Here is a 65,241-nt window from a genome sequence, read left to right as displayed (position 1 = left end):
TTTTAGAAAAGTCAGTTTAGCAGCAGCATTGAGGCTGAATTGAAGGTGGTGAGAACTGACAGGGAGGCTGTGAAAAATGAAGCCTATGGCAGGGAAAAGGAGGGCACTGTAAGGAGAAAGAGTAAGTCGAAATATTTGGGCAACCAAAGAGGAATGTGGGGTGGGAATGGGGAGAGGTGTGGAGGGGCTGGGGTGCAGGTAGTTTAGGCTCACGGTTCTGTCTGCTGCAGGCCTGTTTATGCTCATTTTTAAAAGTTAACTGATTTATTTGGCTGTATCAGGTCTTAATTGTGGCACACAAGATGTAAATTGCATCATGGGGGATCTTTCCTTGTGGAACAAAGACTTCCAAGGGTTTTTCGGGGTTTTTTTGGCTTAGTTTTTCCATGCATGTGGCATGTTAGTTCCCCATCCGGAGATAGAATCTATCCCTGCATCCCCTGCATTGCAAGGTGGTCCTTGTTTATGCTCATTCTTAGCATCTGAGAAATAAGATAGCACTGGGAACTTAAAAGGTTGTTACCAAAAAGTCTCTAAAGTTCCCATGCTGAAAAGTATATATATATAAATAAGGCCTATCACAAAAGCAGACCCCAGTTTCATTCCTGGGTCGGAAAGATCCCCTGGAGAAGGCTTAGGATACCCACTCCAGTATTCTTGGGCTTCCCCAGTGGCTCTGACTGTAAAGAATCTACCTGCAGTGCAGGAGACCTGGGTTCAATCTGTGGGTTGGGAAGATCCTGGAGAGGGCACCGCAACCCACTCTAGTATTGCTTGGAGAATCCCACGGACAAAGAAGCCTGGCGGGCTACATACAGTCCATGGGGTCACAGAGAGTCGGACGCGACTGAACAGCTAAGCACAGCACAACACGAAAGCACCCACCTGCCAATGCAAGAGATGCAAGAGACATGGGTTCAACCTCTGGCTGGGAAAGATCTCCTGGAGAAGGAAATGGCAACCCACTCCAGTCAGTGTTCTTGCCCGAAGAATCCCATGGACAGATGAGCCCGGGGAGTCCATGAGTTCGAAGAGCTGGACACAACTGAAGTGACTTAGCAGGCACACACGTTTGTTTTGGTTTCAAAGGAAAACAAAATAAGATAGGGAAAGATAGACCACAATGACAAGAACTATTACAAACCTTCTCTTGATAACTATGGACACAGATTGTCGGCACACCAGGTGATTTTTAATCACCTCCTGGCTTCTTAATGGCTTCTAGCCACTTCCACTTGGGACCTGGCCAGAGTAAGCTCCGGAAATGCAAACTTTTAATTCTGGAATCAGTAAAGCACATTAGAAAAGGAAATCTCACAAGTAAAGAAATCACATTATGAATTCTGAAGCCAAGGAAAAGGACGATAAGTCAGATTGTGAATTCATTGGGGTCAGGACCATTGGTGCAGAGTCCAAGTGATTGGTCTCTATTCATCCTTCAAGATTACCCAGGATACAACCTTTCTCATTCTTGTGTTTTCAAACTTCCACCCAGTACAACCTTCAGCTCCAGCAGCTGAGCTGTATGCAGGGGTTGGGGAAAAGTGGTAAAACCCAGTTAAAGGGTATTTTTTCATTTATACCCACTGGTGGTGCAGTGGTAAAGAATCTGCCTGCCAATGCAGGAGATGCAAGAGATAGCAGTTCAATCCCTGGGTCAAGAAGATCCCCTGGAGTAGGAAATGGCAACCCATTCCTGCATTCTTGCCTAGAAATCCTATGGACAGAGGAGCTTGGCAAGCTACAATTCATGAGGTTACAAAGAATGGGACACGACTCAGTGACTGAGCACACACACAACACACACCCTAGGATATTGCATGAATCAGACGATATACTGGATGGAAAGGCCTTTGTGTACTCCAGTGATTGTTCTGGTTGATGACAACTGACACTGTTTAATTTTTAAAGCTACTATGAGCTCAATTAATACTACTGTTCATCCAGCTGTATGCAGTGTACATTCACAATCCTCACAGTAATTATGTTTAATTTACCAAAGAGGCTTAGAGAAATTAACTTGCTCAAGAGTATACTTTTTTGTCCTCTTTAGGCCCTCCTGAGATTGGGTTAGAGACTTCTCCATGTGATGTCCTGTCACAGCACTTACTATGCAGTCTTCCCTCTAGAATAGAAGCTGTGGGTGCCAGGAACTAGATTCTGATCATTGTTATCCCTTCTATCTAGAAACCAGATAAGCACATAGATAGCACTCCAAACTTCCAAAATTCCTATTTAGGTGAATGAATTAATGAAGGTTTTATCTTATATCCATATTGCTGTTTTCCTTATAACTTACTCTTCAGTGTCTGCTTTCCGTTACTACAAAGTAGGATGCATCCATGTAAAGACATTATTTTGTTCATGACTTGATTCTCAAAACTTAGAACAACGCTTGGGAACTAGTAGTTCAGTTAAGTTGCTCAGTCGTGTCCGACTCCTTGCAACCCCATGGACTGTAGCACACCAGGTTTCCTTGTCCATCACCAACTCCCGGAGTTTTTGCTCAAACTCATGTCCATCGAGTTGATGTCATCCAACCATCTCATCCTCTGTTGTCCCCTTCTCCTCCCACCTTCAGTCTTTCCCAGCATCAGGGTCTTTTCAAATGAGTCAGTTCTTCGCATCAGGTGCCCAAAGGGAGTTTCAGCTTCAGCTTCAGCCCTTCCAGTGTATATTCAGGACTGATTTCCTTTAGGATGGACTGGTTTGATCTTGCAGTCCAGGGAACTATCAAGAGTCTTCTCCCACAACACAGTTCAAAAGCATCAATTCTTTAGCACTTGGCTTTAATATGCTGTCTAGGTTTGTCATAGTTTTCCTTCCAAAGAGCAAACGTCTTTTAATTTCATGGCTGCAGTTACTATCTGCAGTGATTTTAGAGCCCAAGAAAAGTCTGTCACTGTTTCCACTCTTTCACCATCTATTTGCCATGAAGTGATGGAACCAGATGCCATGATATTAGTTTTCTGAATGTTGAGTTTTAAGCCAGCTTTTTCACTCTCTTTCACTTTCATCAAGAGGCTCTTTAGTTCTTCTTTGCTTTCTGCCATAAGGGTAGTGTTACCTGCATACCTGAGGTTATTGATATTTCTCCTGGCAATCTTGGTTCCAGCTTGTGCTTCATCCAGCCTGGCATTTTGCATGACGTACTCTGCATATAAATTAAACAAGCAGGGTGACAATATACAGCCTTCCTTTTTCAATTTGGAACCAGTCAATATTTCCATGTCCCTTTCTAACTGTTGCTTCTTGACCTGCATACAGATTTCTCAGGAGGCAGGTCAGGTGGTCTGGTATTCTCATCTCTAAGAATTTTCCAGTTTGTTGTGATCCACACAGTCAAAGACTTTTGTGTAGTTAATAAAAGCAGCAAAACTTTGCCAATATGTTGTACCAATTTATTCAGCCACCAACTGATGACAATTTATGATTTAAATCATGTATCAATGTAGTAGGATAAAATTCAAAGCTCATCAATCTTTCAGTTTACATTAAGAACATTTACATTTAAGAACTAGGTAGAGAGGACTTCCGTCATGACTGGCTGCTCATTATATTTCTGCTCCTTTTAGAATCATCACAAATCTTGAAGGAAAAGGATTATCATTTACTAATCAGGTGCCTCTTCCTTGTAGGGGCAGTGTACAAAGACCAAAGGCTTTGGTCAGCGTTCAAATGTTCTTTCGATGAATTTGTAGGGGAGAAAGTGGTCTCCCTGTCCTATTCCTCCGCCATCTTAGCTCCTCCCCAACCAAGGGCTTTGGGATTCAAACCTACCTACTTAAAGAGCACCACTCTCATGCGGTGTTAGTTTCCATTCACTACCAAACAGGGACCATTACATTTGTAAGGCTAAAAGGAGGATAGGTCTAAAAGGAGTTTGATCATTTAGCTAACAGTCTTTCCTTTAAGAGTCAATCCCAACTATCCTCTGTGAGGCTCCACCCACCTTGGGAATTAGAAGAGCTCAATTTTTCCGCAAGTACTACATATCTTTGATATATATATATATTTTAAATAGGTGCTTGCACTTATTAAGCCCTTGCCTAATACAAGCTGTCACATTATCAACTAAACTTCATCATGACAGCCCTGGGGCGAGGGATGGCATTAATTATTAACACCTTTACAGAAGAAAACACCTGATGCTTAGGTTTGAGGTCACATAGCCTTTGTTTGAACCCTGGCAGTCTATACTGTTGAACAACCAGTAGACTGTGATTTCTTTGCTAGCTATTCCAGTGTCTTCTAGCAAGTCACGGTAAAAAGCCAGCAAAAAGTAAATCAGTGCTGTATAGCCGAGAAGAGATATTCTACTGAATGACTGTCACAACGGCCCAGACTAAGTGGGGGAAAGGATGACTGAATCTGAAATCCTAAAGCTAAAACGCATTTCAGGAATGATGTATTTGAAACCTCCTTAGATGCTTCTAATCTGAAGCAACTTGACTTAATTGTTTACATTTGGGTGAGCCAGGCAAGCTTGGGCCATTACTTCCTTACAAGTTTTCATAGCAGCCAAAGTCTGTCATTAACCTCTTTCTTCAAGTACCTGATCTGATTATTAAAACAAGCCATGCTGCAAAGATGGACATACACTGTTCACCTTTCATCTTTCCAACGACAAGGGGGCGGGTGATGCACACCTGACAATTAAATTTACTATACTATGAACCATTTCCTAGGGAACATGTAAAACCTGGACATTGAGGTTTTTCATATAAACCAATTCTGAATTTATCAATCTGAAATTCAATATAATAAAACAAGAATAAGATTATTCATCGGTGTGATTAAATCAGGGATAAAAATACCTCCCTGAATTTTCTATAGTTTGTTTTTAGCATCATCCTTTTCTGAATACTTTTTGTAGAAATTATTTTGAATAGGTTAAGATTATTTCAGTTCTCAAAAAATGACTATAATGTGATAATATGGTCTTGTTGCCATGATCATCTGCAACTATCCAGTCTACCAGTTTCTTAAACAATTTTTCAGCTTTGATTTGAGACTATTTCAGAGCATACTCTTGACCAGTCCCAAGTCTCTTTGGGCACAAGAATCTAGAGAGCTATGTTTTCTGACTTTAACAGAGTGTGGGACAGAGGGAAGCAAGGATAGGCAGGTACTCTATTTTCCCAGAGCAGCCACTGAAACTCTGTCAACTGAAATAAAACTTAAGAAGTCTAGTCAAAAAAAAAGAAGTCTAGTCAGTCCTCACATGGAGCAAGGGACGACAGACTGCCCAGTCAGAAAGCTCAGATGCATCCAGTGTTGAAAACAGCACTGCAACACGAGAGGATTAGCTGATTGTTAGCAAGGACTAGATGGCAGAGTAGGCCTATACTGGGCTTTAGTGTTGGCTCTGTTACCAAAACTGATCCTGAATAAATCCCTTAAGCCTGTGTCTTCAGTGGGAAAAAGTCAGAGTTGGATTGGGTGGTAAAAGGTTTTGTTTAGTCCAGCTTTGAGCCAGTTTTTAACCTTTTGCTTCCGAATACAGCAACTTCAGAGCCCTTCCTCCCAATAAATGATGATCATTCTGCACCAGAATTTCATCATTTCACTAACAAGTTTCAGTTAGTGGAAACAAACTAAGCAGGGCCCCATGTATGGATGTAGCTTAACACCTGGGATGGGGGAAAATAATCTTAGACTCCTGGTTTACTCCCCTGCCCCACATTTTTCACTTGTATTACTCTACTCAGGGTGATCCTCATTTTTATAGAAAGGGAAGGAGGCATACAGAGGTTTGGTCTGTGGAAAATGGCAGAGTCCAAACTGGAGCCAAGCCTGTCAACAATCACAGCAGGCTTTTCCCCTAAAATTTCTCCTCCATCTGCCATGATACCTGAGCACAGAAAGGGAGTTTTGTGTCCTTAAGATTAACTGCTCTGCTTTCAAAACGCTTTCAGAGAAGTAGTTTAATTTCTCTCCTGCTTGCCTGGAAGAAGAGGTTAAGGAGAAAAATCAAAATAAGCCATGTACACAAATTCCAATTCACATGTGCTGAATTATTTAACATTAGCAAGGGCCAGATTGAATGAAAATGAAGACACACAATATTTTTCTCAAGAAAATAAACATTTGGAAGAAACATTCCTTAAAAAAAAGAAAAGAGAAAGAAAATTTTTATTTTAAAAAGCCAGCCTGTTAAATAAGCTTTTATGTCTATACTTTCATACTGTCAACTGCAGTATTTTAAAATGCATTGAATATAATTCATTGAATGTCTAACATTATCTTCCTGCTGCAAAATACTAGGTTAAAAAAAAATTTACAGTTTTCATTCTGGCCTGTCCCCCTCCCTATCTGTATACTAAACCCATTTCTTTACATTTCAGATAAAGTGAAAAAGGGTTACAAAATCTTTAGGGTTGTGTGAAGAATAAGAATATGTCCAATAATTCTAAGCAAAACATAATTTCCTTTAAGGCTTTATCAGAAAAAGAAAGGGAGTTATTTATTGATAAGCAAAAATAGCAACTTCCCTCTCAATCTTACCCCTGCTGGTTTGTGTGGGCCAGATCTCTGTGGTTCTCTTTAATCAGCAAACACTACAGACTGCCCGTCTCACACTCGTGCTAAGTTGGATGTGGATATGAATGAAACCGCTAGGAAGCAAAGGGGTAAAACTCCAGGAAAACAGCAACATAAAAAAGATTCCAGGTCTCACAGTTTAACTGAAGCTTTGGAAAAATTTAAGCTGAATTCAGCTGCTGTATGAATGGATCTTTCTACATTTAATTTAGTGAGGGGGCACTAATACATAGTTGTGTATTTTAATACTAATTTTTACAGTGAAAAAAAAACAGTATGTAATCTCAAAAGGGGCAATTATGTATGACTATGCAAAATGTATCTTTGGAAAGGGGAACAAAAGTATTAATTTAATGAAATCAGCTCTCAAGTACTTGACTTCTAATAAGCAACCCAAGAAAAGATACTGGAGGGGTGATGATGAGTACAATGCATCTAGAAAAGTCAAGATGTTTTTAAAGTTTCATGCCTTAAATTTCCTAAATACATATCTAGCAGGCACATATGCCAAGCAACTATTGATGCTAGGAAAATATTTTAGTCAGGATTTTATAAAACCCCCAACTTTCAAATCTTCTAGTGACAATATGAAACAAAATTAATTTAAAATTTTAGATTTGCCTCAAAGCAGTTATTTTTATTTGTAACGGAACACTGAAAATGGATGAATTAAGCAGAATAGTTAATAGTTAAGGCTCCCTAAAGACTAAAACTTAATTAAGGCACGTATTATAATCTTCATGACACTGTTAAAAGCAAAGATTTAAACAAAGAAACAAACACACAAACTGACTTCCTTTTTTCATTCTTTTTCAACCACTCCCTTCCCAAGGCTAGGCATTTTTAATCCAGACTACTGGTAAGGAGTAAAACAAAAATTCCATCAATAAACCCCTGGTATGATTCCCACAGAAATGTCCAGTATTTGCATTGAGCACCACTGGTAGATCACAGGCCAATAGAATATTTTGGGTCATGAGCTGCACCATTTACCCTTCAGTCCCATAGGTTCAAACTGGACTCTCCGCCTCTTTGGGATCTCCTTCTGTGGCTTTATGCTCTGGAGATTCTGCTGCATCGGTGACTTCTTTTGGCTTCTCAGCAGCATCTACATTGGTCTCCTCCTCTTTACCTTCCTTTTTCTGCTGCTGCTCAGCTTTCTGTTCTTTTTCAAGAAGTCGGTAATTGATGCCCATGCCAATGAAAAGATAGATGCCTGCGACAATAAGGATTATGCCACATGCCCAGTATGTGTATTTGTAGTCTCCATATATGTCATTGAGACGACCTGAGAATGTAAAAAAAAACTTATCAGGATAAACAATTATACCCTTTCCCAAATAAAGTTTAATGATCCATTCAAAGAGCTCATAAATGACAAATTTATGACATAAATGTTTGACATAAATGCTAAAAATTATTTGATCTTTTGTTTATGTCATCACACTGATTTGGGGTGTCCCTGCACATTAGCAACTTGAAAATGATTAAATCGTGGTAATTTTGAATTGCAATGTCCTTGAGATCACCTGGGGCTCTCTAGTGGATCAGACAGTAAAGAATCTGCCTGCAATGCGGGAAACCTGTATTTGATCCCAGGGTCAAGAAGATCCCCTGGAGAAGGGAACAGCAACCCATTCCAGTATTCTTGCCTGGAGAATCCCATGGACAGAGAAGTCTGGCAGGCTACAGTTCAAAGAGTTGGATACAGCTGAGTGACTAACACTTGAGATCACTTAGAATCAGTTTTCTCAATATACAATGGAAAAATTTGCTCAAAAGAGGTTTAGGAATCTTGCCCAGGGCCACAGAGGTAATTCCAGTCTCCCAGGCCAATGCACTTTTTCAGACATCAGCATTTCCCAAAAAGCATTCCTGGGGACACTCATCCTCTGCTAAAACATTAACTAACAGCAATGCTTTCCACCATTCTAACCTCACAACAGGAAGATTCTATCATCATTACCATTGTATATAACATAAAAGCTGAAGTACAGAAACTTTCAGGAAGGTCACAAAGTTTTAAGTGAAACAGGTTGGCTTTAAACCCAGGGAGTCTGAATCTGAGGTGTGCACCTATAACTTCTGTGCTTCAGGCTACCTCCCTAATGTTTCCAGTCAAGTAAATTTGGAAATGACACACCATAGTCTTTTGAGGTCTGATATTAAAGAAACTTATTAGCAACTCATCAAACTAATATTAAGATACTTTGGAAAACTCTACACATATAAAGGATGTAATAACCAATTCAAATATGATTCAATATGGTTTTCCAATGCAGGGCATCACTCACTCATCAATACTTAGTTTCTATATGTCAATATAGCTCTGGGTCTGCTAAGCCCTGAGTTAAGAGTGAGCAAAGGAGATCACATCCATAGTTCAGCAGAGAAGAGAAATGTTAATCCAGTAACCACAGAGACTGTGACAAGTGCTACAAGAATGTTTGAAGGCAAAAAATAGGGGGGTTGGGCCAGTAAGAAAGGTCAGGAAGGCTTTTCTTTTCTTGGTAAATATTTATTAAATGGAAAAAAAAAATTAAAAAAAAAAAAAACAAACTGCTGGGGGTTGGTTAAAACTCTATTTAGGACAGGGCTTCCCTGGTGGCTTTCGCTGGTGAAGAATCTACCTTCCAATGCAGGAGACATGGGTTTGATTCCTGGATCAGGAACATCCCCTGGAGGAGAAAACAGCAACCCACCCCAGTATCCTTGCCTGGGAAATCCCATGGATAGAGGAGCCTCGAAGGGTACAGTTTTATAATAAGCAGGCATTAAAAATATTTTTTCTCTTTAAGGAAATTGATTGAAATGTATGTAATCAGTACAAAGAGGTTACAAAAGATCATTTATGGCACTGCACACATTTTCTTTGAAAGAATATGTGCTTTTATCTGTTCCCCCAAATAGCAAATTAGCTACCAGCAATGGTCTCTGTGTGGTGGGATAACAAGTTATTTTATTGCTTGCTGTTTTCTGTTAAAGCCTTAAAACATGCTAACAAAATAGTTTACCCCAGTGTGAAACTCAGTACCAGGAAGTTTTTATCTTGAAAAAAATTTATTTGACTGCACCAGGTCTTAGTTGTGGCACACAGGATCTTTAGTTATGGCATTCGAACTCTTAGTTGTAGCATGTGGGATCTAGCTCCCCAACCAGGGATTAAACCCAGGCCCCCTGCATTGGGAGCAAGGAGACTTAGTCACAGGACCACCAGGGAAGTCCCACCAGGGAAGTCCCAGGAAGGCTTTTCTTACAGTGTAAACTTAACCAAGACTTACAGGATAAGAGTTAATCTAGGAGAAAGGAGATGGGAAAAGGATCCAGGCAGAGAAGAGCCAGTGCTGAGGCAGGTGGTCGGAGGAAGTACCAAGTGAGAGGGGAAGCACAGAGGGCTAACGGAGTGGTAGGAAATGAGGCAGGCCGGGCCATGCAGGAACCAGCAGCCACAGTAGGGAATCTGATCCTCACCCTAAGAGCGCAGGAAGCAACTGGAGTGTTCTAAGAGACTGGAGAACAGCTAGAGCAAATATGGGTAAAGTGAGAAGGCTACTGATAGAAAATATGGATAAGAATAGTAGTTCTGATGGAGGAAAAATGGGCAGATTAGATAAGAGATTTAGGAAGCAAAAATGGAGAGGATTTAGTCTCCTTAGGTGGGCTTCCCTACTGGCTCAGATGGTAAAGCATCTGCCTACAATGTGGGAGACCTGGGTTCGATCCCTGGGTTGGGAAGATCCCCTGGAGAAAGAAATGGCAACCCACTCCAGTACTCTTGGCTGGAAAATCCCATGGACAGAGAAGCCTGGTAGACTACAGTCCATGGGATCGCCAAGAGTCAGACACAACTGAGCAACTTCACTTAGGTACAGGGAGAGAGAGGATAGAAAAATTTTGACGGGTCAGTTAATGGGTCTTCTGATATGTATCCTTCCTGACTTTATACTGTATAATCTGAAAAGCATGAGTCGCATCCAGAAGTCAAAATTACTGTTGTATTTTCTATTAATGATAATTTTTAAATGTAAACTGGTTAGCATTCTTCAGAGAATAATACATCAGGTTTTATAGTCATTTACGAGCTGTGTGATCCTGGGCAAGCAAGTAATTTCACTTTCAGAAGCCTCTATTTCTTGGTTTATAAAATGAGAACAGTAATAGTTCAACATTATAGACTTGTAATATATGACAGAATATAGAAAATGATTAGTAGGACAGTTCCTGGTATACTATGAGCCCTCACCTACTTACTGTACCTATGGTACCGACTGTTATTAAATTATTTTAATAAATACAAGTTTGTAGTTTTTATTCCTTCTTTCAATTTGATGATTCATCTTAATTCAAGTATTTGAGCAATTATATGATAAACACTATGTCGGCACTGAGGCCATAGAAATGAGAAGGACTATCGGGCAGCTCACTGACTTTTGTTTCTGTTACCTTCCTAATCTTCTCTGCCTGTTTTATGTTAATAAAACCATAGAAATATAGAGACATACTGTACCTAAAACTGGTGGCCCCAGGAGTACAGGACAGCACTCCACAATGGTCACCAATCCCACAGCACTGGAGAATCTCTGGGGTCCAACAAGGTCCATCAGTGTTTCAAACAATACTGAGCTGAGCCACCCAAAAGCAAATCCAAAGAATCCCGCGTAGATACAGAGCCCGACATAGGTGGAGGATAAAGGTGCTGCCAGATGACACATTCCATTTGCAATAATAGATGCAGCAAAAAAATACTGAACTCGAGGTCTTACCCACTTTGTGTTGGCTACAAGTCCCATAGAAGGTCTGGCTACCATGTCAACAAAAGCCAGAATGGAAAGAAGGAAGGCAGCCTTCTCACTAGAGTAGTGCTTACTCTTGCCGTAATTGCTAAGAAAGACCAATGGTGTAAATAGTCCAAAAAACATGAGCACATTTCCAGACAGGTAAAGCAAAAAGCCTCTGTGCTTGAACAGGCTTAAGTCCAGGAATGTATTAAGTGTTTGAAAGACTGATTTTTTCTCTTCTTTGGGGTTTCCTCCAATGAGATCTGTATTTGCATCACTTGCCCCCTTTTTTGTCTCATATTTTCCACCTTCCTGAAGGGATCCTTTAGACTTCTCTTTCTCTGTAGTGGTTGGCTTGGGCCCTATTGGTCTCATCAGAGCTCCAGCCACACAGCAGTTTAATAGTAAGCCCCCAAGAATTAGGAAGCTTCCTCTCCAGCCGTAGATCATGAAGAAAGCCTGGTTGAGGGGGGCCAGGGTAGAGAGGAACACAGGGCTGCCTGCCATGGCTAGTCCATTTGCCAGTGGTCGTCTCTTGTAGAAATACTTGCCAATCATGGTCAAAGCTGGATTTAAGTTGAAGGCAAGCCCAAGACCTGAAAAGAGAAAAAAGAATCAAATATTACAATAAATGTCAGAGACATATTTTGCATTACTTAACCAGACAAAGAAATTAAAATAAGAGGTATATAATTCAAAAAGATACAAATAAAATAGAAAGATATTCTGTGCTCATGGACTGGAAGAATCAACATTGTCAAAATCTCCTTATTACCTAAAGCAACCTACACGTTCAGTGCAATCCCTATCAAAATCCCAAGGACATTTTTCACAGAAATAGAACCAAAAAATTCTAAAATATATATGAAATATTAAGAAAACCCACTGTTCATCACAGCATTATTCTTCCTCTGGGGATCTTCCTCACCCAGGGATCAAACACGTGTCTCCTTCATCTACTGCACTGCAAGCAGATTCTTGACCGCTGAATGACTGGGAAAACCCAACTGATAAATATATGCAACTGACTACTACTCAGCCATAAAAAAGAACAAAAAAAAATTTGCTATTTGCAACAACATGGATGGACTTGGAGGGCACTGTGCTGTGAAATAAGTCAGACAGAATAAGGCAAATACTCTATGTTACCACTTATATGTGGAATCTCAACAATACAAACTAGCAAATATAACAAGAAAAAAGCAGACTCATAGAGAACAACCTGGATGTTGTACCAGATAATTCCTGCTTTATGTTAATACTCTCTGGTGCTCCAATAGATGTCTTTTCCCTGGTAAGAGGAAAAGGTAATGAAACAGTAACTAGTGACCACTCTTGAAACAAACTGCAGAACACATTTTATCTACAACCACTGACTATTCTTAGGACAAGAGATACAATGATTTCTTTCAATTCATTCATTTATTCAACAATGTATACCTACTGTATGACAGCAGTTTCTTTAAAGATTTGACTTTCTATTGCTCTTAAATTAACAGCTTGTCAAAATGATAATTTCTATGAGGGACTTTGATTCAAAAGATCTGAAGGACCAATGTAGGTGAATACCAAATAATTAGCAATATATCAATGCTTGAATCAACTCACCTCCAACGAATCCAACAGAAAAGTAAAGTTCCTGCACAGTGTTACAGAAGGAAGCAGCAATCAAGCCACTGCCCGACAAGATGCCACCAACAATCATGACTGGACGACTGCCATATTTATTCACCAGGGCACTGCTGATAGGACCTAAAAGATAACCAAAAATTCAGTAGTACACGGACATTGATCACTGCATTAAATGACAAGTCCTCCAAAATAAGCAGATACACAAAGGCAATGATAAGAATATTGTTGCCTATAATTATTTCATAATCTTATAGGTATGTGTGCTGGAAAATAAAGATGGTTAAAGAATCATTAACTGTGTACCTTCTCTGACTTGAAACATTGGATGAAATTATACTAAAATGTAAGACTCTTGTCTATCCTTAATCTTTCTCTTATAAGGCAGAACAGGCTGAAAACCCCTTGATAACATGTTCATAGGCTTCTTGATTTATCAAGGATATGATCAACACATATTTAGTAAGTTTGCTCTATATTTTTGGACAGGCAGACTGATGAGATAATATGGTTTGTGTCATATTTTTTAAAAACAAGAAAAAGCAAAGGCAAAAATAATTCTTTTTTCCAAGTTCAGTAGTTTTGTGATTAGGACATCTAAATTTAAAACAAAACCGCTCCTAATTACACCTATAGATCTCAGGTACTGAACTGAATGGAATGCCTTTCAACCTGGTTTCGTGCCTTTATTTTGTGGCACCAAAACTATGAAAAAATGTTCGTAGGAGATTTAGTCAGATAATGGTCAAAACATCATCAGGTCTAACGACGCAAACAAGATTAAATTTTCTCTGCTAGAGATATGCATACCAAAAAATCAGTTTTTCTTTAACATGAGAGAAGAAACCAAATAAATGTACAGTGATATAAGGATCACAAAAAGATCTTGTACATTTTATGTATTTTTCAAATACAAAAGAATACAAATGGCCTCTCTACTTGAAACTGTAATTCCCCCTTTTAACTCTTAATTATGAGTCTTATCCAAAGCAAACAATGTTTCAAAAGCTGTTACACAACTTTTAAGTAGACTAACAATATTTGTTGATTACAAACTTGAATGACATTTCACATTCACTGAATTTCATTTATTTATAAGAATACTTACATCCCTACTTCATGGCTCTGGACTTTGGAGATGACAACTTTGTTTACATGACACCTGGTTAATTTTAAGGCAGATGACTGCAAATAAGAAAGGGTCACTGCAATGGTCATCAGGGAAGGGGACACAAGGAGAAGAACTGATATTTGAACTTGCAACATCATAAAGCTAGCAAAAACCAAGTTTTGAAACTATCCCGTTTTTTCTCCATTACATATGTGTTTCTGGAACTATGGTTTCAGAGTTACAAAGCAGAAGACATACAAATTCAAATTTTTCTTCCATTAGCACAGTAAATTCTGGCATTATTCTGTTTATTCTACCTTAGCTCCCTAGAAGATACTAAGTCTATTTTTAAAAGCAGAATACACATATTCTGAATATGGTAATGTATATACCATATGTATGGGGCTTCCTTGGTGGCTCAGAGGGTAAAGCGTCTGCCTGCAGTGTGGGAGACCCGAGTTTGATCCCTGGGTTGGGAAGATCCCCTGGAGAAAGAAATGGCAACCCACTCCAGTATTCTTGACTGGAGAATCCCATGGATGGAGGAGCCTGGTAGGCTACAGTCCACGGGGTCACAAAGAGTCGGACATGACTGAGCAGCCTCACTTTCTTTTCACTATATCATATGTATATGTGTGTACGTTCAGTCGTGTCTGACTCTGTGCGACCCCATGGACTGTAGCCTGCCAGACTCCTCTGTGGGATTTCCCAGGCAAGAATACTGGAGTAGGTTGTCATTTCCTTCTCCATGGGGATTTTCCCAACCCAGGGATTAAACCCAGTCTCTTGTATCTCCTGCATTGGCAGGCGGATTCTTTACCACTGTGCCACAGAGGAAGTCCTATATATGTATACATACATACAATAAACACACAAGAAGTAATTAAAGCTTTTGATATCCTAGTATTTCAGAGGACCAATTCTCTTTAAAAGTCTGGGTCAAGAGATGGCTGCACGAGAGACTTCAGCCTCAACTAGGGCTGTATCTAAAGAAGTTTTCATCAAACTTCTAAGTCACTTCATGAAAATATTAGGCCACAGCTGGTTTGGAAATAATTTGAATTTACAGTTTGTATATGATGAAAGAATTAAATATTGAAAAAATATCACTAGTCATTAAACAGATTTTTGTATAGTCAGAATTACAGAGCTCCAAAAAGACTGTCCCCTTGTTGACACTGTTAAGTAAAAGTTAATGCTGTAAAGTTTGAAGTATTTTAAGTTAGGAATGTTAAGATGACATTACTGTGGAACTAAAAATACGTAAATTCATACTTTCATGTTAAAAAGGGGAAAAACTAAAAAAACAAACCCAGCAACCCAAGAGTAGGTAACTAAGGTCCTCTCCTTTAAAAATATAATTTAACAAGAAACAGTATGTATCTGTGAACCAAAGCACACAAAAAAGAAATTAAGAAGAGAAAAGGAAGGAAGGAGGAAGGAAGGCAGGCATGAACCCTAAACCACTCCTATCGCAAAAATGATTAGGGTTGAGGGCATGGCCCAAATGCACAGGTTAAAGGTTAAGGCAGTTTTAAAAATAATTCTTAAAGGGGCCTGCCACCTAGGAGCCAAACAAAACAAAATAACCCATTTGGTAAAAATTATGCCACAAGGCTCTTGATATGCAATTTGTCTTTCGGAGTTATTTTAGGAAGGATGACCCCAATTAGCTATCATTAAAAATAGAGAACGGTACAGTTTATAGGCCTATTATAACACAAATTCAAAGAAATGTGCTAGTTATCTCTGCGTGAGAACAAAAGAAGACACTGTTTTCCCAAAAGAAGTGTCATGTGCAATCAGCACTACTGACAACACTTACTTCTGATGCAAAACGCAAGCAGCTTTCAAGCTCTTGCTCCCAGAATTACATGTGAACCTGTCAGCTTAAAATACTCTGAACACCTGGAGTACCTCTAGACAATATCTGTATCAATTTCTTCAAGCCATCAGAATCAAAATCTGATTAGAAATTCTAGCAGATGGAGTTCAAAGCCTCCAAAATTAATGGTTCTCAGAAGCTAGAAAATGTCCAAAATCCCTTTTAATTTCTCTGGACTCATGAAAAACAAGCAAGTAATATAATTTAGAACTTCTGGTCTCTTTAAAAGTACTTAATTTTAGGTACTTTCCTGTAGGCCCAGTGGTTAAGACTTCCCCTTCCAGGGGGTGTGAGTTCAATCCCTGTACTGGGAGCAAAGATTCCACATGCCTTCCGGAAAAACAGAAGCAATGCTTTAAGAAATTCAACAGACTTTTAAAAAGGCCTACATTTAAAAAAAAATCTTAAAAAAAAAAAAAGGCACTTAATCTTATAACAGACAAAACAGGCATGCATTCAAAATTTAAAAGCACAAAGAAACAAACATTCAGCAGAAAAAAAATAAATCTTCTATCTCCATTCCCACTTTCTCTCCCCTTGAGGCAGCCAGCCTACCCTTTTTCTGTGCAATGAGATTTAAGCACTGAACTAAATTATGACTTCAAATACTTAATATTTCATGAGTTGTCTACATTATTGTCTCAACAGGGTTACAGACTTTAAGGGCTTAAGGATTACAGACTTTTCAAGGAATCAAGATCAGTGTGTCCTCTATAACTTAGACCTAGCCTAATGAGGAATATGTGTGTACAGCTTGGTAAATATGGGTTAAAAAAAAAAAATATATATATATATATAGGTTGAATCTGCCACCAGTTTAGAAGCCTAAGGCTAAGGTTTTACAGATGAAATATAGAATCTCTCTTTTTTTTAAAATACAGAATCTCTTTAAAGGCCTTATATGAAAATAATTTGAGGTACTAGTGAAGTCGTTCAGTCATGTCCAACTCTTTGCAACTCTTTCCCGTGGACTAATACTACAGTCCATGGGATTCTCCAGGCCAGAATACTAGAGTGGGTAGCCTTTCCCTTCTCTCCAGGGGATCTTCCCAACCCAGGGATCAAATCCAGGTCTCCCGCATTGCCGGTGGATTTTTTACCAGCTGAGCCACAAGGAAAGCCCAACAATAATTGGAGTGGGTAGCCTAGCCCTTCTCTGATGGATCTTTCCGACCCAGGAATCAACTGGGGTCTCCTGCAGTGCAGGTGGATTCTTTACCAACTGAGCTATCAGGGAAGTTCCTCTGAGGTACTAAATTATTATCATTAAAAAAAAGTGAAAGCTTGGCTACATAATCAACATGTGAACTGTCAATCCCAGTAAATAAATACACTTAACTTTAGAATCTTTGCTAACTAAGCAACTACTTACTTTATTATGGGAGGTTTTGACTTTTATATCTTAAATTGTGATTTGATGTTCCAAGGCAAACAAGTAACAAGTTATTTTAAATGATGCTAAGGTAAGCAAGTTACTTACTATCCACATTTCCTTCACTCCTTTACAACATGTCCAAGAAAACAGAAGGGTAAAAAATTATAAAACTTAAGCTAAGATGCAGCTGAAATGCTTTAGAACTAATTACATCACAAGGAACAAAACAAGGAGGGGATTTTTATCCAGTTCTTTAATTCTAACACCATGAAAAGATTTTACGTGAGACTTTGAACTGTGATATTCAAGTTAGCCTGATTTACTTTAATCCTCCCAACATCAATTAAAAAGAATCTTTACATTTATATCAAGAATCTAGCAGAAGCAATAAGCAAAATCAGTTGTGCATATGAAATTTTTCTAAGAGCTTTTAAGTTTAATGATACTAAGCTGGAACAAAACCTAACAATTCTTATTTCTGTTTTTGGAATACCATAGTGCAACAAGCAAAGCAAGAGTTGTCATTGTTAATAAAAATTAAAAATGTGATTATTTTAAACACAAAGCTTTAAGGAATATCATTTCAAACACCTCGTGAATAAAACATTTTTTAAAAAGTTACCTAAAACAGAGTATCTGGTTGCTTAGTGAAAATCAAAACAACAGGCCTTAGTGGGTACTCACCTCCACCATACATGACAGCCAACATGATGGAAGATATCCATGACACTTCACTGGTGGTGGCATTAAATATACTTTCAATTTCTTTGAAGAACACAGTAATAGATTTGGGAAATGCATAAGAGAAGCCGATGGAAATGAAAGCTCCAACTACCACTGCCCACCCCCAGCCTCCATCTGGGGGGGTGTATCCAACTGGACCTCCAACTGCTGGTGGCATTGTAAATGTTGATAAACTCCAAAATGCAGTTCAAATCCAAATATCTAAACAATACAAAATTTAAATGAAATGTCAGCAATAAAGCACTCCCATCTAGTACTGCCAACAGCAAAGCACACTTTACACCTAGCTCTCAAGTAACAGAACTATTTTTCAATACTCTACAAAAGTTTTAGGTTTTAACATAGGCTTTGTAAGTTCTTCCCCTTTCTCATGTATTCTTCAATACTTACTTTCTCTTATTAATATGCTGACTTAAAAGTAATAGGAAGTAGGCACCTGACTTACTAGATACGTAGCAATTTGCAAAATATAAGATCATTCTGAACACATAAGAACTGTATTTAATGAGCTGGAAAATAATTTCAAAAAGTTTCCTTTTATCTATCCAATTTCTTTGGTTAAACTCCTAAACAACACACAAGTTGAACTATAAAGTCAAAAGATAGTAGTTTCAAATAAAAGATTATCCCTTTTTCTTGAAGCCACCCAATACTAATATTTAGCAAGGTTTAAACTGTTAGTTTTGGAAAAGATGGGAGTGGGTGTTTGATAGTAGGCTTACCTGTTTTCTCATAAAGGTCTCCTTTAATTTATTTAAAGCCAGCTTCCACCCTATGTTTAACTCATCCTACAACAGTTACTATGTGAGTATGTCCGCTTCAAATTATCTTCACTCAGACTGTATTACTACAATAAACACAGGTCATAGACAACAAGCTCACTCTTGGCTGCAGCATTCTTTAGTCTAAAACACAAATCCCTAACTTCACACTGTAGGAGTAGTATATTAGTTATCTCCTAAATACTGTTCTTTCCAATCCATCTGAACACTTCAAATCTGATTTAAGACACTGGATATTGTAGGGATAGGAAGAAGACAGTCCAAAAGGAAGATTTCTGTAAAGGTAAGGATATAGGTTTCATCACTTCTACAACATTGCACTAAAGGTTCTAAGCCAGCTTGTGCAGGCAAGAGAAAGAAATTACAGGCATAAAGACTAGAAAGGAAGAAGTAAACCTGTCTTCATTCACAGATGAAAAACTATGTGCGTAATGCTAAGGAATAAACAAAAAAAAGTATTAGAACTAAAAATGAACTAGATAGATCTCAGGATATAAGACCAATAAATTGAAATCAACACATTAAGCCAATTTTTAGTTTTCCTTTCATCTAATTGGGCTTCCCTTGTGGCTCAGCTGGTAAAGAATCCACATGCAATGTGGGAGACACCTTGGTAGGGAGGGTTGGGACATCACCTGAAGGGAAAGGCTACCCACTTCAGTATTCTGGCCTGGATAACTCCATGGACTACAGTCCAAGGGGCCGCAAGGAGTCAGACATAACTGAGCGACTTTCACTTCATTTTCTTCATCTAATTATGGGGGGGCGGGGGGGGGGGAAGCACTTGAATTTTTTCAATCAAAAAAGCGCTAAAAAGATGAATTTGCCTCAGAATGTTTACACACAGAGACACCCACACACAGACGGTAGAGTCACTTAACACATCAAGCTCTGACTGGAACAGATAATATGAGCTGGACGTGATTAAACTTTGAGCTTAGCTGCCAGCTATGATTTGTCCCAGTTAGTTATAGCAGTTACAATTTTTAGTCACTAAGACTTACCTCATCAACTTAATAATATCTTGTTCCATTGTGTAAAAATCAAAACTTGAAGCTTTAAAAGATTCATTAGGAAATAAGTATAAGAAATAAGAGTATCCAAATTTTGAAAGAAAGAACACTTCAAAAAACCAGACATGGATTCAACAGTTCTGCCACCACCCAAAAAATGGTTGTCCTTCCTAACTTAAAAATTCTGACAGTACATAATAGAAAGTGTGTAATATCATCTAAACTATTTTCTTTCAAACTGACTAACTTGAGCTATAAACAAAAGGGTTCATTCAAAAAGTAAAATATGTGAGCAGGCCTCCTTGTACAGTATTCAGAACCCCAATGAGAAGAGGGAATGCAAGTCCAGAGGCTAAAAGAGATTAAAGTTTTATATTTTAATCCTTACAGTGCACAGTAGCCTTCCTATTAGCAGAGCTATTAGTTTATGACTCTCCAGTAGTTGCCAGATAGCGATAGGAAGATTTTTTTTTTAAGTGATAAGATAATAAGAAAGTTCTTCATCAATTGACTTGGAAAGAATAGGAAACAGTAAATAATCCTAACTTTTCTTAGCAATGATGGTGGTGACAAGAACCACCTTCTACATTTATCTTTCTCTCCTATTCTCATAACTCTCAGAAATTGTGCAAGTAAATATTTGGAAATTCAAAGTTGAGCTTCCTACTCCTCATGCTCTGCCCCTACTCCAGAAGACTTATAAAAGCCCCTGCAAATAGTATTCATTAGGTTCTCTACACATTTAAAACATTTAAAACAAAGCCATTGTCATTTCCTAAAATGACAATGGCCTGGATGTGAACTTAAAATAGCAGAAAGTACCTAAAACCAATTATCGAAAAGAATTTGTTACTAAATGTAGACCAGTTTTATGTTTCAAATTCACATAGAAAACATTCAAATCCAGAAAGGCTGATTAACTGAAGCTATTGATGTTAAAGTAGCCAATCTACTGCTCTTTATAACTGGCCCCCAGTCCAGCTTCATGGCTTTCAGAACCACTTGTCCCAAGGTAGACTGCAAGATTCAAGGTCTAGGAAACCTCCTTTGCCTTTTCTATTTTGAAATGGAATACAATGAAGAAAATCAAAACAAACTTTTTAAAAACTACAAACAAGCAGAAGGCACCAAAGAAAATGAGATAGGGGGACGGGGACAGGGCATACGCTTTTTTTTTTCCCTCCAGCAAGATCTTACTTCCCTGGCCAGGGATTAAACCCCAGCCAAGAAAGCACCAAGGCCTACCCACTGGGCTGCCAGAGAATTCCCAGGATACAACTTTTAAAACAAGGTCATGGCTGTTCAGGACAAAAACTGGTTAGAACAGATCAGGCCCAAGATGGTAGAAGTTTCAACTTCATGGACCTTAAGCATCCTTAGATTCATTGTTACATATTAGCTTATGCTACATGAACACATCCATAGGTGCTATGACAGTTCTAAGGTCAACCATAAAAGATCAGAGTGGGTGGTGGCCCAATTCCTGAAAATTCCTGCTCCTTCCCCACAAAACAATGGAATATTCCTCCCCCATAGTGAAATTAGCCAGCCCATAAAAACTAACACCCCATCTCCTGGGGCCCGCTCTCACATTCTGATACAGCCCACACTCTACGGGCTGCTCTTGCCTTTTGAGATGGACCACATTCTATCTATGGGGTGTGTATCTCCCAGGGCATCTCACTTTCTGAGATGGCCCATACTTTGTCTATGGAGTATTTATCTCCTTAATGGGCTTCCCTGATAGCTCAGTTGATAAAAATTTTGCCTGCAATGTGGGAGACCCTGGTTCAATCCCTGGGTTGGGAAGATCCCCTGGAGAAGGGAAAGGCTACCCACTTCAGTATTCTGGCCTGGAAAATTCCATGGACTGTATAGTCCATGGGATCGCAAAGTGTCAGACACCACTGAGCAACTTTCACTTCATCTCCTTAAATAAAACTGTTTTCCCACTTAGTTCTGGGGCAGAGCCTCTTGCCCACCCGCTTGTATCCTTCCAAGCATCCTATACTTAAATCTATTTCTTGTCAATTGCTTTGCCTCTTGCTGAATTCCTTCTGCAGGGACATAAAGAACCTGAGTTTCATTAAGTCCTGAGGCCAAGTATGTGGTTTCAGTTGAGAGATTGTGGATTTCTTCAGTTCAATCACTCAGTTGTGTCAGACTCTGTGATCCCATGGATTGCAGCATGCCAGACCTCCCTGTTCATCACAAACTCCTGCAGTTTACTCAAACTCATGCCCATTGAGTTGGTGATGCCATCCAACCATCTGCAGTCCCCTTCTCCTCCCACCTTCAAATTTTCCCAGCATCAGGGTCTTTTCAAATGAGTCAGCTCTTCGCATCAGGTGGCCAAAGTATTGGAGTGTCAGCCTCAACATCAGTTCTTCCAATGAATATTTAGGACTGATTTCCTTTAGTTTGGACTGGTTGGGTCTCCTTGCAGTCCAAGGGACTCTTGAGAGTCTTCTCCAACACCACAGTTCTAAAGCATCAATTCTTGGCTCAGCTTTCTTTATAGTCCTAAACCAGAGTTTGTGTGTTCCAGTCCCATCTGAGAGATATGTATGGGTTCAAGGTGTGCAGTTTCAAAAGGATAAATACTACTGTAACTGGTTAGGCCAACACTCAGCAGTTTTGAAATGCATGATTTTGACCAAATGGCATATAAAGAACTTTTAAAAATCTCTCTTATCATTCAAGGTAAACCCAACCAACATTATAAGAAATTATACGTAACAACCTTGAAGAGAAATGAACTATTTCCTAACTAGAATGCTTCAGAATACATGAAAATTGATTCTAAATCTTGCTTTTAGTTTAACACATATTTATAATTCCCCAAAATGTCAACATTCATTACTAATTATTTATGGGTTTAAAAATTATTTACATGATCAGATCATCCTACGAATCAGGTTTTTTTATCTAAAGCAATTTTAAGCAGATATGTTGTTGGAAAAGAAAGTTTAATGGTCAGCTTCCTCAAATGATTGTGTATAGTCTCTGATATGTTACCCAAAGTTGAGAAGTGATGCCTCCTTGAGACCTCCCCTGACTTCCAAAGTGCAGGTTCAAACACTTGCTAATCAAGAAAGGTAGAAAATGAAGAAACCAGGATCAGTCAAAAAACAACAGTTCAGTTCAGTTGCTCAGTGTGTCTAGCTCTTTTTCAGCTCCATGGACTGCAGCATGCCAGCCTTCCCTGTCCACCACCAACTTCCAGAGCTAACGCAATCTTATGTCCATTGAGTCGCTGATGCCATCCAACCATCTCATCCTTGTCCCCTTCTCCTCCTGCCTTCAATCTTTCCCAGCATCAGGGTCTTTTCCAGTGAGTCAGTTCTTCACATCAAGTGCCCAAAGTATTGGAGTTTCAGCTTAAGCATCAGTCCTTCCAATGAATATTCAGAACTGATTTCCTTTAGGATTGACTAGTTTATCTCCTTGAAGTCCAAGGGACTCTCAAGAGCCTTCTCCAACACCACAGTTCAAAAGCATCAATTCTTCGGAAACAACAGTGTTTAATATTAATACTCTATAGTAGCTCTTTGATATTGCTATAATGACCCAGTTTTACAAAGGTGAATCTGAATTTTCTTGTATCTTTTAGAAATGAGGATAAAAACTTTATGAATATAAAAGCTTTATAAGTAGTACAGAAAACTGATGAAGCTGATCATATTTGCAAATGGTCAAACATGCAAACTTAAAGGGAAAGAATATATTTATGTGTGTATATTTATAATATGTAGATACTGACTTCAAAAAGAAAAACATGAAGTTCATTAGCTATTACATATACCATTCAAGATGAAAAGTAATCTATAGAAGCAGATTAAATCCTCTTGTCTATAACAATTTCCTGTGTGCCACACTGTAATTATTGCCCATTTCACTCTTGCTACTATCCAAGCATAAACTGTGGTATAACTTTATGAACTGTATCATCCCAAAGAACAAGGGTTAGTTTTTATTAATGCAATAAAAAAAGCATACTTTGTTAATAAAGATTCTTTCAAAGGCAGGATTTTAGGGTCATTAGATCCCAAGAGGATCAACTGTCAATATGCTAAATCATCAAATTTCATCTGATTGTTATTGCAATTAAGACTTTCAAAATTATGAATCACAGGACTGTATAATCATTTTAAAGTTATATTAGGAAAAAACAAACAAAAGTTATATTAGGATACACACCACTTTTTTGCCTTCATATAATAAAATCTGAGTGCCTCCAATGAAAAGCAGTAAACAAGACAGGCATGTCCCTGCCATTGTAGAGATTAGATTCCAGGGAAGAAAGAAAATAAACAGGTAAACAAATTAAGGAAACTAAATAAACATGTTCTAAGTATACATAAAACTTTACAATGGTTGGAGGTTGGGAAGGGGAGATAACATCCTCTTTCCACATCCTTGTTGTCTGACTTGTTCCAATGAACATACATTGCTTTATAATAAAGAAAACACAAAGCAGCAAAGTTTTAAAAAATGACAGTTATATGTGCTTATTACAGAAAAACTGTAAGATATACATTTGACTAGTGAGTAAAGTGAAGTTGCTCAGTCGTGTCCGACTCTTTGCGACCCCATGGACTGTAGCCTACCAGGCTCCTCCCTCCATGGGATTCTCCAGGCAAGAATACTGGCCATTTCCTTCTCCGGGGGATCTTCCCAACCCAGGGATCAAACTCAGATCTCCCGCATTGCAGGCAGATTCTTTACCAGCTGAGCCACCAGGGAAGCCCTGGTGTAAGCCCTCGTGCAAGTTAGTTACATTTAATGTAAATTCTCTTAAACTTCTTTCTAGGATAGTCATGCATAAGGATAAAAATAAGCATGGGACTGTATTTCATGCTTTATAGCCTGCTTTTCCTATTCAATATCTGAAGCATGTTTTGATACGTGCCTAGTTCTGTCACTTTTTTTTGACTGCATCAGGCAGCATGCAAGGTCTTAGTTCCCTGATCAGAGGTTGAACCCATGCTCCTGCAGTGGAAGCATGAAGTCCTAACCACTGGGCTGCCAGGGAATTCCCTGTAACATTTTTTAAAAATAGCGTTACTCTATTCTGTGGATGTACCTTACTTTAAAAAAAAAAATCACCTATTGTTGAACACATATAGATTGTTATATGGAATTTCTACAAAATTCTAAGGTTTTTAATTCATATTGTAAAAAATAAAAGAGGCTATTTTTCAATCTTTCATTTTATTTTCTGGCAAAAGCATTTCAAACTAAGAATCACACTAATATTTAGAACTCTGAGAACAGTATGAAAAAAATGGTAAAGTTTACTTTAGACAGACAATAACATTTTTTTCTACCTTAAAAAAGAAGCTAATGCTCCAATATAAAAGTCTGTAGATTAATTTAGGGCTGAGCATGAACTAAAATCTTTGGGTAAAGGTGGAGATCTACTCAAAGTAGCAGCAAATTCATTTTTTAAAAAATATTTATTTATTTATTTTTGGCTGTGCCCTGTGTCTTCAGATGCTTGCAGGCTTTCTTTCTCTAGGTGCAAGCACTCTCCAGTTGCGGAGTGAGGGTTCGAGGGCTTCTCATTTCAGTGGTTTCTCTTGTTGCAGTTCATGGGCACACAGGCTGAGCTGCCCCACGCCATGTGGGATCTTCCTGGATCAGGAATCAAACTTGTGTCCCCTGCACTGGCAGGCAAATTCTTAACCAATGGACCACCAGGAAAGTCCGACAAATTCATTTATTACTTTTCACTGCAAATTCCTAACTTGCAGGGCACTACCCCACCTCAGCAGAAAATAGCAGCATAATTACCTAAACAAAAAACCATGAGATCATGTTAATTTAATACTCTAACACTGGGGCTTACGCATGGGGATAAGGAGGCAAATGAGGATGTCCAAAGATTAGAAAATAACTTCTCTGGGGGAATACTCTGGCAGGCCAGTAGTTAGGATGCTGCACTTTCACTGCTGTGGTCCAAGGTTCAATCCCTGGTCAAGGAACTAAGATCCCACAAGCAGAATGGAATAAATAAATAAAGTTATTTGCTGATTAAAAAACAAAAAAGAACTCATGGATATTTCAAAGCTTTAAGTTAGTAAAATCAATTATTTATTAAGACATAATTAAAAGTGATATTCACAAGAGGCACCAATGCTTTAGTATACCTTAAAGATCAATTCAGAAGCAAAAGCAAAGACAGGAGCATAATTGTGTTCCAAATCCACATACTGATGTGACAGAAGCATTTAGAAATTTACAAAAATGAAATTTCATTAAGAACACCATAAGTTTATTTTAGCATAAGTTTATGCTAAAATTCTATTTCAGTCTACTAATATCATTACTGTTTTTCTGAATATACCTTGCCACGTGAAATTAGTGGCCTCTATGACATCTTAACTCAATGCTTCTTGGCTAGCATGCTGAATAAAACTAAGAGAATAATTCCCATATTTGTTTCTTTCTTTGTAAGTAACTATTTCCCTCATTAGCTTAGGTGTGTGCTTTTAGATCTTGAATTAAAGACAGAAGCTATTGTTTCAACTTTTAAAAAAGCTAAGGAACTCCCTGGCAGTCCAGTGGTTAGGATTCCATGCTTTCAGTGCCAGGGGACAGGGTTTGATTCCTAGTGAGAGAACTAAGCTGGGTGCAAAGCAAAACAAACAAAACAAAACAAAACAAAAACACCAACTAATCCCTCCGCTATGACCAAATGATGTTAGGATTCAAAGAACGTGACTTTCCCAGTTTTTGATAGTGGAGGAAAAATATGAAATAAAGAATCCTCCAGTGATGTTATGCTTTCTGGAACCGTTATGCTTTCTGTGTTAAGAAACACAGGCAGAAAAGGTATTTTGTTTCAGCACATAGAGCTTACCTGATCAGTCTCACTTTCTGATTTATTACTACAGCAGATTTTGTCTTCTTTAATGCTTCATTTTCACTTGATTCCAGCAGACTAAGAAAGTTGGAGGCTGTGTCCTCCAAAATCAGGTTTTGCTTGGCAGAATTTCAGGCTATATTTCGGAATACCTTTATATGTTGTTTTCTACAGCACTACAAATGTATATTCAACAAATCAATATCTAAGTGGGCCATTTCAGTTTATTATTATATGACCTACCTTGTTCCAAAATCTAAAGAAGAAATATAGTGGACTGAGTTAAAATTATAAATAGACATATTGTCAAAACAGTGTCATTTATGCTACACTTTGAATATAAATGAATATTTGAATACAATTAATGGTATTTCTGTTAGACTCTACTTCACTACCAGTATTCTGAAGTTTAATGGGGAGAATTACAAAGTATTAACAGATAACCAACAAAGAAAACTTTTCCTTTTCTTGCAAAAGGCTGAGTTGAACTTTTCACTCACAGTGATAATTAACACTATACTTAGTTTCACATTAAAAAAAAAAGTTTTGAAACCTAGAAGCAACAAAGTGATATGCTGACATTTCATTTCATAGCTTTATTTTCACCCTAGAAGTTTCAAGCAGTATTTTAAAATATGTATTTGTTCATCTTTTAGTAAGTTATTATATACATATTTGTTTAGTAAGTATCCTTTGAATTGAATCTGAAGATTACTATGCTACCTTTGACACTCATTATCTCAAAGAACCAAATTTAGTTTTTTTTTTCAAATTTAGTTTTCTTACTTGTCTTAGTACAAACTACATAAGAGTATTAAAACTGAGTACTCTTTGGCATTAAAGCATTATCCACCATTCTCAAATGTTTGTTTGCAAAGCTTTTTAAGACTAGACACTAAATATGTATCAAAAAACTCACCATTATTACCTCAAAATATACTATAATTAAACTTAAATAGCCTTTTTAATTGCTGACAATATAAATTTATGTTCTAAGATAATAATCGGTTCCTTTATTAGAAATACATAATTTTCAAGTGAATTTTTTTTCAAGTGAATGTTTTATTTTCCTAGAAATAGGTAATTGTTAAGCCATTTCTCTGCCCTCTGCTACATCAAGTAGTTCTCTAGGAGATGGAGACAGTAATTTTAAACATATGGTTCCTGAATACAAGTGAAAATTATTGTCTCAATTTGTGAAAGTCATTTTATTTTCCCTTAGCATACTGTTGTTTACTCGAGTTGTTTAAGTCATGTCTGACTCTTTAAGACCCCCATGGACTGCAGCATGCCATCCTCCACGATCTCAAGGAGTATGATCAATCTCATGTCCATTGAGTCAGTGATGCCATGCAGTCATCTGTCTCATCCTTTGTCATCCCCTTCTCTTCTTACCCTCAATCCTTCCCAGCATCAGGGTCTTTTCCATGTGTCCATGGCTCCTCACATCAGGTGCCAAAGTATTGGAGCTTCAGCTCCAACTGGAATTCATATTCCAATGAATATTCAGGACTGATTTCTTTTAGATTGATCTCCTTGCAGTCCAAGGGACTCTCAAGAGTCTTCTCCAGCACAACAATTCAAAAGCATCAATTCTTTGGCACTCAGCCTTCTTTATGGTCTGCCTCTTACATCTGTACATGACTACTGGAAAAACCATAGCTTTGACTATATGGACCTCTGTGGACAGTGATGTCTCTGCTTTTTGATAAGCTGTCTAGGTTGGTCAGAGCTTTTCTTCCAAGAAGCAAGCATCTTTTAATTTCATAGCTGCAGTCCCCCTTTGTTTCCGCTCATTTGTGAGGTCAGGATTTAGGATTTAGTCCACAGAAGTCAATGGCCAAAAAATTTACTTAACTGTGACATCATGAGTTGTACGTTGTATTACATCACAGGTTCTGGCTAACTTCATTCTCACATCAGAAGTACAGGAGTTAGGAGCAGGAGTTCTTAGCTTTTTTGGTGCCACAGATTCCTTTAGCAGTTTGATAAAACCTATGAAGCCCTTATCAAAATGTTTTTGAATGTCAAAACACTTAAAACTGGATATAATAATGTGCTTTTTAAACTAAGAAATTAGATAAAACCTGGTAGTAGGTCTAATAACCACAGTAATAAATTTAAACAATTTCAAGAGAGCTGCAACCACTGTATCATGATATGAAGATATGTGATTTCTATTGATGACAAAGTCACAGGGACTGCCAATACTACTATATTCTGCCTACATTCATATGTGCTAAGTCACTTCAGTAGTGTCTGACACTCTGCCACCTTATGGACCGTAGCTTGCCAGGCTCTTCTGTCCATGGAATTCTCCAGGCAAGAATACTGGAGTGAGTTGCCATGCCCTCCTCCAGGGGATCTTTCTGATCAAGGGATCAAACCCACATCTCTTACATCACCTGCATTGGCAGGCAGGTTCTTTACCACTAGAGTCAAGTGGGAAGCATACATTCAGTTAAAATAAATAGTAAATTTTACATAGAGGTCAATGAAAAGTTTTTCCCCAACCAAGTTCATAGCCTCCTTGAATTCCATCCAACATGGAGTATCAACCTGCATATCTCAGGTTAAAACCCGATTGGGGGATAGAAGAGAAAGTTAATAAAGTAAAAGCTTTGGTTTTCAAAAGCTCAATAAGGCAATTTACAAAAGCTCTGTTATTATCCAGAACAACACACTAAAACAGTGTCATCAGGTCTTCATTCATTCAATAATCTTCAGAAGATTTATATAAGAAGAGCAAAATCTGAGGGAAGAAATATTTTTCAATGAATGATCAAATATGAAGCTTACACAGCCTGTATATTTTGAGGAATTTCTCCTCTATATGAAGGCTAAATCACTGTAATCAAATCAGATTCAATGTTATGAGTAGTTGTAATCAGCAATAGGGTAGTGTGGACAACCAGAGGGGCTAGATCCCACTGTTTCTGCATAAATGGTCAGTAGCACTCTTCAGTGACTCAGTCCATGCAACCAATAACACTGTTGTGATGTGAACTCATGTAGTTATTGTGCATAATGTACCTCAGAAGAGAAACCACCATTTCAATAAGATTGTAACTGCTCTTTTAATCACGTCTCTGCAAGACACCACAGCTCACAAGTCACCTATTCTAGTCTTTCTGCCATAAATCCATTATGAAATGGATCCTACAACCAAAAAGAAAGAGGGAAAGCAGAAGGGGAAGAGGGAGGAGGAGGAGGAGAAGAAATTAGAGAGGAAAAAAGAATGGAGAAAAAATTTTCAGGGCAAATTAAAAGATGAATAACATACAATTTAAAAGGTCATGGTACTAATCTAATAATGACAGCACCCTAAACCGGGGGGGGGGGTGGGGGGGGGGGTGGGGAGTGAACATAAGAGATAACCAAGGGAAGAAGGGGTTAGCACTTAAGTACATTTGGTAGGGAAGGAGCCCACTAGAGAAGTATTAAGATGACTCAGATTTTAAGCCTGGCTACCTGGAGTAATCAATCCCTGTCCTCAAGGAATTTAAAACCTGTAATCTGGTTAGAGCTAGAGGTTTAGATTTGGTAGTAAGTGATTCTACCAGAAATTCCTTCAACCTATGGTAACAGATAAGCTCTGCAAGAAAGAACAAAGACCAAAAGAATCCCTGCCAATTTAAGAAAAGAAATTCTAAATGTTCCAAATACTAAAAGCCATTTGAAACATTAACTACAAATGCTAAAAAACATTCTAATAAAATATGTACTGGCTTTCAAAGAGAATGTACCTTGGTACATTTGAATACATTTCTCAAAAAAGATAGTGTTGCAATCTATATAATATAATATGATATGACAGGATATTGTGCTTCCCTCATAGCTCAGTTGGTAAAGAATCTGCCTGCCAATTCAGGAGACCTGGCAAGTCCTGGGTCAGGAAGATCCCCTGGAGAAGGAAATGGCAACCCACTCCAGTACTCTTGCCTGGAAAATCCCATGGATGGAGGAGCCTAGTAGGCTACAGTCCATGGGGTCACAAAGAGTCAGACATGACTGAGTGACTTCACTCTCACTCATGATATTATATTAAGCACGTAAATTTTTAACCTGCCCTTCCGATTCAAACTAACTCTTTTTTGTAGAGGTATTCTAGCTACTCAATTAAGAAGGAGGGACTTCCCTGTGGTCCAGTGGTTAAGAATCTACCTAGCAATGCAGGATCCCTGGTCAGAGAACAAAGATCCTACATACCTCAGAGCAACTAAGCCTGCATGCCACAACTAGAAAACCCAAGTCCCACAACTAAGACTCAACACAGCCAAATAAATATATTTTTTTTTAATTAAGAAGGAATGTTAGAATTAAACTCCCATTTGCAAACCACCAATAAAATAACAGAATTAGGCCATCAAGATAGCAGTATGAGGGACAATCAAACATCATATGCCCCCCAATGGAAATACACACCATCACCTATGAATTGTATTTGCCCTTTCCACCGCACCATACCTCTTTTCGGAAATCAAACCTCAACCTAGCTAGCTACCAGTTTACAGAAAATACAATAGAACATGTTAAACTAGGACATGTTAAATCTATACCAGCGGGGCACATTGAACAAAATCCAGAATGAGGGAAACTGCAGAAAAAATAACATGGTACCTTCAACAAACAACTTAAGAGGAAAATAAGAAAAAAGGGAAGACATACCAACCAAAACTAATGTGTGACTTTATTTGGATCTCAAATCAAACTGATCAATTATTTTGAAACAGTTTAGGAAAATTTGAATACTGCTTGGATATTTGGTGATATCATCTTGGTATTTTTTTCAGGAAGAGTTACTTTAAAATTTTTAAAATTTATTTTTGGGTGTGCTGAGTCTTGGATGCTTCACGGTTTTCTCTAGTTGTGGCAAGCTGAGGCTACTGTCTAGTTGTGTGCTCGGGCTTCTCATTGTGGTGGCTTCTCTTATTGCAGAGCACCTGGTCTAGAGCCTAACTGCTTCAGTAGTTGCAGCTCCCAGACTTTAGAGCACAGGGTCAATAGTTGTGGTACAAGCACTTAATTGCTCCGCATCATGTGGGATCTTCCCACATCAGGGATCAAACCTGTGTCTCCTGCATTGGCAGGCAGATTCTTTATCACGGAGCCACCAGGAAGTCCAAGAGTTATATTTTCCAGGGATATACTGAAGTATTTACAGGTGAAATACCTGTATCTGTTTGCTTCACAATAATTTAATGGGGGCAAAGAGAAGTAGGTAGGATTACAGATGAAACATTAATGGCTGTTTGAAACTTCATTTGGGTTTTGAAAGTTGCCATAATAAATTGTATAGAAGGGGGAAAAATCACTATCAATAACTGCAAAGACATTTCCAATCTTTACAAGCTGAACACCCCTTGCCTAGTCACATAACCTCTTAATGTCCACACTGGGTAGATGGAGAAAAAAAAACAAACTCATATTTGCTCAAGCTAGAAAGCTGGGAAATATTTTTAACTTCTCTGGCTTTCCCAGTCTCCCACATATGGTCCATCATTGAATCCTGTCTGTTTCCCTCTCTTCCATCTTTCCCCTACTGTCCATCTTGTCTATCAATGTGATCTCACAAAATTCCAGAAGCCTCCAACCTGTTCTCCACTTTGTAATTAGAGTGGTACTTCTAAAATTCAGTCTGATCGTGCCATTCCCAGTCCCATTTATAACCATTAAACTTCATTCATTTAGCTTCAAGAGCACTTCCTTAAATCTTTTTACTTAGTCCCTTCTCTACTCCTTAAAATGACTAATTAAGGCCTTTCATGATCTGATACTGCCCATCTCTCCAACTCCCATCTTTCCGTGTTCTCTGCGCTCTATTTTTATGCTTTAGCAAAACTCTTTTAAGTTTTTCTAAATGTACCCCGTATTCTGACTGCAGCTTCAGTACTCAGATCTGGAATGCTCTTTTCACTATTACTGTCTGGCTTTAGCTAACTCCTATTCATCCTTCAAGTCTCAAGTTAAATAGCATTTCCTCGGAGAGGCCTACCTCTCTTCTATACTAAGCTGGGAGTCGTTTCACACCTACATAATACAGTATTTGTTCCCATAGGAACCTCTACTTCCTCTATTACAGACTCAATAGTTGTTTATAAAGAGTACATGTTCTCATATTTATAATATATATTATGCTTTCCAGTTAGACTATAAACTCCAGGAATGATAGGGCTAGAACTTATTTCCTAAACAGGGATCAAACCTGGGCCTCCTGTATTGGGAGTAGGGAGTCTTTTTTTTTTTTAACTTTTACTTATTTGGCTGTACCAGGTCTTAGTTGTGGCATGGTAACTCGTAGTTGCAGTATGTGGGATCTAGTTCCCTGACCAGGGATTGATTGAACCGGGGCCCCCTGCATTGGGAGCATGGAGTCTTAACCACTAGACCACCAGGTAAGTTCCAGGGTTAGAATTTGTTCTTGCTGAATCCTAGTGGCTGAAGTGAAGTCACTCAGTCGTGTGTGACTCCATGGACTGTAGCCCACCAGGCTTCTCCATCCATGGGGTTTTCTGGGCAAGAATACTGGAGTGGGTTGTCATTTCCTTCTCCAGGGGATCTTTCCCACCCGGGGATCAAACACAGGTCTTCTGCATTGAAGGCAGACACTTTACCCTCTGAGCCACCAGGGACCAATAACAAATCAGGTCCCATCTTCCTAATCCTTTTCTCTAACAAAATGAGACAGGCCATGTAGACATCTGCAGGGACCTAAATCCTTCACAGGAAGGCATATTAGGAAGTGGATGGAAAACACAGTGAGAACGAAAGTATAAGTTGGGAAGTTACTAATTATTCAAAATAACTTTTTTGCCATAAGATAATTCATATCTAGGGCTTCCCTGGTAGCTCAGATGGTAAAGAATCTACCTGAAATACAGAAGACTGGGGTTCAATCCCTGAGTCGAGAAGGTCCCCTGGAGAAGAAAATGGCAACCCACTTCAGTATTCTTGCCTGGAAAATTCCATGGACAGAGAAGCCTGGTAGGCTACACAGTCCATGGGGTCGAAAAGAGTCAGACGCGACTGACTGACTCTCTCTCTCACAGACACACACATTTCATATCTATAATTTTTAGAGAAAGCTCAGGAGTGCTGAGCTCATTAAATGGGAATCAAAAGTTACATGATTCTCACCTAACCATTGAAATTTTCAGAACTAAGATGAGAAGTCACTTAACCTCTCTAACAGTTTCCTAATCTATAAAATAAGGAAAACTGACTAGCTTTCTGGAGTTATATGAATTAATATTTAAAACGTCAAAAGATATGTAAACTATTTAAACACTGATCAGTTGGTTCATCCTATGGTAACATGATTCTCTTTCCTTTTTAATCTGTTTAGGTATGTTATAGCCTATTATGTTAAGCTTACAACTAAACCTTTAAACCTATTCAGCTATAAAAATCTCCCCAGACCATTAACTTGCATTTTTAACAAGGGTTACTGCAGTCCAATGAAAGAACAGCATCCAATCCCTGAATTAATTACTAAAGTTCAACTTTTGTTTAAATAATACCCAATACATGTTTTAAGAGCTAGATGTCTTAAAATATATATTTTCTCTATGGCAACCTGAAGGCAAAATTGTACCCTAAGGCATAAAAATTGGACTTATGGGTATTTTTAGTGCCTAACTAAAAAACTACACTAAAATACATATTCTCTGCATCACCTCACTGGGCTGGTAGCAGCCATCAAAATTGCTTATTAATGGCTAATTCCTACTTACACTCTAAAAAACTCACAATTCAGACTTCATCATATCATATTCCCCTAGTGAATATACCCACATTTGTTTTATCAGGACACTTAAATGTCCACATTTTATTTCAAAACCAGAATAATTTTTGGAAAAACAAGTCTCAAAACTAGTTATGACAGAGCAGATGCCAAGTATAGCACACTAGGAATCTGACTCAAGTAGCACTTTTTTGGCGGTTAAGATTAATTACAAACTAATTTTGGCAACTGCTTGTCGCATTTGAGTCATGACAAATGAAATGTTAAAACGCACGTGGGGAGAAAGTATGTATCTGGAACAAAAAGCGAGCATCTTACCAAGTGTAATGCTATGCTTGACTCCTCTCCTCAGGGCCGCCTTAAAGTCCCAGAGTGAGGGCGCTGCGGCGGACGTTCCGCAGCCACAGGTTGAATGACAAAGAGTTCCCGTCAGTACCACTCCGGGAGTCTGCCAGTTGCAATGTTCCCTCGGCAAAGTCCACTCAAACCCTGCAGTCACGTCTTGGCTACGGGGACTGCAGCTCCCTCGAGCCACTGCCGCAAGTCACCAGGTGGGACAAGGATTGGCTGGCCGAGGTTGGGGCGGGCGTGCCACGAGTCCAAAATAACTCCCGCCCGGAATCCTTACCCTCGGAGAACGCGGCCAGCAGCTTGAAGGCACCACGTGAGTCAACCTCACGTCGTCCTTTTTCCAGATCAGAAGCATCTCTTGAAGAGCCCACTTAAGACTAGAGGGGAAGCGACTTTCCCAAGGTCACCGGCACCACGACCCAACTCCTCGGCCAGGCCGGTGGCCCGCACCTGACAACGGGGCGGCAGCGCTGCTGAGAGAGGCGCTGTCCCCAGCGCCTCAAGGTCTCCTTCAGCAACGCTGCGCTCCGAGGCCACGTGGCTGCTGCGGTCCTAAGCCCCCGCCCGGCCGTTCCCCCTCCCTCGGAGACCAAGCCCTCCACTCCCCCACGGCTCCCTCCAAACACGCGGAGGAGCAAGGGCACCGCGGGTTCTCCGCCAAGCACGCAACCGGCCGTTACCAACTAACCGTTATGCGCGGCTCGCGGCGCCTAGCGTGAGCGTGACGCGGCGGCGCGGCTGGAGTTTTCGCTGGGCCCACGGTCCAGGTCGCGTCCTTCGCCGGCTGCCTAGTTCGCTCGTCCGGGCACCCACGCGCCCGGCTAGTCACGTAGCAGCACGCCAGCACTTTGTCGGGCCGGGCCCGCGAGGCTGCCTTATAACCCGGGGCCGGAGCATGCGCACAGCGGGTGGAGTTGGCCCTCACGGCCACCGCCCCCTCCCCCCTACACTTACACCCGAACCGCGACTCGCGCCTCCACAGCTCTCAGGCGCGCGCCCGCTCACTGGCTTTCTCTCGCTCGCGCGCGCTGGCGCCCCCCTCCCCGCCACGTGACCCGCGGCCCGGCAAGACCCGCGCGCCGCGCCCCCGCTATGCGGCAGGGACCTTATCGCCGCGCTCCTCTGCGGAGTCTCCCCTTCGGCCCGCCGTCGGAGGACCTCGGGGTGACCTACTCGCATCTGGGACACCAGCGTCGATCTCACCCTAAGTCTCTGGCGGAGAAAAGGGGAAAACCGCCTAGGATGGATTGGGCGTACTGCCTGGGGCCTGACTCAGGTGTGGGGGGCGATGGTGCGCGGAGAAGCCGGGAGCTGACTGGAAGTGAGGGATTGGGCGGGGTTTGAATGGATGCGGGTGCCTCTCGGTCCCGGGAAGAGGCTGAAAGCCGGCAGTTTAGAGCGCGGGCTGCGGCCTCGCTGCTTGAGTTCAGTGACCTCAGGGAAGTCACTCAAATCCTCAGGGCCTGCTTCCTGCTCTCTGAAATGGCAACAGTAATACAGGCGACCTCATAAGGGCTTTTGGTGATTTTGATGGGAGAATTTATGGAACTTTTTTACATTTGATGAATGGTGGGTATGAACACAGAAGTCGGGAGAAAGCTGGTCAGACGGTGGCGACACTGGTCCCACGAGAGGATCTGTGTGTCGGAAATACGAAGAAATGAGACTGCAGAGAGGCCAAATTTTTATGGACGCTGAGGGTTTGGGACAAAATATAGCTAACGGTTCTGAAGGGCCAATTATATACTTAGCAGTTCACCTGAACTATCCTCAGGACTCTATAATGTTGAAGTGATCAAATTGAATAAACATGGAGTGCCTCTGATGTCCGAGACTTTTGAGAAGTACCAGAAATGTATGGGTCAAGGCACCTGACTTAGAGATTTTGGGGGGAGGTCGAGTCAGATGGAGATAAACCAACATTGACCAGCACTGGAAGCCTGCCCTCCTCTCCTCCCCTCACCCCTCCTTATTTAATTCTCTCTACTATCCTCTGTGGTTCAGCTTTTTGTTTTGCAAATGAAGAACCTAGATTGTAATGGAATGGGTCCTGAGGGATAAGATTCTGAAAGTTTCCGAGTACGTTCTCCCTCTCACCCACTCCGCCTCTGTTTCATGCAAGAAAAAGTTTTCAGTAACAGTTAACATTAACACGTTAGAAAACAGCATGGAATCTACAGCCAAGTGCTACTTATGAGCAATAATTGCTTTTTACCTTTGATAAATACAAAGGAAGGCTCTTCAGGTCCTTCAGTTGGTCAGGACTTCAGCAGCACTTCAGGACTGTGACTATAAGCAGCATTCAGGGTAGATGGTAGGAGAGTTAGGAAAACAAACTAGGATAGTTCAGATATGAACGGTCAGGACCTGAACAGTGGAATGTAGGAGGAGCATAGTGTGGTAGATTCACAATATGGACCCAGGATCAGATCTAAATTCCAGCTTAAATACTTGGCCCTTCCTACATCTTTGTCCTTAGGTAAATCATTTTCCCCCTGCTCTGAGCCTTATTCATTCTCTGCTTTGTAATACAAGGACAGTACCTTCCTCATAAGGTTGTTATAATAATAAAACTAATATTTACTTTAGTGTCTGGCGTATAGTAAGAACTAAACAAGTGTGTAACTAGGGGAAACTGTGAAACTGAATGCTAAAGATTAACCCTAAAGGTTCCTCACTTGGTCCTAACAATGTAGTCACAGAATGACTTAGTGATGTATTGTACTTTTGTGTTCCTTTTCTTGAAGATGTCCACCAAAAATATATATACCACAAGCCCCATACAATCTGGATCTGCCCCTAGTAGGCTTTTTTTTTTCCTAGTAGGCTTTCTAATGTTGTGAAAAGAACATAGGGTTTGAACTCAAAAGACTTGTTCCCAAAACTTATCCCTGTTACTTTGGGCAATTAATTCACTGACCTATTCTGGGCCTGTTTTTTTAACCAGGTAATTTGTAGATAGTATCCATCAGTCTGAATTGTTGTGACAGTCAGGTAAGATAGTATTTGCAAAAATGATTGGTGAAACTTGGAAAGCGCCCTAGAAATGTTAATTTTTTCACAAAGTTTGTAAGAGGCAAAGATAAAAAGCAACTCCATTGACATATATACACTACCATGTGTAAAACAGATAGTTAGTGGGAAGTTGATATATAACACAGCAAGCTCAGCTTGGTGCTCTGTGATGACCTAGAGGTGCAGGATGGGAGGAGAGGGAGATACGTATCCTTATAACTGACTCACATTGTTGTACAGCAGAAACTAACACAGCAGTGTAAATACAGCAATTATTCTCCAATTAAAAAAAAAAAAGGCAACTCCAAGATTTTTAGCTGAAAAAGTAAAAATGGGGTGAGTGAGCTAGCAAAAGTGGTGAAATGATACAGGTAAAATTCTTGCTTTTCTGCCAAGTTTTCTTCCTGATTAATCCATGAGACATTGAAGAGGTAAACTAGTAAGTGTAAGATCAGAAATTTAGAGCTGAGAGGAGATTGAAGATCATCTACCATAACTCCCTAATTTTACAGAAAAGGAAATGAAGGCCCAGGGAAGCTAAAAGACTTTTCTGAGGCCACCTGTCAAATAAATGGCATGATCAGAAGAACCAGATATCTAGGCTCTAGGTTATTGTATCAAGGAATTTTTAAGATAAAAGCATTTTGTCACAGGGTCTCGCAAAATCAGAGAAGGTATGGTCCTCTCTAGTGGCTTTTGGCTTTATCACAAAATTTTCCAGATAGACTTTTCTATTTTAAAGGTTGATAGACTGTTTGCAAGCTTGTTAATAAGTGAGCAAAACCTCTGAAGATTTCAAGGTAAGAGTTATAACTTAACAAATTAGTAATAGAATGAGAAATGCAAAATTTGAAGGTTCAGAACAACTAGTTACTATTCAGACTGAGAAAGCTACTCAATTTTATTATCTGGAAAAGGAGAAGAATAAAATTACTGTGTTTTTTCTGGAATTCAGCTGCATACTTCACTTCCATTCCCTCAGTTATTCCATCATTTCTGTGAGATAGGAAATAACAGGAAAGGATTCTTTTAAAACACAGGAATACTTAATAGATTAAAAACGTTCCCCCATTTAAAATTTATAGTATTTCAATTGGGAATATGGGGAGAGAAATTTGCAGAACTCTCCAAATGGGGAAGAAGAATATTCCTTTTTGATCTGTTTATCCTCTTAATTCAATTTGATTTCAGCCAAATTGGGTGAGGCTCTTTTTTCCGAAGTCCTTTCCCCATATCGTCATTCCATTCAGTGGTCTGATGTGACTTGTCTCCTGCTTCTTGCCTCTGCCAGCACACTCTGGTTTCAGCTGATGATCTTCAGAATCTACATCACTGATTATGATCTTTCCTAGCAAGCATTTGTTTTAGGCATGGTCCTACATATTTACCAGACCTGTCTACTTTCTTGACCCTGGCTGACCCTAAGCTTGCTCCGTCCTTTTTTCCTTTCTCCTTCCGTCCCTTTCCTTCTATCCTCTCTCCCTCCCGCCCTTCCCTCTTCTAGGCAGGTGGGCTGAGAGTAGGGGAATAATAATACCAATAAATTGATGATAGCTAAGATTTAGGGGATATTTGTTATATGCCAGGCATTGATCTAAGCACTTTACTCATATTAACTCATTTACTCCTCATAAAAATGCTATGGACTAGGTACTATTATAATCCCCATTTTACAGACCCGGTGGCTCAGATGGTAAAGACTACCTGCAATGCAGGAAACCCGGGTTTGATCCTGGGGTTGGAAAGATGCCCTGGAGAAGGAAATGGCAATCCATGCCAATATTCTTGCCTGGAAAATCCCATGGACAGAGGAGCCTGGCGGGGTCGCAAAGAGTTGGACACGACTGAGCGACTAACACTTTCACTTTCAAAGTTACAGAGGTAACAGATACAGAGAAGTTAAGTAACCCAAAGTCACACAGTTACCATTGTCTGGAGTTAACAGAAAATAGTCATTATTTGGTTCTCAATATACCCACCTGCCAATGCAGGAGAGAAATAAATGCAGTTTCAATCCCTGGGTTGGGAAGATCCCCTGGAGGAGGGCACAGCAACCCACTCCAATATTCTTGCCTGGAGAATCCCATGAAACTAGGAGCCTAGCAGGTTATGGTTCATAGGGTTGCAAAGAGTCAGACATGACTGAAGCGACTTAGCCTAGGCTATAAATACATGAGTAGAAATGGTCATTTGTGACTTATTAATACTATAGGAGATTAATCAATAGACTTTGAAGGTCATGTTAGGAAGACCATGTTCTAGGTTGCTTCTACCTCTGGTAGAGCTAAACAATCTACCAAAAATCTGTTGGCCATAAAAGCTGCCTTTGAAGCTAGAAAGTTCAAAGGGAACCAACCCTTGCTTATGTGAACCTGGAATAGTTGTGAATCTCTGGGCAGCTAAATTGAAGGTGGAGATGTTGGGACATCTTTTTGAACAGCTAAGTTTTAAGATCACCTATATTGCAGAAAGTTCTGGGTGTCCTGGCACCTACATTCCATGCTGTGAGATCCTTCAGTGTGAGTACTTGGACTCTTCTTATGGCCTTCATCCATCAGCAGCAGCAGGCAGCTGGAACTCCTGAACATTTGTACCTCAAACCTAGTGTGAGTCAGGAGAGGGTTGCGTGCAGGAGAGGGAAGCCTCTTAGGTCATAATGACCAGCTTTATGTATCCACTTGGCTGGGGAGCCAGGCCTGGTTGTTCTAACTGGACCTTGATACTGCTGCACTGGTGTACAAGATGAGGCTTGAATAAAGCACTGAATTCAATCTGTGGTGACCTCTGAGAACCCTGAATCTTCCACAGTGCCCTGCACCATACAGGACCTGTGACACCTGTGTCCAGGTGAAGTCCGGGGGCTACCAACACTGCTTCTGAGCTGTGTATTAATAAAGTAAAGCCTCTCCCCACCAAGGAGTTCAGACATCATGCCTATTGTATTTTACCCTGACAGGCCTATTTTTTGTGATTGTAGAATAAGGCCATACTCCTTTGGATAAGGTATAAAGGTTTTCCTAAATAAGGTAAATGTTTACATCATCAGCCACTCAAAGAAGAAGAGAATTCTCACACAGGAAAACTTGGAACATGGAACAGGTAAGGTGGCACTTCTGGATTTACCTTCTTAGGGTTTGACTTAGAGGAGTTAAGAAATGTTGAGGATCTGCCTCACTGATGCTGGGGAAATGGCCTCTGCCACAGAGCTTCCTAGTATTAATCAGGCAAAGAGGTTTTCCTGGAGACCCAAAAATGAAGGTTTTGTTCATTTTTTGTTCATTCATGTTTTGTTAGTCTACTTATTGAAACATCACTGTACTTACCCTTGAACTTCAGTCATGTTTCATCTAAGTCAAGGATTCAAATCAAAAAGCCTCAAAGACTAAGAAAAGGTAATTAGCTCACTGTAAGATAGTAAAAACTTTCCTGGGTAACACATTTGGTAAAGACTGCCTGCAGTGCAGGAGACCCAGGTTCCATCCTTAGGTTGGGAAGATCCCCAGGCGAAGGAAATGGCAACCCACTCCAGTATTCTTGCCTGGGAAATCCCATGGACAGAGGAGCCTGGCAGGCTACAGTCCATGGGGTCTCAAGAGTTAGACACAGCTGAAGCAGCTAAACCACCACCACCACCACCAAGATAGTGAAGAATGGTGAGCAGCATGGAGAAAGTGCTCATATCCATCTAGACATCCAAGTTCATGTTTTTCAAATGAAACATTTCCCCATATAGCACTAACAGTACAAGTTTACCTGACATTTCTACATAACGTTATTCAGTAATTCAAAGAAAATAGAATTCTTTAAATTCCAAACTATTTTTAATAATAAGTGGAAAACAATTGTGGGGGGAGTGGTTAGAAAGTGAGTAATGGGTTGGCAGATGGGGAACAGGGCAAACAAATATTGCAGCAGGCTAGTCTGTTCCAGCCTGGTCTCTGCTGAAGTATTTAAGAAGCAGGCAAAAGGGGGAGTGCTCCTTCCATGCCCCAAAGTCCTCCCCATGGTGTCAGTGATGATTTAAGAAAGATCTTCAAGGAAAATCTTAGAACAAGTTTTCGTGACAAAGGTTTGACAGTCCCCTCCCTATGAGGAGAATCTCCTTCCATTATGATCTTTGGCAAATCAGGATTCAAGTTTAAGAGACCCTGTGGCTTGCCTTATAACTTCATCCACAGTTTTCTCCTGTCACAGGTCTGTGGTTCCATTTTGGACACCATGGCCACAGTAACTGATATGGTCTGCTTCATTCTTTGCAGTGGACAGCCTTCAGCCCTGTAGTCCAAACCAGCTGCTTAAAGATGAGTTATTTTCTCCCTAGTGTCTCAAACTCATGGTCTCAGACTGAGGATTTTAATTTTATCTTGCTTTTGGAGTGCCCCCTTTAAGTCTTCATATACATAATGCCTCTTACTGTTTACCACTTCTAATCTAGTAGCAAAAAGGAAGCTGGAATATTTTGTAGTGGAATATCCTTTGTTCCATGATACCTACCTCCAGGATAGCTGGTCTACTCAATGTCCCCAAACCAGAAGTATACTAACTCTTACCAAGCTCAGAATATACCATTCTACTGCAACTCTTTTGTTTTGTTTTTCCACCACTCCATCATTGTTTTGTCTCAGGGATGCTTGCCATAACCACATCACCAGGAACCAGGATCTGAAGAAGTTACATGCCAACAACAAAAGGCACAAAACCATAAATTGCAAACAGGCAACACATAATACCATCCACGTAGAAGATTATGTTTGTCGTTCCTGTTCCATTAGGCCAAAACAATAATAATGAGGTTTTTGCTCCTGTTTCCAATGAAAAGATAAATTAATCTTTGAGCCTTCCAACTTCATATGAATCCCCTCTGGTTTGGTAGTCATTTCATTGACCAGCCCAGGTGAGACATATGCATGAAACACAGCCCAAATATGCTTTAGTCATAACATAGGAATATATAATGCAGGCTATGTTGATTCCTAGGCTCACTTATGGAATCCGGTGGGTTAAGTGAAGTAAGGACTCTGGGACTTACTGGAGGAGTTCCTTGTTGGCTGCAACTATGCTTCACAAAGACCTTCCACCAATAATCTAGGAAAATCTCATCCCATTCCCCCAAACTTACATGTATGCTATTAAGCTATTCTTATGCTTCATCAGAAAGTGAGTACTTTTTCACTTATAATTACTATAAGGCTGAGATGTAAATCTTAGTCTAATTCATAACTTTGTGCTCTTAAGTGCTGGACTATTTCATTTATCTAAAGTTTTGAGGTCATAGGGAGGGATGGGGATGAGGAAGATAAGAGGCAGGAAGGAAATAGATGGCTGTTTTATAGTCCCACCCCTGAGCCTTAGCCATTGTACATGCTGTTTCTTCATGGAAAGTGCTTCCTCCATGTAGCAGGTGAGCTGTATACAGAATAACATGGAGATGAAAGAAAAGCAGGTAGACTAACAAGGGAGTAGTTTTAGTATTTCTGTTATGTAACTCAAACCTCTACGTAATCCAGTTTAGCTGCCCCACTAATTAATGTGAATTAATAAGTCTCATAATTATATTTATTCACCAGATTCTTTCTACATAATTATTGTTTACACTTTAATAAATTGCTTAGGAAGGCCACCTCCAAATCCAAATTAAGTGTAATGTTTTGTTTCCTATTTTCTTCCCAGGGGCACATGATTATTTTGGAAAAAGCTTTGACTTGATAATTAAGTTCCGCATCTTGCTCTTCCTCCCCTGGAAGACTTAGATCTCTGCTCTCTCTTTAAAACATTACATATTTATAGGCCTTGCCCATCCAACGGAAGGACTCTTCTAGGCTGTAAGTGGCTCTCCTGAAATTTTAAGGACTTCAAACAAAAATGCATGCAGTCTTTGTACTTTAAAATTCAGGCATCCCAAACTTCTAATGTGTTGTCTATGATTAAGAATGCAAACCCTGATGCTGGGAAAGATTGAGGGCAGGAGGAGAAGGGGACGACAGAGGATAAGCTGATTGGATGGCATCACCAACTTGGACATGAGTTTGAGTAAATCCGGGAGTTGGTGATGGACAGGGAGGCCTGTCGTGCTGCAGTTCATGGGGTCGCAAAGAGTCGGACACGACTGAGTGACTGAACTGAACTGAATCAACCCTTATCAGGTACAATCTTGGCCAGGGAATCTAGCCTCATTTAGGGTTTTGAGCTGCTTCTATGAGATGTAAAATCTCAGCCCCACATTTCACAGGGAATCTTTTGCATTTAAAAGTCCTCTTTCTAATAAAGTAAAAAAATAAAAAAAAAAAAGAATGCAAAAGTCAGAGGATTCAGGAAGTATCTTGAGAGTATTAGATAGCCATATGAACATTTGTGATGTAATTTATACATTTTTTTAATATAGAAAGCTTTTCCTCAGGTCAGCAAAGCAAATTAAGTTTCAAAGCTGAGGGGAGAGAATGAAAGGTTATGTTTTAAGGTAGATTAAGAAAGCCTGTGGCTTCCCTTGTGGCTCAGGAGTAAAGAATCCACCTGCCAGTGCAAGAGGTATGAATTCAATCTTGGGCTGTGAAAATCCCAAAAAGTGAATTTTTTATTCTTATATTCAAATTATATGAGTTTTGATTCAGTTAAGTTTTATGACGAGAATTGTCAAAAAGCAATACATTATTACTGTAAAATTTATTTCTGTTTATTTTAAATATCAGTAATCTCTGTTTTGATGGAGAAGGAAATGGCAACCCACTCCAGTACTCTTGCCTGGATAATCCCATGGACAGAGGAGCCTGGTGGGCTGCAGTCCATGAGGTCGCTAAGAGTTGGACACGACTGAGCGACTTCACTTTTCACTGGTCTCTGTTTTAAGCTTGTTTGGGAAAGAATAGGCTATGAAATTTTCTCAACCTTTGATGCAGAACTCAAGCTGAACTGGCAAAGGACATTACCTCAAAGAAATTATTTTTTCTTAAACAATTTAACTTTCTTTTCTCCTTCATAGTGTGTCTCTGTAAACTTCTTACAATAGGGACTGTTTCTTCTCTTGGTGTCATACAGATTGCTTTATGTAAACCTATATGTATATGGCTAATACAAATTGGTTGATATTTCAAAGTGATGTCAGATGGTAAATAGCAGCTAACATTTATACAACACAGTCTCCGTGCCAGGTACTGTTGTAAGCATATTGTGTAGAGTTGCTTAATGTAAAACTACTTTTATCTGATTGTCTTTATGGTATACAAATGAGCTCCATTCTGAGAGCAAGTTTGTAAATCCAGTTTGTTAGCCTAGGTCCTCAACTAATGCAATCAACTATTGCATTGTATATTGTATACAAGTACTGTATTGTAATGCATTTAGAATACTTTCCACACAAATAATACGTAAAAGACAAACTTAGAAAATGAAGCATTTTAAAATCTTACAGTACCTTGAAAAGTACAGTAGTATCAGCTATATCCCTGCTGCTTTTATGCTTGCTTCCAAACATCCTGGGCTTGAAATAAAGATACTGTGCATGTGTATTAAGTCGCTTCAGTCATTTCTGACTCTTTGCAACCCTATGGACTGTAGCCCACCAGGCTCCTCTGTCCATTGGGGTTCTCTAGGCAAGAATACTGGAGTGGATTGCCATGCCCTCCTCCAAGGGATCTTCCCAACCTGGGGATCAAACCCGCATCTCTTATGTCTCTTGGATTGGCAGGCGGGTTACTTACCACTCGCTCCACCTGGGAAGCCCAAAAGATACTGTACTACTGTGCTATTGTACTCTATGCAGTACTGTACAGTAAAGTATACAAAAGCACACCACTTGTAGAGGATGTCCACATGTGACAGTGACAATGTAAGCCAGACAAGTGAACTAATTTGCATCATTTTGGACATGTGAACATTTTGGACAGGTTCACATCTGTGAAAGTTCACAAAGGTTCATACATAGGGATCTTACTGTATTTTTCCGGCAAAATGCTTTAAAAATTTGTGCTGCTGTAAATTCCACAATTCAGCCTCCATTTCCTCAACAAGAATAACTAGAATTCCAGTGTATTCTCTTTATTTTTTTTTCTCCTTATTATTTTGACTCCAATAAGCTGTCACTTTTTAGATCTATGCTTGCCCTCAAGACTTGACCTGAGTATGCAACTGGGCTTCCCTGGTGGCTCAGATGGTAAAGAATCTGCCTGCAATGCAGGAGACCTGGATTTGATCCGTGGGTTGGGAAGATCCCCTGGAGAAAGGAATGGTTACCCACTCCAGTATTTCTATCTGGGAAATCCCATGGACAAAGGGGCTTGGTGGGCTACAGCCCATGGGGTCAAAAAGAGTTGGACATGACTGAGTGATATCACAATACAGTTGGTTATCTTGTATAAAGCAGCAAACGGGACCTTAAGTAACTTTGTATTTGGTATAAATCCTTGATTAGCTTCACTGAAGTAAGAGATACTGTGAAAATGTTGGTTTGAATTTTGCTTGCTCTACCTTGCCTAATTTTTCGGAAAAATATTGGCCAGGACAATAAATATATGCCATGTATATATATGACAAAGTGAAAGTGACGTCCCTCAGTCATGTCTGACTCTTTGCGACCCCATGGATTGTAGCCCACGGAATTTTCCAGGCAAGAGTACTGGAGTGAATTGCCATTTCCTTCTCCAGGGGATCTTCCTGACCCAGGGATCAAACTCGAGTCTCCCACATTGCAGGTAGAGGCTTTACCGGCTCTAGAACACAGGCTCAATAGCTGTGGCTCATATGATTTATTTATAATAAATACCTATTTATACCTATTTATACATTTGTATATACATATGTTTTTTCCTTCAATTCAGACTTTGTTTTTCTTCTTAAAAAGCCATTTAGTTTTCATGCAATTTCACCATTTAGCAGTGACAGGAAGTTTGATAAAACTGCCATTAGATAAGCTTGGGACCTGACTTTTTCATAGTAGAGTTAATGCATCTTCTTCTAGATCACAAGAGGTGTTTTTTCCAGTGAGTAGTAATTTCATAGATTTAGGCAGATGGAAGATAATCTAGCTTTGTTTACTTAGGAATGTTTAAAGCACTAGCCTAGAACCAATTATAAAAATGTTGTTCTTCTATTAACCAAAGCACTTTTTCTAGCTGTTCCACACTTCTGTTGTTTCTGAAGACATTTACAGAAAGTTTGCTACCATTTAGGCACATTCATTTTAGCAATACCACTGCTATACTTACGGATTCCCCAAAGCTTTAGTAATCTAAGTGCATGTTTAAGACATTCATTGTACTTAATTCATCCATTTATTCATTCCATATTTATTGAATTCCTACTAGGGAAATCCCATACATTTTTTTTAATATATGCATATTATGGTAGCATAATGTAACATACTATTCTGCAAAACCTCTCTTTTTTTTTATTTAACAATTTCTAATTTATAAGATTTATTGTTCTTTGGGCACATTAAATTCATTTCAATATTATGACCAACACATTTCAATATTAAAGTTATAGTAAAAAGGTAAAGAAGTAGAAATGACCTCCTGGTGTTCCAGTGGTTAAGAAACTACCTTGCAATGCAAGGGACATGGGTTCTATCCCTGGCTGGGGAACTAAGATCCCACATGCTGCAGAGCAGCTAAGCCCTCGCTCCACAACCACTAGAGAGTCCATGTATCACAATGCGAGATCCTACATGACACAAGAAAGATCCCACATGCCACAACTAAGACCCAAGACCGCCCCCAAAAAAAGCTCCAGAAAAGACCTTGAAATGATTTCCTTAAGTCAACAGGGTGCTGTTTATTACAGAATCAAAAAATTATCACAAATTTCTACTTTTTCTAAAAAATAGATTATAAATATACACGTGAAACAACCACCAAAAAAATTAAGAGGAAAGAGAATAAGAGTAGATATATGCTCAGGAAAGAACCTATATATAGGCTCAGAAAAAGGTAAAAGGGCAATAAACTATGTAAAGATGTGCTTTGTGATTCTGTACATGATGTTACAGGTTGTTCTTTTGAATGATAAACTATCAACAATAACCTGCTCAGTCAGTAAGTCAGAGTCCAGCAAGGGGGGTTCTGTGGGTTTCCATTGTTTCTAGCTTGGTGTTTTTTCTGAGGGGTCTAAGAGAGCGTCACATTTGTCAGGACCACTGAAAGCCTTTTGTTTTGTCTTTCAAAAAGTTCTATTGAAATGGCTAGATGGCAGCTGCTTCCAAGGTGTTTATGTTTCTATTTACCTAGCCAATCCACTCAACATAGTATGAGTCAAATTGTCAAAAACCTGAATGTAATATTTCTGTTCTGCCATCATAATTTTGATCTAGTCTAGGAGGCTGTACATTTAAAAATTGAATACCTGCAATGTGTATTCTTCTAGTTCATCCAGCATTGACTTACCAATGTTTAAAATTTATTATTGTTCAATGCAAAAAATTCATGAAGTCTTAATGTCTCATTAATCAATAACCTCAGATATGCAAATGATACCACCCTGATGGCAGAAAGTGAAGAGGAACTAAAAAGCCTCTTGATGAAAGTGAAAGAGGACAGTGAAATTTGGCTTAAAGCTCAACATTCAGAAAACTAAGATCATGGCATCCAGTCCCATCACCTCATGGGAAATAGATGGGGAGACGGTGGAAACAGGGTCAGACTTTATTTTGGGGGGCTCCAAAATCACTGCAGATAGTGATTGCAGCCATGAAATTAAAAGACGCTTACTCATTAGAAGGAAAGTGATGACCAACCTAGATAGCATGTTAAAAAGCAGAGACGTTACTTTGCCAACTAAGGTCCGTCTGGTCAAGGCTATCGTTTTTCCAGTGGTCATGTATGGATGTAAGAGTTGGACTGTGAAGAAAGCTGAGTGCCAAAGAATTGATGCTTTTGAACTATGCTGTTGGAGAAGACTCTTGAGAGTCCCTTGAACTGCAAGGAGATCCAACCAGTCCATACTAAAGGAGATCAGTCCTGGATGTTCATTGGAAGGACTGATGCTGAAGCTGAAACTCCAGTACTTTGGCCACCTCACGTGAAGAATTGACTTGTTGGAAAAGACCCTGATGCTGGGAGTGATTGGGGGCAGGAGGAGAAGGGGATGACAGAGGAGAAGATGACTGGATGGCATCACCGACTCGATGGGCATGAGTTTGAGTAGACTCCAGAAGTTGGTGATGGACAGGGAGGCCTGGTGTGCTGCGATTCATGGGGTTGCAAAGAGTCGGACACGACTGAGGGACTGAACTGAACTGAAGAGCATTTCATTATTAAAATATTAATGGAAAAAGTGCTACAGGATAGGGTCTTAAAATGATTTACTGGTAGGTTTGGGATTTAAAAATGAAGTATAATTATAAAATTATTTGTGGGTAGATAAAAGGAAAACTGTAAAAATAGAACATTAATTGAAGCTTTGGTCTGGGACCATAATTTTGGCAATTTTTGATCTTCAAAAACAACTGAGTCTTATGGTATACATACAATGGAATATTACCCAGCCATAAAGAAGAATGAATTAACACCATTTGTGACAACACAGATAAACCTAGAGGGTCTGGTGCCAAGTAAAATAAATCAGAAAAAGGCAGAAACTGTATGATTTCTTTTATATGTGGAACTTAAAAAAATAAACATAACAGAAACAGAGACAAATTTAGAGAACAAATATGTGGTTCCCAGTGGGGAGGAGAGAAGTAGATGAGGAAGATTAAAAGGTACCATCTTCCAGTTGCAAAATAAAATGAATCATGGAGATGAAATGTACAGAGTGGGAAATATTGCCAATAATAATGTAGTATTTGTATATGATGACAGATAGTAACTAGATTTATTATGTGACTATTTTGAAATGTATAGAAATATTGAATCACTATGTGGTAGGACAGGAACTAAGATAGTGTTGTAGGTCAACTATACTTCAAAAATGAATTCATAGAAAAAGAGATCAGATTTACAGTTACCAGAGGCAGGGTGTTTGGAGAAGAGGCAGTTAGATGAAGGCAGTCAAAAGGAACAAACTTCCAATTATAAGTAAGTAGGGATGTAATAACATAACTAGGGATGTAATGTACAAAATGGTAAATATAATTAACATTGCTTTATTTATATATGAAAGTTCTTATGAGAGTAATCCTAAGAGTTTCATCACAAAGAAATATTTTTTTTCTATTTCTTTAATTTTGTGTTTATATGAGATGATGGATGCTCACTAAATTTATTGGGATAATCATTTTATGGTGTATGTAAATCAAGTCATTATGCTGTAGGTCGTGACAAGTGTCAGGGTATCATTTGTATGTGAAATCTGAAAAATGATACAAATGAGCTTATTTGCAAAACAGAAATAGAGTCACAGACATAGAAAACAAATTTATGGTTACCAAAAGGGAGGGAGAGCAGGAAGGGATAAATTAGGATTTGGGGATTAATAGATACATAATAACATATATATGTAAGATAGATAAGCAACAAGAACCTATTGTATAGCTCAGGAAACTGTGTTCAATATCTTGTAATAACCTATAATGGAAAAGAATCTGAAAAAGTATATATATATATACACATATATATATAACTGAATCACTTTGCTGTACACCTAAAACTAAAACATTGTAAATCAACTATACTTCAATAAACAGTAAATAAATTTTAAAAAAAACCTGGATCTCCCTGAATCTGCAGGGCATCTTCTAAAACTAACCCCATCAAAAACAGTGAGGCATTTGAGAACATCTCAAAAAGAAAAGTGGTGAGTGGGACAATGGGCAAAAGACTGAAGTAGATATTTAACTGAAAAAAAGAAATGCAAATGACCACAACAAAATACAGAAAAGTATTGAATAATAACCAGATATGGATATCGACAAGGATTTCTCTAAAGTATAAAATCCAGGACTTTAATAAGAGTTTTTCATTCAAAAAAAAAGTTTTTCACAAGGCATATTGGCAAAGATGTATTTAAGTTATTATAACTAGTTTTATAATTCTCAAAGGGAACTGGGAACCAGCACTCTCATACATTGCTGGTAGGAGTAATTCTAGATATGAGAATTTACCTTTAGGAAATAATCAGGTTTTCTTGTACAAATTTGTTCAGTATGCTGTAATTTATAATAAATACTATACATAACCTAGATGTTGAATAGGTGAGTTAACCTGTGGTTTTCCTAGATGATGGATTACAAATGCAGCCGTGAAAAACATTCATGCTTTAGAGAAATATGGAAAATATTTATGATGTAATATTAAGGAATGCAGATTTCAAAACACTAAGTACAAAGCTATCACGGTTTTAAGTAAATATGTGTAAAAGTATGGGCACAAAACTAATGTGAGAAAATTATAACTCAAAATGTTAAGAAAACCTTTTCCTCAATAGTGGGATAAGAGGGTGGAATTTATTTTCTTTATATCTATATTTGGATAATTTTTATCAATATAGTTTTTAAGTCATGTCATGACTACTGAAAAAAAGGAATACATTCTATAGAGAGAGAGCTATTTTAAGAATCTGTGGTAAGTGACTTTTTTTTAATTTGAGAAGATGAGTAAATAAGGATGACAAAGCGGGAGAGTTTGCCTGTCAGATCAAATCATGCACTATTCAAACTGGAGGGTGAGTTATAAATAATCCAATTCCTTTTATTTTAGAGATGAAAAAATATAGCCCGAGGTTATCCTAGGGTGCACAGATAGTATTTTGGATCCAAACAATAATTGGATTTTCTAATTCCTAGAATCTTTATCTCATCTTTCTTCCTTTCTACTTATTGCATAACATAATATTTGGCAACCGTGTTCTTTTAACTCTGAGAAGAGATGGAAAAATTTTAGGATTTTGCTATATCTTAAAAACATGGTAACATATTATTTTTTAATTGTTTTCTTCTTATTTTTGAATTACCACTTCCCACCCTCCCAACCCCCAGAATTACTCATATACTGTAGTTATCTTCAGAATAGTTCCTTTGAAGTAAAATCTATAAATACAACTTCATGATACTGATTTAACTATCTCTTGTATCTTCACTTTTTACCCAGCTACCTTCCTCAAGATCACAGACTGATTATAAAAGGTAACAACATGGACTAAGAAGCCCTGATATAACCTCACTGCTCACTTTATCACGCTCTTTTCAAAGCAAATCCATCGTTCAAGTCGCTTCAAATTGGGTCTAATATCTGGTTATGAAAAGAGTTCTGACACAAAATCATTTAAATGTGGCTTCCCAAAGGTAAAGCAAGCAGCCTTGGTGCTCAGAGACTGCTGTCATTTAGATTAGAACAGATTATTGTCATCATTATGTAATCTTGTTCTTTTTTTTGAAATCTGTTTTTTATAAAGAAAACCCTTTGGCATTTATTTTACGTTGGTTTTCATAACTGCATGAGATAATTTGGGGAAGTAAACTGAGCGACTATCTGACCCAGCATTTTTGGAAGCAAGTAACAGTTTTCAGCACAAATGCTTTATGGAAATCTCTAAGGTAATATATTTTTAAATGATCAGAAGTATCAGAAACTTTTAAATTTTCTGATTGTTAGTATGCAAACATATGTCATTTGCTGACATCTCAGTCAAATCAGGATCTTGATGTTGAATCAAAGAAGCCAAAGTCTATAAAGGCTTTCCTCTGTTATCTCCCCTGTAAATAATAGATTCTTTCTACTTTAATTTACCTGGGGAGGTATACACAATATGAAAAGACAAGTTCTTGGCCCTCTGTAGGTCTGTCTGGTCTACTAATGGATAATGTGATGCTTACCTGAGACCTCCATGAGTTTAGTCTCTACTCTGTCTTCCAAAGGAGAGAGAATACATTGTCCTCTGGCTTATCCAAACTGGAGAAGACAGCAGCTGTATGTGACTTTGTGTCTGACATGGTTCTGGCATCTGGACAGAATCTTTCTGGTAGTCTGTGCTTTGTCACTTTCTAACAAGTACAGCAACTAGGCACCTGGGCTTAACACTTAACCACTCCATAGGATCCCAGACCTCCTTGAAGGTAGGAGAAAGGGGTTCCAATATTGTCAGCATTTAGTTGTCAATCTCAAATGGACCTTCGTGTTCAGTTAATGAACAGACAGCATGCCAGGGAGAGATACATGAGCTTAGATCTCAAGGGGGTGTGTTCTCTGAAGCTGAAATCATAAACCAGAACATCTGATGTGTGTCTCATAACACAATGAAGGAGGGAGGCCTGCTGACGGAAATGTCACAGGCAGCTGCTTTTAGCACTTGGCACTCACCAATGAAGCTTCTCCCTCCACCACTACACCCCTCCCTCTTCCTACATGAGAACCATTTAGGGCTCATTCTCATCCTGCATAGCAAGAAACAAGCTGCAAATTCATATCTGTTAAATCAGTCTAGTCTGTGGCTGGTTGATGTGCCTGGTAGGTTGTAAGAGTGACTGGCTCGACCACTGTTTTGTGTCAGGAAAGGGAGCCAACTGTGTGCCTTGCCTGAAAGGTAAGGAACATAGCCTACAGTCCTAATTAACAGTGTCCTTTGAACATTGCTTAAATCGCTTTGTTCTCCTACCACTATATAATAAAGCTATATAATAAAGGATTTAATCCTGAGTGACTTCCTAGCAGGGTTGTGAAGACAAGGTATTCCCTCCATCTGGAATTCTTCCCTCACTTGTCCAATGCCAAATCCTCTCTATCCTTTAAGTTGAAACCTCGATTTCTTGAGGCGAGCTTCCCTAATCCTACTTTCTTACTGCTCAAAAGCAAGAAGCCCCCCAGTTTATCACTCTGTAACACCTGGTTCTTCCCTTTTTACAACCTGTGTCATGCTTATAATAATAATTGTTCACTGTCTGTCTTCCCTATTAGATTTTAAGTTCCATTAGAGTAGGAATCGAATCTGTCTCTTGAACCTGAATATCCATGAAGCACTGTGCTTTTCACATATTTGGTGCTTAATAAACATTTGTTGAATGAATGATGAGTTACTTCTTACAATCACTTTTAGGTTACTTTGTGAAAATCAGTGTTGAACTCTCTGTGCCTTCCTGACCAGGCAGGTGATACTAAGACTAGGTGTTGAATCAGAGCCAAAAGGACTGTTATTTATTGCTAAGTTCCCCATGCCCGATTACTGCTCACCTTTTTGTATCACCACAATCTGAATTCGTATCATCAGGGCAAATTATTTCGCACTCCCTAAGCACTGATTTTAATGAAGATTGCAGTCTGTGTTCATTTATAAGTGAAACCAAGAAACCTTCCTGGCTTTTAGAGTTGAGTGTTGTTTCCTAATATTTTGGTAAATTTAAAGAATCATTAGGCTCCTATAGAAAAGATTTCATGTGATCTATTAATAATTACTTTGAGAATGAGTTTGCCAACTTCAAATAAATTCTTACCCAAACACCTGCTTGTTGACTCTAGGCGTTTTGGAAATATTAACCTGAACTTGAGTATCTAATTCTATCTGGAAACTTTTCAGAGTAGATTCAGAGTCGAAACAAGGAAAACCAACATGATATACCACTTACTAATTCACTGATTTATTAATTCAGTAATTATTTGTGAACAGTATAAGCCAGATACTATTCTAGATATTTGGGAATATCAGTAAATAAAACATTCTTGTCCTCAAGGAAATAGTGATAGGACTATTGTAGAATAGACTGAAGTCACCAAATATTCCTTTGCTCCTCTGCTTTTCCCAGCCTTCCTTCAGCTAGGTTAGGGTCAAGTGATGACTTCTGGCTCATATCCTGAAGGAAGTCCTGTGTCACTTTCAGGCTGAGGAGCTTATAAGCCAATGTGCCTCCTCTGACCCTTTCACCCCCTCACAGTGACCTCAGGAGTTACATTTCCCACATGTACAGCTGAAAGATTGTAGATCCTGCGTCATCTTGGTTAATTGAGTGAAGGTGTGGAATAGAACAATGCCACCTTCACTGCCTGCCAACCTGGGCTAGATATAGGGCAAAGTGTGAGATATGTAATTTTGCTGGTTAAGCCCTTGAGAATGCAGGGTTTGACTGCTAGGATAGCTAGCATTAACCGCCCTGAGCGATGCAACGTCTGTCATTTATCCAGCACCTTTTGAGTGCTAGTACACAGTTGTAGGCTGTAAGAGTGATTTATGACTGTAACAGCCATGACAATCACTTCCCTTGCCAAAAAGGAGGCATTTTTAATACTCATCCTGAACTATTACATTCTCATCAGGTCTGCTCTTTTTTTTTTTAATGGTAACTTTTAGACTAATACGAGTGTTGAAATTTTAGAGGGAAAAAAAAGAGTGTTAGGCTTGTTCTAGATGACTGAATTTGGAAGACTCCTTATCCTGATCTATAGCTGGCTGAGTAGGTTATTTAATCTGCCTTGTTTTTCCCATCGATAAAACTTGATGCTAATATTTTGCTCCTAATATCACAAGGTTATTAAGATGACTACAATGAGCTAACTGTATAAACTGTGGAGCATTTATACAAATATAACATGGCCATGCTCATCAAATTTAAGACATCAGCAATTGTAGGGCATATCGTTATTTTATATACTGCTAGCAAAGAAAAGAATGCCACAATGGGGCAATGCTGTCTATTCATACAGCCCTTATTAAAGACCTTATTAAGTTTATTTAAGCATGTATTTTTATCATATATCACACTAGTGCATTTTTCATACCGTTCATGGAGTTCTCATACCAAGAATACTGGAGTGGTTTGCCATTTCCTCTTCCAGTGGGCCACATTTTGTCAGAGCTCTCCACTATGACTTGTCCGTCTTGGGGTGCCCTGCGCCACATGGCTCATAGCTTCACTGAGTTATGCAAGCCCCTTCACCATGACAAGGCTGTGATCCACGAGAGCCGGACCATAAAGAAGGCTGAGTGCCGAAGACGTGATACTTTCGAATTGTGGTGCTAGAGATGACCCTTGAAAGTAACTTGGACTGCAAGATCAAACCAATCAATTCTAAAGGAAATCAACCCTGAATATTCATTGAAAAGACTGATGCTGAAGCTGAAACTCCAGTACTTTGGCCATCTGATGCAAAGAGATGACTCATTGGAAAAGACCCTGATGCTGGGAAAGATTGAAGGCAAAAGGAGAAAGGGGTGGCAGAGGATGGATGAGATGGTTAGATAGCATCACTGACTCGAGGGACATGAATATGAGCAAACTTCAGGAGACAGTGAAGAACAGGGAAGCCTGGCGTGCTGCAGCCCTTGGGGTCACAAAGGGTTGGACATAAGTTAGGGACTGAACAAGAAACACTAGCGCATCAATAAAAGGAAAACTAATGAATGTTACAGTAGTTCAGTCTTTACATTCGGGGTCTGTCTTCTGCAACGTTCCTTAAGCAGGGTTCCACCATTTTTTTCTGTAATTTTCTTCCAAGCTCCTGATATCCAATCTACAAGTTTTGATGCTGGTGCTTTCTTGATCTTACCAAAAGGTATTAAGGGAAGGTTTTCAGACAACAATTAGGATTCATATTTCTTGTGTAAACGGTGCTTAAATGGTTTTGTTTTTATTTTTGTTTTATTGGGGTTTTTTTTGTTTGTTTGTTTGTTTGTTTGTTTACTAAAATGTCCATGGATTTTAGTTATCCTGTCCTGCCATCAGGAATAAAAACCAAGTTTGTGGATGAGCGGATAATAGCAGTTACATGCTGCCTCCTCCTCCTCTTCCTCCTGCTGAGAGGTAAAAACAACTGAAAAAGACCAATTGTCTCAATTTTAGAAATGTTAAAATGTGAAAATAGATGTATCTTGAAAGAGATAACTTTTCTTTTCTTTTACAAAGCTCTGCTACCCAGAAACTCACATCAGTCTGATCTCTGTCCCATTGCGAACATTCCAGGACAGGCCTTCACAGTCTTAAATTTAGGACAATGCAATAAGAACAGTCTGGAGTGTAGGGGAAAGGGAACTGGCTTTGGTGTCTGAAGACCTGAATCTGACTCTCAGAACTGTGGTTTTTCAAATGAGCTCCTTTGAGGGTCAAGTCACTATTCTTTGGGGAAACACCTGATTCAGACGGTTTTGGGGGGTTAATGTATGCAAAACTACTTTAACTGTAAAATATATATGCTGAGGAAAAAGAACTAATGGTTGTGGAGTGCCAGGAACTGTGCTGGTTACTTTGCTTGCATTATCTCGTTTGATCTATATAAATGCTAGTGTTAGTTGCTCAGTCGTATCCTACTCTTTGCAATCCCATGAACTCTAGCCTTCCAGGCTCCTCTGTCCATGGAATTCTCCAGGCAAGAATTCTGGAAGGGGTTGCCATTTCCTTCTCCAGAAGGAATATAGTATCTTGATAAGTATCTCAGTATCTTGCTAAGGTATATAGTATCTTGATCATCTTGCTATCTAATCCACTTAATGCTGTATTAAACCTTTTCCCTAAAATACCCCTTTCCTTGCCTCATGCTTTAAAGCAGAAATCATATATTCTAGTGTTTGGAACATGAACAAGTTGATGACCATGAGCCGGTCACAGAGCTGCAGCCTCTTACTTGCTCTTCTTACCTTGCAAGGAGAAACCCTTCAAATAAGAGACCCTTGAGCTACAGCCTTCTTTGTGACTCTGTCACCAAAGCTAGCCCCCAAGGACCATGCAGAAAGTTTTAACTTATGGTAAAAGTCTAAAATGAATCTAAGATTCAGGGTGTTAATCTGAGCAAGTATTAGACAATGTGAACAGAACAGGTGTGCAGAAAGTTGGCATTCAAAAAAATTATAGAAAACAGAGACCCCATTGAAAAGAATATACTTTTGGGGACTGTAATTCTATTCATAGGAGAGGAAATTACCAGCAAGAAATCTAGTTCTGAGGAATAGAAGTATAAGGCAGGAACCTCCTTAAAACTCGATTACCTTTGAGACTGAATCTTTAACTAGTGACCAAGTCTTCTCATGCTCTTCTAGCAGGAAGAATCTGAGTTCTTGAGTGAAGCTTAAACTGCAAGTTAGGGTTATAGATTCAAGCTCAAAGGCTAGAGCATTAAGAAGTTAAGAGCTAAGCACATCGTTACACCAGGTATATGAAATGCTATCTCAAAGTATAAATAGGTGTGAGTAAGGTGGAGTGGGGTGGGGTTTAAAGCAATAAACTTTATTATATTTCAAATGTTCACATAATAGCTTTGTGAAGCCTCAGGGGAGTAAAGACCCACAAAAATTGGGGGTCTTGAAGACTCATCTAAAGGCCACCATCTTAGGACACATTTTCCAATAGCAGTGCTAAAATATTTTAATTTATAAATGAAAATGAAAATGAAGTCGCTCAGTCGTGTCTGACTCTTTGTGACCCCATGGACTGTAGCCTACCAGACTTCTCCGTCCATGGGATTTTTCAGGCAAGAGAACTGGAGTGGATTGCCATTTCCTTCTCCAGTGTAAACATTGATTAGTTTATGTATATTCACACTGACTTTATGTTAAGGTTTTAAGCTTGAAGGCAGTAATAACATCTTACTTTTTAAAATATTCCACATGTGCAATACCTAGCATAATGCTATATAGTGCTAAGAAAACTTATAAATGTCACCCTTTTCCATTTGAATCTGACAGAGATTATATCTTGCATGATCTCTATAAAAGTGAGAACCTGGATTACTTTTTGGCATTCAGCACATAATTTTCTGAGAATACAGCCACTCCAGAAAATCTATCTTATTTGCAGAACTATTGCAAAATCTGATGCTTCTCTTCACTTCACTGGTATGCCCTTGCAATTGCCAAGTGTGGCTTTGCCTCATGGAAATTCTATGGATTGCCAGCCCTTGCAGCTGTTGACCCTTGAAGTCTAATTCTCCTATAACATTAAATCAAACAGCATTTCTTAGTGACCTAATAAGAACAGGCACTGAGCTAGTTTCCATCAAAGGCAAAGGTACACATTATCCCTGCCCTCAAGCAGTTTGTATTAAAAAAAACATGAATATTTAAATAGTGTAAAGACAACTGATAGGAATAGGAGAAAGGATAGCAAAGGCAATGATACAGAAAAAAATGAATTTACTGGAGGGCAAAACATCTTTTTTACTTCCTTTATCTAGAAAGCCAGGATCCCAGTGTTTGAGCTGTCTATGTGCTGTTTTCCTTCATGCCACTATTTTGAGGTGCACTTGTGGAAGACATATGGTGTCCTTGTCCTATACATGGACCTTGGGCCCTTCCTGGATTTCAGGCTCTCATCTCTTGACCTGAGGTTACTTAATGGCACTCATGGAAACCCTGCTTTGGGAAATGTTCACCTCCTCTCTTTACTTCTAATTCTCCATATTAGAGTTTATACTCTTGTTGATTTTGTTTTTAAGTTTTCTAGACCTGCGGACCTTGGGCTGGTACGTGCTCATGGGTGCTCATTCGTATCCAACTATTTGCAACCCCATGAACTGTAGCCTACCAGGCTCTTCTGTCTATGAAATTTTCCAGGCAAGAAGACTGGATTGGGTTGCCATTTCCTCCTCCAGGGGATCTTCCCAACTGAGGGATCGGGATGCGTCTCATGTCTCCTGCGTTGTCAGGCAGTTTCTTTACTACTGTGCCACGTGGGAAGCCCCTTGGGCTGGTACCAGGCCACAAAGATATTCATGTTGTCACAAGACTTACTTTCTTCCCCCAGGATGTTGGGCCAGAATATATATGATTTCTACTCATCCTTCTCACTCTGCCTAGAATATAAATTTCCTGGAACAGCCTTTTCTGTGGGAATGAAGAGACTGTCAAAGGCAGTGCAGTAGCCACTGCCTCCTGTTCCTTAATCTAATTTTCCCTGTTCCCTCCTTACCCTCTCTCCCTTGGCGACTTCGTCTGTTTCCCTAAGAGAATGAATGTTATCCCCTTCCAAGTCTTCAATCAATGCGCTCTAAAAGGAGAGAGAGCCTAAGAGTATGAGTCAACTTTATTCTTGGTACTGAACGCTGTTTGTTCTCTTGTCAGTTGCCCGGAGGAACAGGGAAGTGCAGCTTCTATTTCTTACATCTATTTTTCTTTCCCTTTCATAAAAGGGAGGTGAAGGGTAGTCAACACATTTCATTAATTTAAAAGAGATCCATTTAAAAGAAAATGATGAAACACTGAACCCCTGTTATATACACATGCCCTGGGTGCATAGGGCATTATGAAATATTTACTTCATGGTACTTAACATGTTACAATTGACTTTATTAACCTTAGTGTTGCCTTCTTGGACAACCCCAGGAGATGAGCAAGCATCTGCCTGGTGGCCTGATAGTTGAAAATGCTCTCCTTCAACTTTTTCAGATTTGGAGAGTACAGCTGTGATCTGCCGTTCTGTTCTCACCTTATATTTCAGTGATTTATAGATGTACCTAGGCTTCCACTGGGCTTGCCTGGTGGTTCAGTGGTAAAGAATTCACCTGCCAATGCAGGAGATGCAGGTTCCCTGAGTCAGGAAGATCCCCTGGAAAAGGGAATGGCTACCCACCCTAGTGTTCTTGCCTGGGAAGTCCCAAGGACACAGGAGCCTGGTGGGCCACAGTCCATGGGGTCACAAATGAGTCAGACATGACTCAGTGACTAAACAATAACAAAAAAGGCCTCCATTAAAATGTAACCCCCTGAAAGAAAGAATCTTGTTTTCCCATTCATCTTTGTCTCCCTCCACGTCATCAAGCTGCACGTTCACATTGCACGTGCCAATATTCAACAGATGTTTCTGAGTCAATAAGTTAAGCAAGCCTTGCCAAAGTGGTTGCCTGTCACTACTGCCTGGCTTTGTGGAAATCTTTCAGCCCCTCATGTTGGTTCTCAAGAGTGTTAAAAATAGCAACAATAATAATAGGTATTACCTGTGGCAACCATGAGCAACAACTCCTGTGAGAACCAATGATAATGAGAGAAGGGACAAGAAGTTATGTTGGGAGTACAGCCAGTCAGACCCTGCCTCAAACAGAGCCAGGGGACAGCTCTGAGGAATTATGTCCAGAAGAGAGCTGCTGGAGAACACCCACATTCATCCAGTGTCTACGACTTTCAGCACTCAGAAGACCACCTCTGAGAAACATTGTTCTGTGTCTCACCCTGGGAGCGAGGAAGGGGAGCTCTGTCTCTGGGCTCAGCCTGGAGACTTGAGTAGTCCCCTGACACGAGGATTGCTGAGAAACTGAGCAGATGCAGTAGGAATGCCTGTGTTCTTCCCTGACTGCCTATTTTGGCCATCTCTCTGCTTTTAGTCTCCTCCGTGGAGCGTTCAGAGGCTTGAGCCAAGCCAAAGATCCAGGAGAAAGATCTGGAATACACCTCAATGGGTAGGGCCAATTAAGACAGAGGGGAGTGTGCAGAGAGGAATGTTCAGAAAACAAACTCCTTGCAAAATCTGGAGTTATAAAGGGGCCAAGTCGTCTACTCAGCTAACCCCTGGACACTGGGGGAAGCTTCCCTTTAATGTATGATTGTTGGCGAAAGGTGCGTGCGTGTGCTAAATAGCTTCAGTCCTGTCCGACTCTTTGTCACCCTATGGCCTGTAGCCACCAGTCTCTGTCCAACGGATTCTCCAGGCAAGAACACTGGAGTGGGTTGCCGTCTCCTTCTCCAGGGGATCTTCCTGATTCAGGGATTGAACCTGTGTCTTCTGTGTCTCCTGCATTGGCAGGGGGGTTCTTTACTAATGGCACCACCTGGGAAGCCCAAAGTTGGTATGGTAAATCATGATATTTGGAATGGGTGGGCCGACAGTCTAGTCCCCTGGTTGGCCTTCAGTGGAAAGAATCGGTAGCAGTATCTTGACTTCCTGATTCACCCTGCTCCTCTTCCAGCAGCATTTTGAGATCTCTCCAGGGAGAGGCTGTGGCTATTATTGAGTCTACCCAGTGTCCTGTGTTTATGCACTGGAAGTTCGGGGTCTGGTAGACCCAGATTCTTCCCATCCTGCAGAACGGAACTGGAATGGTAGGCCTCGAAAGTCAGGGGTTTCCATTCTTGTACCTTCCCAATGTGGCAGCCCAGTAGTCTAGAGCTAGGCAAATACTGCACTGGCAGTATTCCTTTCCCCCATACCCTGAAGATGTGTAAAGTCCCCACCTGCAGAAGGAGAAGAGAGGAGCTTGTCCACGCCCTTTTCTGTCACCCGCTGTTCACAACTGCCATGTAGCACACATTGGTAGTGAGGCATCCGTTGTATGTAAACATGTTAGTCACTCAGTCATGTCCGACTCTTTGCAACCCATGGACTATAGCCCACCAGGCTCCTCTATCCATGGAATTCTCCAGACAAGAATACTGAAGTAGGTTGAGGTATCCATTACTTGACTTTATTTTTTTTTTCCATTTATTTTTATTAGTTGGAGGCTAATTACTTTACAATATTGTAGTGGTTTTTGTCATACATGGACATGAATCAGCCATGGAGTTACATGTATTCCCCATCCCGATCCCCCCTCCCACCTCCCTCTCTACCCGATCCCTCTGGGTCTTCCCAGTGCACCAGCCCCGAGCACTTGTCTCATGCATCCAGCCTGGGCTGGTGATCTGTTTCACCCTAGATAATATACATGTTTCGATGCTGTTTTCTCGAAACATCCCACCCTCACCTTCTCCCACAGAGTCCAAAATTCTGTTCTGTACCTCTGTGTCTCTTTTTCTGTTCTGCATATAAGGTCATCATTACCATCCCTCTAAACTCCATATATATGCATTAGTATACTGTATTGGTCATTATCTTTCTGGCTTACTTCACTCTGTATAATGGGCTCCAGTTTCATCCATCTCATTAGAACTGATTCAAATGAATTCCTTTTAATGGCTGAGTAATATTCCATGGTGTATATGTACCACAGCTTCCTTATCCATTCATCTGCTGATGGGCATCTAGGTTGCTTCCATGTCCTGGCTATTATAAACAGTGCTGCGATGAACATTGGGGTGCACGTGTCTCTTTCAGATCTGGATTCCTCGGTGTGTGTGCCCAGAAGTGGGATTGCTGGATCACATTACTTGACTTTAAACTCTGCAGTTACCCTGGGTCCAAAGGTTCTGAGAGCAGCTTCCCTCCTTTAAGTCTTTATTTATTTTTAATTGAAGGATAATTACAGTATTGTGTTGGTTTCTGCCATACATCAACATGAATCAGTCATAGACGTATATATGTCCTCTCTCTTGAGCCTCCCTCCCACCCCATCCCATCCCTGTATGTTGTCACAGAGCACAGGTTTGAGCTCCCTGCGTCATACAGTAAATTCCCACTGGCTATCTAATTTTACGTATGGTAATGTATGTTTCCATACTACTCTCTCAATTCATCCCACCCTCTCCTTCCCCTATTGTGTCCATTAGTCAGTCTGTTCTCCATGTCTGTGTCTCCATTGCTGCCCTGCAAATAGGTTCATCAGTACCATCTTTCTGTATTCCATATATATGCATCAATGTATGATGTTTTTCTCTTTTAGACTTCACTCTGTATAATAGGCTCTAGGTTCATCCACATCATTAGAACAAACTAAAATATTTTCTTTTTTGTGGCTGAGTAATAGTCCATTGTGTATATCTACCACAGCTTCTTTATCCAATTACCTATTGATGGACATCTAGGTTGCTTCCATGTCCTAGCTATTGTAAATAGTGCTGCAAATGAGCATTGAGGTACATATGTCCTTTTCAATTATGGCTTTCTCAGGGTATATGCCCAGTAGTAGGATTGCTGGATCATGCCTCCTTTAAGTGTTGACTCCTCTACCCAGTAGAGCTTCCAGCCTTATCTTCACTAGTTTCAAGCATTCCATGTTGTTATCAGCAGGAGACTCCCAGGCATTCTGGAAGCTCTGCATGGGAGTAGAAAGGCTACTGTTGATGTAGCTGCCTGGACCTACAGCAAAGAGCCAAGAAAAAACAAATCACTTAACACCGTGTGCACCCGACTCACCCAGAGCTGGCACAACCAACGGAGTCTGCAGAACTACGTAAATCTTCCTCCAAGCAGTCTATCTCTTCACTAGCTACAGAACACAGTGTTATCTTTTAGTTTTTAGTTATTGTTGGACTCCTTTTGACCCCATGGACTGCAGCACGCCAGGCTTCCCTGTTCTTCACTTTCTCCCAGAGATTGCTCAAATTCATCTCCATTGGGTCAGTGATGCTATCTACCATCTCAACCTCTTTCACCCCCTTCTGCTCCTGCTTTCAATCTTGCCCAGCATCAGGATCTTTTCCAATGAGTCAGTTCTTCACATCAGGTAGCCAAAGTATTGGAGTTTCAGCTTCAGCATCAGTCCTTCCAATGAATATTCAGGGTTGATTTCCTTTAGGATTTTTTGGTTTGATCTCCCTGCAGTCCAAGGAACTTTTTTTTTTTCAAGGAACTTTCAAGAGTCTTCTCCAACACCATGATTTGAAAGCATCAATTCTTTGGCATTCAACCTCGGACAGCAACACTCTTGTTTCTGAAGCTAGAAAGCCAACCAGCAAGATCTTTAGAAAGGAAAAAACCGCTTTCACCGGAGGGATGGGTCTTGTCTTTTATTGTTGCTGTCAGTACTTCTGGACCTCAGAGAGAGGACTCCCCAGAAAGAACCTGGAACTAAAGTGGCTTTTTTAGATATAAACCTTCAAATCAACGTGTAATGGACCAGCGAATTGTTGTTCAAAAACTGGGAATTCCCTGGTGGTCCAGTGGTCAGGACCACGCTTTCACTGCCCAGGGCATGGATTCAGTCCCTGGTCGGTGAGTCACACAGTGTAGCAATACATAAATACATAGATAAATAAATATAAAAATCCAAATCTTAGTAAAAGAAGAATTATGCTGTGACCTGGAAAAGAAAAATTAACCTAAAATCAGGAAAGAATTGGTCATCTCCCCTCCCACCAAAGGGAAAAAAAAACAACAGGAAGAAAAGTGGGTCTAAGAAGCAAATGCTGGTAGTGTTTATCCCAGTGTTTTTGAGTGAGAGGTTATATTGGCCTATTCAGTTCTAGAGGCAAGTAAATTATTGCTTTGGAGCTGGATGAGTTTGGTTCTATGAAACGTTCATACATAAAACAGACACCCTCATATCTGATTCCTGCTCAGCAAGGAGCCTGCCCTTAGAATCTGATTCTCAGGTGCTGGTCACAGGACACAAATGTTTTAGCCGTTGGCTATTCTATTTTTATTAATAACTTTCATTGTTAATAAATAATGGTGCTCTGATTTTGAATACCAGTTTCTGGAAGCTTGACTATGCTCTGGGAGATAAATCCACAATCTATAATAAATTGGATTTCTAAGCCTATAGGACTGACGGCCAGAACCTCACCCCGGTGAATCATCAAAGTAAAACTTTGCCCTGGAGGACCTTTCAGGCTCCTGGAAGCTGTCTGACTGGTTGCTGGTCAGTGTCCTTCCTATTCATACTCTCAAAGTTTTAAGACCTAGTGAGGGTTTTATCGATAGTCAGGGACTGGCAGGGTAGAATTGCGTTTGGGATCCTGGTCTGGAGTCAGAGAG

The 65,241-nt window shown here is 39.6% G+C and overlaps 1 protein-coding gene across 2 annotated transcripts; it reads right to left on the bottom strand.

Moving 5' to 3' along the window:
- Positions 1-6,102: 6,102 nt before the first annotated feature.
- Positions 6,103-35,717, bottom strand: LOC136147418 (monocarboxylate transporter 1). Of its 2 annotated transcripts, none has more exons than XM_065906816.1 (5): positions 35,512-35,717; positions 18,006-18,266; positions 12,930-13,073; positions 11,051-11,917; positions 6,103-7,831 (listed from the first exon to the last, which is right to left on the bottom strand). In XM_065906816.1, the coding sequence occupies exons 2-5, from the start codon at positions 18,220-18,222 to the stop codon at positions 7,554-7,556; spliced, it is 1,506 nt and encodes a 501-aa protein (XP_065762888.1). In that variant the 5' UTR covers positions 18,223-18,266; positions 35,512-35,717; the 3' UTR covers positions 6,103-7,553. The 2 variants fall into 2 exon arrangements, with proteins under 2 accessions (XP_065762888.1, XP_065762898.1); XM_065906826.1 differs by lacking the exon at positions 35,512-35,717 and adding an exon at positions 34,791-34,809.
- Between the last annotated feature and the right edge of the window lie 29,524 nt (positions 35,718-65,241).

Source organism: Muntiacus reevesi, chromosome 1 (assembly GCF_963930625.1).
Source record: "Muntiacus reevesi chromosome 1, mMunRee1.1, whole genome shotgun sequence".
NCBI classification, from domain to species: Eukaryota; Metazoa; Chordata; class Mammalia; order Artiodactyla; family Cervidae; genus Muntiacus; species Muntiacus reevesi.
Note: the sequence above shows the minus strand (reverse complement) of the source record. Positions and strands in the feature narration are given on the sequence as shown.

What these genes read in the sequence shown, in the direction of transcription:
- LOC136147418 (XM_065906816.1), bottom strand. Translation starts at nt 18,222, where the DNA reads ATGCCACCAGCAGTTGGAGGTCCAGTTGGATACACCCCCCCAGATGGA. An exon ending in GGCTGTCATGTATGGTGGAG is followed by an intron (nt 13,074 to 18,005) that starts GTGAGTACCCAC and finishes GTTATCTTTTAG; the next exon opens with GTCCTATCAGCAGTGCCCTG. An exon ending in CCTGGGGCCACCAGTTTTAG is followed by an intron (nt 7,832 to 11,050) that starts GTACAGTATGTC and finishes TTACATTCTCAG; the next exon opens with GTCGTCTCAATGACATATAT.